This window comes from Equus quagga, chromosome 1 (assembly GCF_021613505.1).
Source record: "Equus quagga isolate Etosha38 chromosome 1, UCLA_HA_Equagga_1.0, whole genome shotgun sequence".
In the NCBI taxonomy this organism is placed as follows: Eukaryota; Metazoa; Chordata; class Mammalia; order Perissodactyla; family Equidae; genus Equus; species Equus quagga.
In genome coordinates, this window is record NC_060267.1 from 47,634,524 (window position 1) to 47,706,612 (window position 72,089).

At 34.5% G+C, this 72,089-nt stretch overlaps 2 pseudogenes; one reads left to right on the forward strand and one right to left on the reverse strand.

Moving 5' to 3' along the window:
- The first annotated feature begins 8,755 nt into the window (after positions 1-8,755).
- LOC124242120 (C-type lectin domain family 12 member B-like) lies at positions 8,756-36,735 on the forward strand (annotated as a pseudogene).
- A 34,905-nt stretch (positions 36,736-71,640) lies between these two features.
- LOC124242169 (TGF-beta-activated kinase 1 and MAP3K7-binding protein 2-like) overlaps positions 71,641-72,089 on the reverse strand; it is a 1,396-nt pseudogene continuing 947 nt past the window's right edge.

The window sequence follows — 72,089 nt, forward strand, 5'->3', positions numbered from 1 at the left end:
AGTCTAGCTAAAGGTTTATCAATGTGGTTTGTCTTTTCAAAGAACCGGCTCTTAGTTTCATTGATCTTTTCTATTGTTTTTAGTCTCTATTCATTTATTTCCTATCTGATCTTTTTGTGTGTGTGAGGTGAGGGAGATTTGCCCTGAGCTAACATCTGTTAACAATCTTCCTCTTTTTGTTTTTTTCTTGAGGAAGAGTAACCCTGAGCTTACATCTGGCCAATTTTCCTCTATTTTGTATGTGGGATGCCTCCACAGCATAACCAATGAGTGGAGTAAGTCCATGCCCATACCCAAATCTGCAAACTTGGGCTGCTGAAGCAGAACATGAGAACTCCAACCACTCAGCCACAGGGCTGGGCACCTTTCTGATATTTATTACTTCCTTCTATCTAGTAAGTTTAAGCTTTGTTTTTTATTCATTTTCTAGTTTCTTTAGGTGTATAGTTAGATTGTTTATTTGAGATTTTTACTGTTTCTTGAGGTAGGCCTATATTGCTATGAACTTCTCTCTTAGGACTGATTTTGCTGTGTCCCATAGATCTTGGAACAGTTTGTTTTCATTTTCATTAGTCTCAAGGTATTTTTTGATTTATTCTTTGATTTCTTTTGATCCATTGGTTGTTTAATAGCATGATGTTTACTCTATGTATTTGTGGTTTTGTCTAGCCTTCTTTTTATCATTGATTTTTTTTTTATTTTTAAGATTTTATTTTTTTCCTTTTTCTCCCCAAAGCCCCCCTGGTACACAGTTGTATATTCTTCGTTGTGGGTCCTTCTAGTTGTGGCATGTGCGACGCCACCTCAGCATGGTTTGATGAGCAGTGCCATGTCCGCGCCCAGGATTCAAACCAACAAAACACTGGGCCGCCTGGAGCGGAGTGCACGAACTTAACCACTAGACCATGGGGCCAGCCCCTTTTTGTCATTGATTTTTAATATTCTATTGGGATTAGAAAAGATGCTTGATGTAATTTCAATCATCTTGACTCTATTGAGACTTGTTTTGTGGCCTAACATGTGGTCTATACCAGAGAATGTTCTAAGTGCACTTGAAACGAATGTGTATTCTGCTGTTTTGGGGTGGTCTATTCTGTTTATATTAAGTCTATCTGGTCTAATGTATTATTTAGACCTGATATTTCCTTATTGATTTTCTATCTGATGATCTATCCATTTCTGTAAGTTGGGTTTTAAAGTCCCCTACTATTATTGCATTGCTTTCAATTTCTTCCTTTAAGTCCATTAATGTTTGTTTTATATATTTTGGTGCTTCTACATTGGTTGCACATATATTTGTAAATGTTATATCTTCTTGCTGGATTGACCCCTTTATTATCATATAGTGGTCTTCTTTATCTTTTATTATAGTCTTTGTTTTAAGATCTTTTATCTGATATGAGTATAGCTACACCAGTTTACTTTTCTTTCCATTTGCGTGGAATATCTTTTTTCAACCCTTCACATTCAGTCTGTGTGTGTCCCAACTTCTCAAGTGAGTCTCTTGTAGGCAGCATGTAGATGAGTCTTGTTTTTTCATCCAGTCAGTCACTTTGTACCTTTTGATTGCAGAATTTAGTTCATTTACATTTAAAGTAATTACGGATAGGTATGTACTTATGTCATTTTGTTGACTGTTTTCTGGCTGTAGTTTCACTCTGTTCCTTTCTCCTTCTCTTTCCCTCTTCCTCTGTGGTTTGATGGCTTCCTTTGGTTTTATGATTAGATTCCTTTTGGGAATCTATGTTAAGTTTAGATTCCTTTCACATTTTCTTTAGTGTATTTACTACAAGTTTTGTCTTTGTGGCTACTGTAAGGTTCACATATAACATCCTATGTGTATAACAGTTGATAGCAACTTAAATTTGAACCCAATCCAAAGCTTAACAGTTTGACTCCTACCTCACATTTTATATTTTTCATGACACATTTTACATTTTTTCTTTCACCCCTTAACCTATTATGCAATTTTAGTTCATTTTACTTCTTTTATCTTTTGTCTTTCATATTGCTTTATAAGTGATTGATCTGCTATCTTTACTGTAAGTTTACTTTTTCAAGTGAGATTATTACTTTAGTATGTTTTCTTAGTATTAACTAGCGTCTTTTCTTTTCAGTTTAGATAAGTCCCTTTAACATTTCTTGTAGGGCTGGTTTAGTGTTGATGAACTCTTTTAGCTTTTGCTTATCTGGGAAAGTCTTAATCTCTTATTCAATTCTGAACTGAAGAGAATTGCTGGGAAGAGAATTCTTGGCTGGAAATTTTTTCCTTTCAGGACTTTGAATACATCATGACACTCCCTTATGGCCTATAAAGTTTCTACTGAAATATCTCCTGATAGCCTTTTGGGATTTCCAAGTATAAAATTAATTGATTTTCTCTAGCTGCTTTTAAGATTCTCTCTTTATCCTTAAATTTTTTCACTTTAATTAATGTGTCTTCATGTGGTTCTCATTGAACTTATCTTGTTTGGAACTCTCTGGACTTCCTGGACCTAGATGTCTGTTTCCTTTCCCAGATTAAAGAAGTTTTTAGCTACTATTTCCTCAAGTGTTCTTTCTGGCCCTTTCTGTCTCTCTCTGTTCTCCTTCTGAGTATACTATAATGCCAACATTATTCCACTTGATGTTGCTCCAGAGGTTCCTTAAAGTAGCCCCACTTTTTAATATTTTTTTCATTTCGTTACTCCATCTGGGTAAGATCCATTGTGTTGTTTTCCAGCTTACTGATTTGTGCTTCCACATCAACCAGTCTGCAGTTGAACCACTCTAGAGTAGTTTTCAGTTAGGTTATAACCTTCCTTTGACACTTTATTATATTTTCTCTCTTTGTTGAAGTTCTCACTGTGTTCATCCATTCTTATCCCAAGGTCAGTGAACATCTTTATGACTATTTCTTTGAACTATTTATCATGGAAGTTGCTTATCTCCCTTTTGTTAAGGTCTTTCTGGGAATTTGTCTTCTTCTTTGGTTTGGAAGATATTCTTTTGTCTCTTCATTTTGCCTGACTCTGTGTGTTTGTCTATATGTATTAGGCAAAACAGCTACTTCTTCCAGTCAAAGGAGTGGGTTTGTGTAGGACATGATCCATGGGGGCCCAGAAGTTAATCTACCCTGGCCTCCAAAGCCAGGTGCTAAAGAGGCATCCCCCATGTGGATCGTATACCCCTGCCAGCTATTGTGGGGCTATGGTTGCTCTACAGTGAGGACAGGGTATGCTGCACTCACCTGGTGTGGTTGTGGTACAGCTACTACGTAAGGATGGTGGGGTGCAGGGAGCTTTCCTAGCTGTAGTGTAGCTGCTCTGCAAGAGGTGGGTGGCACAGGGCACTCACCCAACCTGGTTGTGACCCAGCTGCTATGCAGAGTGTGCTGGGCTTGAGGGGCTTGCTCACCCAGTTGCAGCCTGGCTGCTGCATGGAAAGGATGAAGCACTGGTTGCTTGCCCACTCCAGTTATGGTGAGACAACAGTGAGGAGTGTACAGTTCCCAGAGTTCTTGGCCAATCTGGTTGCAGCATAGCTGCTTCATGGGGATGGCAGAGTGAAGAGCACACCCCTAGATACTAGCAGGCTAGAGGGAGGTCTTCAAAAATGGCATCCACCAGCTCAATCACCAATATGTTAGAATGAGATTGCAAAAATGGAGCCTTCCAGCATTTCTGTTACCAGAGAAAGTCACTGCAGGTTCCTGCCTCTCCAGCAGCTACTTCAGGATTAGTAAGTCGGTCGCTCTCACTTATTGTTTAGGTGCCTTTCAAACTGTTGCTTTTGTGCTCAATTTAAGGGAGAGTGGCTCTGCCTGCAGGCCCTTTAAGAGTGTGTTCTCAGCTACTGTGCAGGGTGGGCTGTGTGTAGAGCATGGTCATTGGTGCTAGCAGGCTAGAAGCAGGGCACCAAAAATGGTGCTTGCCCGCTCCAAAACTGGCAAGTTAGAATGAGACTGCAAAACAAACAGACATTTTGGGGACTCGTCTTTCTGATGTTGGACCCAAGGGTCAGGTGCCTGATGTGTGGCACAGTCTCTTCAATACTTGAGGGAAAGTTTTCTATTTTGTGGATCCCTTCCCAATTGTGGGACACTACACCTGGGGAGGGATCCCTGATGAGACCAAGTCTCTGCCTCTTGTAACCTTCTCCATGGGTCTCTTTTATCATTTATTGTAGAGGCACTGTCCATCCAGTTCTCAGGTCCTTTTCAGAGGAAAATTATTCCATACGGACATGTAAGATTTTGTGTCCATGAGAGGAAGTGAATTTAGGGTTTTTCTAGCCATCTTCCTGAAATTCTGTCCTGGTTGCTTTCCTACAAGATTTTACTAATTATGAGAAAATACACTATAAATATTTTCATACAGGATTTTGCGTATTTTCAAGTTCTTAATTCACTGTGTAAATATCTTTTCCTTTCCTCTTTCTCTCCAGATGCATCTTGTACTTTTATGCCCATACTTGGAAGAAACCCATTCATTGGCAGATTTTAAGATCTCAAACATAAAGTTTAGTTGAAAATAATTAGAAAATACACATTTCTGCATTGCATATCTGATTTCGGGCCTAGTTCATATTGCATTGAGTTGATGTTTGTGGTGGTAGGCTTTAGAAAGAAAAAATGTGGAAAACTCTATCCATCAGACTTATAGTTTTGTTTTTCAAGTCAGAATATCATAATTCCTGAAATAAATAAATAAATTCCTTAAATAAAGTATTTAATTTTGAAATGTGTTATATAAGGCTCTCTAAGAATATACTATGAGAGAAAGACAATAGATGGTTGATCTAGTCTATTACTTGTTTGAAAACAGCTTTCCAAGTAGTAACCCTTGTACTGGCTGACAAGAAGTATTTATTTAAGTCAGTTAATATTTAAAATTACTAGGAAATTTAAACTTTAAAACAGGGGGAAACAAACTTGCTATTGAGGTTGAATATATGTAGTGAGCAAATTCCAGTTCTGTGCATCATAACCTGGACCCCAAAAATATAACGTGTTCTCTCAAAGCAGTTGTTACAAAAGATGCGTACGGATGTGTTCAGAAAATTAAACACTGAAATTAAAGTAATTTGGACCTATATTTTATTTTAAATGGAAAACATGATATAAGTCCATTAGCTCAAAATGTAATACGTAAAACTGTATTTTGGCTGACCTCCTGGAAATGACCCCATGTGACATGAGACAAGGTTTTCAGGGCATCAGGAGAAGAGGGAAATCCCACAAAAATCAGCAGTTAAATTTACCTATGATTTTTACTTTTTAGAAGAACTTGAAGAAGACCTAAAAGAGTAGGTGATGGTAAAGTTAGTTGAGACTTTAAAGATTATGAAGATATGACACTTACAAGATGGACAGACGTGATTATTGGGCCACCAAGGACAAATTACAAAAACAGAATATGTAGCCTGAAAGTGGAATATGTGCCTAAATACCCAGAAGCTCTCTTATCCATAAAATTTGTGAACAAAATTAATATGAATGGAATAAATAATACCAATGGAATATTGGATGCACAGAGAACACCACTGTAAGCAAAATAGAAAATTTGTATAGCATTAAAGTTGTAGTCTAAGAACAAAGACATCTAATCCTGTTGAATAAAAATATGATGCTTCCACAATCACCAGAAAGACAATTATATAATTAGATTTAGAAGATCTCAAGTTCGTCTTAAATCAATGACTTCTACACATGTTAAAGTCTTGATTAATAATGACAATGAAAAACACCTACATAGTGAGTAAGAGAACTCCAGCTAGTAAATATGACCCATAAAACTTTAAGACTATATTTAATATATGTGCATCTATTATATTTTCAGATATTGGAAGGAAAAAATGCAGAAAATTTTTTTCCTCTTATCAAAGCACTATTGTTTAAATAAAAAACTTGGGTACTCAAAGTGGAACCCTTGTTTAAAAGATGAAAGCTTAGAAGTGTCAGATTTCTGTAGAAAGATATATGTTTCTGAAAACTATCCTCAAGCAGGAAAAACATCAATGACAGGCTTTATTCATCTTGCTTAGTGAAAGAATGGCAAATTATTTAAAGTAGTAAGTACAACAAATATCACAAAATGCATTAATTTTGGAAGTGGTGTGGTTGCTAACCAACAGTATTGTTGCTGATAAATAATCACATCAAAAATACATTCAAAATTGTTTTCATACGCACACACATGTATGTGTGTGTGGAGTGTGGAGGAATTTCTGTTAAATGTAGCTCCTTGTGTGTTACATATAACATTAATGGTAAATATTTATTTAAAATCTTTCTTAGCAAATCATACATTTTTTTTTTTTTAGGAAGATTAGCCCTGAGCTAACTGCTGCCAATCCTCCTCTTTTTGCTGAGGAAGACTGGCCCTGAGCTAACATGCATGTCCTTCTTCCTCTGCTTCATATGTGGGATGCCTACCACAGCACGGCTTTTGCCAAGTGGTGCCATGTCCGCACCCAGGATCTGAACCGGTGAACCCCGGGCCGCCGAAAAGTGGAACGTGCGAACTTTACCACTGCTTCACCGGGCCAGCCCCAACAAATCATATTTTTTAGTTTTAGTGAAGCCAACAAAAATGAAATAGGTGTATATCTAGGTAATCTTGAGATTTTTTAGTTTTAAATGTAAACAAAATGTGGAAAGTCTCCTCAGAGCCTGTGTCATTTCTATTATATTGATCTAATATATTTGTGATAGCTTACAGAGGCAGCAACATCAGAATTATTGTATCTTTTAATATGAACATGTCTATTTATGATCTTATTCTGTAATATATCTTGTGAATTAAACCTGTAGGGTTTTAGAGAACAATTTACCAAATTAATTTAATGTCTACTTTACAGAAGGAGGAATCCTAAGTATTATATTTTGAATTTGATTTCACCAGAAATATTACTAATTATATCATATTAATTTCAGGCATTTTTCCCCATTCAAATAATTAGAGCCAAATGCTTTTTAACACTAATTAGGATTAATTTTACCTATACACACACAGCCTTCACCTCAGCAAATATATAACTCTGAAGTTGAAAGGTTATGCATATTTTTTACCAAGTGACTTGAGACTTGAGGTCACTATGTTTTACTTCAAAGGACAGGATACTCTACTATGTTAAAAGTCCTGTTTTCTTATGAGTTCCCTGGGGAAAATAGAAAGATGATCTGGTAATATCTCTTTTAAATTTGGAAACCTTAATCATTTGTCTCATACTTCACTCCAATATAAGCAAACAAATACCATGATATTCAAAATATCAACTTGACTGCCCAAACTTATGCTTTAAAGTAAAGAGAAAAAATTGACCTTAGATATATATTATAATGCCTAGTCACTTGAAAGTACAAGGATAAATTTCTCAAGCATACCCCTTTCATGTTTTTGTCAAGCTCGTTTAAACTTAAAGTTTGTATTTTTTGAGGAAGATTACCCCTGAGCTAACTGCTACGAATCCTCCTCTTTTTGCTGAGGAAGACTGGCCCTGAGCTAACATCCGTGCCCATCTTCCTCTACTTTATATGTGGGATGCCTAACACAGCATGGCCTGCCAAGAGGTGCCATGTCTGCACCCTGGATCCAAACCAGCAAACCCTGGGCCGCTGAAGCAAAACATGTGCACTTAACCACCGTGCCACCGGGCCAGCCCCTAAACTTAAATTTTTGAATGACATGAGCAAGATGGCCAAATGAGATATTTTTTACTCATATCCCTCCAACAACAACAATTTGTCACTCATCCATGGACTGTAATGCCTTTATGGGAGCTGTGTGATCCTAGTAAGACACTGTGAAACTTCAGTGCAGTTCATGAATGAGGAGCACTGGTTTGAGAAGACCCCACAACCAGGTGGCTGACTGGTTAAGCAAAGTCCAGGCTATACACCTTGAAACAGATCTATACTCCTCAGTAATCACTCACAGTCTTGTTTGGCTTTGGTTCTGTCACCAACATCATACATCAAGGGACCTAGGAGGAGTCTTGCTCTTCTGTGTAACAGGTAATAAGCATACAAACCTTACTCTGGGCTGTGGACCCTGAAGTTGTCCATCAACTGGCTCCAGCCTTTCTCTTCCAAGACTGAGGAGCCCCTGGAGAACACTGATTTATGATCACTCACAGATGTGAGAACCTTTATAGAAGTCCAGGAGTACAGCAAAGAAGCTCCAGGAGTACAGCAGAGAAAGTGCCATATACCGTTAGATCCAAAATTCTGATATTGGGTGCATTGGAGATGGTAAAAGGAAAAATTTGACTTTGCCTCCATCACCTTTCCCCTAAGACAGAGTAGCTCAATAAAAAGAAATCCCTCCTAGGCCCATGATTTCTACCTAAGGAGAAAGTGAGCATGTGAGTGAGCAGTCAGCTCTCCCAGCCATGTGGGATGCCATCAAAGAGGCTCATTTCCCTCTCACCACATTTGGAGTACTGAGTCAATAACTACACAACTGGGGGTGATGAGCAGAGGGGAGAACAGCACTCAGGGCTCAGAACAGAAGGTATCAAAAGAATATGGGTCCTTGGGGCTGGCCCCATGGCCGAGTGGTTAAGTTCGTGTGCTCCGCTGCAGGTGGCCCAGTGTTTCATTGGTTCAAATGCTGGGTGCAGACATGGCACTGCTCATCAAACCACGCTGAGGCAACATCCCACATGCCACAACTAGAAGGACCCACAAGGAAGAATATACAACTATGTACCGGAGGGCTTTGGGCAGAAAAAAGGAAAAAATAAAATCTTAAAAAAAAGAAAAAAGAAGAATATGAGTCCTACAGACTGCTTCAGAGACTCCATTGAGAAGCCTATCCATGAGCCTTTGGAGATGCCTTACCTGCAAACCCCTCCCATGGGCACCCCAGCACTCTACATGTCTTACCCGTACACCTCCACACTACAAAGCCAGCTCCCTGTCTGTGCTGCTGATGGTGACAAGAGTAAGCTTTTGCGGGTGGCTAGTGAGCAGGTGCAGAAAGCCAGCCTGAATGTGGGGACATGGGAGAGACCACAAACTAAGCATACAGCACCACCTTGCGAAAACAAAAAGGGAGGCTGTCAACACTCAGCTGGGTTTGGCAGAATCAAGAGAAGGCATATAAGCTTAAGAATTCTGAAACAAGACAGAGCTGGAAGTGTGGAGCAGGCACATCTATAGAAGGGCTGAGAAAGACTCAGAATCCTTAGTGGGCTGATGGAAAGTGTTTCTCTCCTGAAGACAGTTAGTAAAGTCTGGAGGAGGTTGCTGCTTCTTAAAATGTGAAGACAACAATGAAAGACTTCAAGGAACACTTAAATTAAAGGAAAGATTGTAGCATCAAAGGAACACAATATTTTTTCAGTCACTGACACCAAAGACTTGGAGGTCTCTCTTTTAATCCAGAAAGAATTCAAAATAGCTCTTTTAAGAAACTTCAATGACCTACAAGAAAACACAGAAAGACAATTCAACCAAATCAGGAAAACAATACATGAATAACACATGAAGAAAATCAGAAGTCTTAAAAAAAGATAGAAATCATAAAACAAAACAAAACAAATTCTGGAGTTGAAGAGTAAAATGAATGAAATGCAAACAACAACATCACCAGCAGCATGGATCAAGGAGGGTAAAGCATCTGTGAAGTAGAAGACAGGATTTTGGAAATTATCCAATCAGAGAACAAAGAAAAAGAAATGAAAAAGAGTGAAGAAAGCCTACAGAAACTATGAGAGACCATCACAAGACACAATCTGAAAATTATGGGAGTCCCAGAAGGAGAAAAAAGGGAGAAGGGGGCAGAAAGCTTATTTAAATAAATAATGCAGCCAGCCCTGATGACCTAATGGTTAAAGTTTCACACTTTCTACTCCAGCTGCCTGGGTTCATTTCCCCATCATGGAACCACACCACTTGTTTGTCAGTTGCTGTGCTGTGGTGGCAGCTCATAGAAGAACTGGAAAGATTTGCAACTAGGATATACAACCATACTTGGGGTTTTGGGGAGAAGAAAAGAAAAGAGAAAAGTTTTGCAGCAGATATTAGCTCAGGGCAAATCCTTCCTTTCAAAAAAAAAAAAAAAAAAAGAAAGAATGGGTGAGCATTTTCCAAATATAAGAAGAGATTTGTCTATCCAAGTTCACTCAGCTCATAGATCTCCAAACAAATTCAACTCAAAAAGATCTACTCCAAGTCACATTGTAATAAACTAGTCAAAAATAAAATATAAAGAGAGAATCTTAAAAACAGCAAGAGGAGAAGCTTGCCGATTATAAGGGAACCCCCATAATGTTATCTTCAGATTTTACATAAGACACTTTATAGGTTATGAGAGAATGTGGTGATATATTCAAAGTTCCAAAACAAAGTGCCAACCAGGAATATTCTATCTGGCAAAGCTATCTTTCAGAAATGAAGAGGATATAAAGACTTTTCCAGATAAACAGAAGATGAGACAGTTCATCACTAATGGACCCACCTTACGAGAAATGCAGAAAGGAGTTTCTCAATGTGAAATGAAAAGATGCTCATTGAAAACATTTGAAAATATACAACACAATGATAAAGGTAAGTATATAGGAAAATTTAGAAAAATCTAATACTGTGATATGGTGATGTGTTAACGACGTAACTCCTGCACAAAATTAAAGCACAAATTTGTAACGAATAAGCAATATAAAAAGAAGTAAATTGAGACATTAAAAACATAAAAGGGGGAGTAAAACAGTGCAGATTTTTATGTGAATAGAGTTAAGTAGTTATTAGCATAAGATAGACTGTTATACCTATAAAATATTCTATGTAGGCCTTGTGGTAACCATGAAGCAAAAACAACTTTAGATATTCAAAAGATAAACAGAAGGGAATCAAATCATACCATGATAGAAAAATCAATTCACAAATGAAAACAGCAAGAGTGGAAGAAAGAAACAAAAAAACCGTAAACAATCAGAAAACAATTAATAAGATGGCATTGATAAGTCCTTACCTGTCAAGAATTACTCTAAATGTAAATGGATTAAATTCTCTAATCAAAACTCATAGAGTAGATATATAGATAAAAACAAAGTACCTGATTATATTCTACCTTCAACAAACTCACTTCTCTTTTTTTTGCTTTTGTGCTTTTCCTTTTTATATGTGAGAAAGATTAGCCCTGAGTTAACTACTGCAAATCCTCCTCCTTTTGCTGAGGAAGACTGGCCTTGAGCTAACATCCATGCCCATCTTCCTCTACTTTATACATGGGATGCCTAACACAGCATGGCTTTTGCCAAGTGGTGCCATGCCCACACTAGGATCCAAACTGGCCAACCCCAGGCTGCCAAGAAGTGGAACATGTGAACTTAACCACTGTGCCACCAGACAAGCCCTTCAGTTCCTCTTTAAGGACATATATAGGGTCAAATTGAAGGAATACAAAAATGTATTCTATGCAAGTAGAAACCAAAGAAAGCGAGAATAGCTCAATTTATATCAGACAAAGTAGAATTTAAGGGGCCGGCCCTGTGGACGAGTGGTTAAGTTCTCGCATTCCGCTGCAGGCTGCCCAGTGTTTCACTGGTTCGAATCCTGGGCGTGGACATGGCACTGATCATTGAGCCACGTTGAGGTGGCATCCCACATCCCACAACTAAGAATATACAGCTATGTACCAGGGGGCCTTGGGGAGAAAAAGGAAAAAAGTAAAATCTTTTAAAAAAATAGAATTTAACTCAAAAGCTGTAACAAGAGACAAAGTAAGCCATTGTATGATGTAAAGTGGTTAATTCATCAAGAGGACATAACGGTCATAAATATATGTGCAACCAACATCATAGCACCTAAATATATTAAGCAAATATTAACAAATATGAAGGGAGAAATAAACAATACAATAACAGTAAGGAAACTCAATACCCCAATATCAACAATAGATAGATCATCCACACAGACAATCAATAAAGAAATGTTGGACTTGAACTATACTTTAGACCAAATGGACCTAACAGATATATACAAACACAGCCCACCCAACAGTACCAGGATGTACATTCTTCTCATACGCACGTGGAACATTCTCAAAAATAGATGATATGTTAGCTGATGAAACAAGTCTTAGAAAATTTAAGAAGATTGAAATCATACAACAATTGAAATTATCATGTGGTATGAAACTAGAAATCAGTAAGAGGAGGAAAAATGGAAAGTTTACAAACATGTGGAAATTAAACAACCCACACCTGAACAGCCAATAAATCAAAGGTAACACCAAAAGGAAAACCAAAAAATACCTTGAAATAAACAAATATGGAAACAAAACACATCAAAACTTGGATTCTGCAAAATCAATTCTAAGAGGGAAGTTTATAGTGATAAATGCCTACATCAAGAAAAAAGAAAGATCTAAAAAAGAGCAATTTAACTTTACACCTCAAAAACTAGAAAAAGAAGAACAAACTAAGTCCAAAGTAGCAGAGGGAGATAACAGAAACCAGAGCAGAAATAAATGAAACAGAGACGAGAAAAACAATAGAAAAGATAAAAAAAACCTAAAATCTTCTTTTTAAAAAAAGTATAAAATTGACAAACCTTCAGCTAGATAGACGAAAAATTAAAAGAAAGATTCAAATAAACATAATTTTGAATGAAAGAGGAAACATTACAATGGATACCATGGAAATACAGAGTATCATAAGACACAACCATGAACAATTATACACAAACTGAATAACATAGAAAAATATGAATAAATCTTTAGAAACATACAGCCTAACAAGACTGAAATATGAGGAAATAGAACATATGAACAGGCCAATAGTGAGAAAGGAGACGGAATTGGTAATCTAAAACAAAAGCAAAAACCAACACCAGATGGTTTCACTGATAAATTCTACCATTTTACATTTAGAGAAGAATTAATGGCAATTGAAGTTTCCAAAACACTGAAGACGAGGTAACACTACTAAATTTGTTTCAAGAGGCTATCATTACCTTGATACCAAAGCCTGATAAGGATAATACAAAGAGAGAAGAATATATAAGCAGTATCCACTTTGACATTGGTCTTAGCAACATCTTTTCAAATACCGTATCTACTCAGGAAAGAGAGACAAAAGAAAAAGTTAGCAAATGGGATAGCAACAGACAGAAAATCTTCTGCAATGCAAAGGAAACCATGAACAAAACAAAAAGACAACCCACCAAGTGTGAGAAAATATTTTCAAATGATTTATCCAACAATGGGTGGATCTCCAAAATATGTAAAGAACTTATACAACTCAACAACAACAACAACAGCAAAAAAAAAAAACAATAAAAAACAGGCAGAGGGTATCAACAGACATCTTTCCAAAGAAGATATACACATGGCCAACAGGCACTTGAAATGATGTTCAACATCACTAATTATTAGGGAAATGCAAAACAAAACTATGAGATATCACCTTACACTGGTCAGAATGGCTATAATCACCAAGACAAAAAACAACAAATGTTGGAGAGGAAGTGGAGAAAAGGGGGCCCTCATACACTGTTGGCGGGAATGCAACCTGGTGGAGCCACTATGGAAAAGAGTATGGAGATTTCTCAAAATATTAAAAATAAAACTACCATATGATCTGGCTATCCCACTACTGGGTATTTATCCAAAGAATTTGAAATCAAGGATCCAAAGACCCTATGTTGCACCCCTATGTTCACTGCAGCATTATTCACAATAGCCAAGATGCAGGAGCAACCCAAGTGCCCTGCTATGGATGAATGGGTAAAGAATAAGCAGTATATATATATATATATATATATATATATACAATGAAGTATATCAAAAAGACAAAATCATCCCATTTTCAACAACATGGATGGACCTTGAGGATATAATGTTAAGCAAAATAAGCCAGACAGAGAAAGACAAATACTGCATGATTTCACTCGTATGTAAGAGATAACAAATACATGCATAAAGGGAACAGATTAGTGGTTACCAGAGGGGAATGGGATGTGGGGTGTACTCAAGGGATAAGGGGGCACAGATGTGAGGTGATGGACAAGAATTAAACTACTGGGGGTGAGCATGATTAAGTGCATTCATAAGTGGATAAATAATAAAGTACAGCACACTTTACACAATGTTATAAACCATTATGATCCTAACAAAATTACTTGAAAATAAAAGAATACAATCCCACTTAAAATTTCAACAAAAAGAATAAAATATGTAGGAATAAACTTAACCAAAGAGGCAAAAGACCTGCCACTGAAAACTATAAGACACTGTTGAGAGAAATCAAAGAAGATATAAAAGTGGAAAGACCTTCCATGATCATAAGTCAGAAGAATAAACATACTTAAAATGTCCATATTACCTAAAGCAGTCTTACAGATTCAATACAATCCCAATCACAATCCCAATGACAGTCTTCACAGAAATAGAACAAAGAATTGTAAAATTTTTGTGGAATAACAAAAGACCCTGAATAGCCAAAGCAATCCTGAGAAAAAAAGAACAAAGCTGGAGGCATCACCTTCCCAGACTTCAAAATATATTACAAAGCTGTAGGAACCAAAACAGCATGGTACTGGTACAAAAACAGACAAACAGATGAATGGAACAGAATTGAAATCCCAGAAATAAAACCACACGTCTATGGACAGTTAATCTTCAACAAACGAGCCAAGAACATACAATGTAGAAAGGAAAGTCTCTTCAATAAATGGGTTTGTATTCTTGATTTCCTTTTCTGCTAGCTTGTTATTAGTGTATAGAAATGCAACTGAGTTTGGTAACTTGATTTTGTACTCTGCAACTTTGCCGTAGTTGTCTATTATTTTTAATAGTTTCCTGGTCAATTCTTTAGGATTTTCTATATACAGAATCATGTCATCTGCAAACAGTGAGTATCATTTCTTCCTTAACAATTTGGATTCTATTTCTTTTTCTTGCCTAATTGCTCTGCACAAAATCTCCAGTACTATGTTGAATAGGAACAGTGAGAGTGTGTACACTTCTCTTATTCCTGTTCTCAGATGGAGGACTTTTAGTTTTTCACCATTAAGTATGACGTCGGCTGTGGGTTTGTCATATATGGCCTTTACCATGTTACTTCCATACCCATTTTATTGAGAGTTTTTCTCATAAATAGATGTTGGATCTTGTCAAATGCTTTCTCTGAATATATTGAGATGATCATGCTGTTTTTATTCCTCATTTTGTTAATGTGGTGTGTCATGTTGATTGATTCACAGAAGTTGAATCATCTCTGCATCACTTATATAAATCCCACTTGATCATCCTGTGTGATCCTTTGAATGTATTGCTTTATTTGGTTTGCCAATATTTTGTTGAAGATTTTCACATCTATGTTCATCAGGGATATTGACCTGTAATTTTCCTTCTTTGTCCTGTCCTTGCCTGGTTTTGGTATCAGGGTAATGTTGGCTTATTAGAATGAGTTAGGAAACATTCTAACTTTTTCAATTTTTGGAATAGTTTAAGACGGATATATATTAAAATATTCTTTGAATGTTTGATAGTATTCTCCAGTGAAGCTATTTGGTGCTGGACTGTTTTGGAGAGGGAAGTTTTTGATTACTGTTTTGACCTCTTTACTTGTTATTGGTCTATTCAGATTTTCTATTTCTTCTTCATCCAGTTTTGGGAAGTTGTATGAGTCTAAGAATTCATCCATTTCTTCTAGGTTATCCAATTTATGGGCACATAGTTTTTCACAGTATTTTCTTTTAATACTTTGTGTTTCTGTGGTACTCATTGTAATTTCTCTCCTTGCCTTTATAATTTTATTTATTTGAGTTTTCTCTCTTTTTTTCTGAGTGAGTCTGGTTAAGTGTTTGTCAATTTTGTTTATCCTCTCAGAGAACCAGCTCTTAGGTTCATTGATCCTTTTTGGTGTGTTTTTAGTCTCTATTTCATTTATTTCTGCTCTAATTTTTATTATTTCCCTCCTTGTGCTGACTGTGAGCTCCATTTCTTCTTTCTCTAGTTCTATTACTTATAGTTTAAGATTACTAATTTGATATTTTTCTTGTTTATTGAGGTGGGCTTGTATTTCTATGAATTTCCCTCTTAGGACCATTTTTTCTGCATCCCATAAGAGTTGGTACGCTGTATTCTTTTAATTTGTCTCTAGGTTTTTTAAAAAAATTTTTCCTTTGATTTCTTCATTGATCCAACACATCTTCAGTAGTATGTTGTTTAGTTTCCACATATTTGTGACTTTCCCAGCTTATTCTTATAGTTGATTTTTAGTTTCATTACATTGTGGTCAGAAAAGATGCTTGATATGATTTCAATCTTCTTAAATTTATTGAGCCTTGCCTTGTTTTCCAACATATGGTCTATCTTTGAGAATTTTTCATGTATGCTTGAGAAGAATATGTATTCTGCTGTTTTTTGGAATGTTCTATATATATCTATTAAATCCATCTGGTCTAGTGTTTCACTTAAGGTCACTCTTCCCTTGTTGAATTGCTGTCTGAAAGATCTATCCACTGATGAAAGTGGGTGTTAAAGTCCCCTACTACTATTGTGTTGCTGACAATTTCTCCCTTTAGGTTTGTAAATAGTTGCTTTATATACTTTGCTAGTCCTGTGTTAGATGAATATATATTTATAAGTGTTATGTCCTCTTGGTGGAAAGTCCTTTTTATCATTATATGCTGCCCTTCTTTGTCTCTCATTGACTTTTTTTATCATGAAGTCTGCTTTGCCTAATATAAATATGACAATGCCTGCTTTTTGTGTTTGCCATTTGCTTGGAGTATTTTCTTTCATCCCTTCACTCTGTGCTTATGTTTGTCTTTAGAGCTCACATGTATTTCCTGGAAGCAGTATAGTGTTAGGTTTTGTTTTCTAATCCATCCAGCTACTCCGTCGCTTTTGATTGGAGAATTCAATTCATTTACATTTAGAGGGTTTATTAATATATAAGTGCTGAATTCTGCCATTTTAGCCTTGTTTTCTGGTTAGTCTATATTTCCATTTTTTCTCTTCCTTTGTATTTCTGACATCCATTTCATTCTGGTGGTTTTATGCTGAGGTTTTCTCTTTTTTTATGAATTGTGGCTCCGCTCTAATTTTTTTCTTTAGTGGATACTGTAAGCTTTGCTTAAAAGATCTCATAAATGAGATAATCCTTTCTCTAATAGATTTTTATCTCCATTAGCCTAAGCAGGTCCATCACTTTCCTCTTCCTCTTCTGAGTTACTTTTGTCATAAATTATTCTGCTGTGTGCTATGAGTTTGTGACTAAGTTGAAGTGTTTATGGTTACTTTTTATGCTTTCCTTGCTTTTATCTTTTATGTTTTAATTATTTGCTACCCTGTTCTGTATAAGAGCTGCAGCTTTCTGAATTGTCTGTCTCTTTATCTCCTTGAACAAAGCTTTGTAGACTTTTGCTTTTTTGTTTCAGGTATTAAGGCATCCTTAATCATTTCTTGTAGGGGAGACCTAGTGGCAAGGAATCCCTCAGTTTTTGTTTATCTGGGAAAGATTTTATTTCTCCATTGTATCTGAATAATGGTTTCTCTGGATAGAATATTGTTGGCAGAGTTTTTGTATTTCAGTATTTTGAATATAGCATTCCATTATCTCCTAACCTGTAAGGTTTCTGCCAAGAAATCAGCTGAAAACCTGATAGGGGTTCTTTTGTAGGTTATTTTCTTCTGCTTTGCTGCCTTTAATGTTTTTTCTTTGTCATTGGCTTTTGCCAGTTTTACTTTTATATGCCTTGGAGAAGGTCTTTGAGCTTTAATTAGAAGTTCTACTCACTTGTATTTGGAAGTCTGGTATCTGCCTAAGGATTTGGAATTTCTTAGCTGTTATTTCTTTGAACAATCTTTGTGCTCTTTTCTCCCTCCCTTCTCCCTGTAGGTTACCTATAATCCTCACACTGCTTTTCCTAACTGAGTCAGATATTTCTCGAAGAATTCCTTTATTTTGTTAAAATCTTATTTCTTGCTCCTCCTCCATCTGAAGCATTTCTATATTTCTATACTCTAAATCACTAATTCTGTCCTCCTTAATGTCAGCTCTACTTTTTAAAGATTCTAGACTATTTTTTTTATTAAGATTATGATAGTTTACAACCTTATGAAATTTCAGTTGTATCTTATTGTTAGTCATATTGTAGGTACACCACTTCACCCTTTGTGCCCTCCCCCCACCCCTCCTTTCCCCTGGTAACCACCGATCAGTTCTCTTTGTCTATATGTTAACTTACACCTATGAGTGGAGTCATACAGAGTTCATCTTTCTCTGTCTGGCTTATTTCACTTAACATAATACCCTCAAGGTCCATCCATGTTGTTGTAAATGGGAGGACTTTGTCCTTTTTTATGGCTGAGTAGTATTCCATTGTATATATATATATATATATATATATGTATACCATATCTTCTTTATCCAATCATCAGTTGCTAGGCACATAGGTTGTTTCCACATCTTGGCTATTGTAAATAATGCTGTGATGAACATAGGGCTGCATGGGACTTTTGGAATTGCTGATTTCAGGTTCTTAGGATAGATACCCAGTAGTGGGATGGCTGGGTCATAGGGTATTTCTATTTTTAACTTTTTGAGAAATCTCCATACTATTTTCCATAGTGGCTGTACCAGTTTGCATTCCCACCAACAGTGTATGAGGGTTCCTTTTTCTCCACAACTTCTCCAAAATTTGTCACTTTGGGTTTTGGATATTTTTGCCATTCTAACAGGTGTAAGGTGATATCTTAGTGTAGTTTTGATTTGCATTTCCCTGATGATTAGTCATGATGAGCATCTTGTCATGTGTCTATTGGCCATCCTTATATCTTCTTTGGAGAAATGTCTGTTCATGTCCCCTGCCTATTCTTTGATCGGGTTGTTTGATTTTTTGTTGTTGAGCTGTGTGAGTTCTTTATATATTATGGAGATTAACCCTTTGTCAGATAAATAACTTGTAAATAATTTTTCCCAATTAGTGGGGTTTTTTTTGTTTCAATCCTGTTTTCCCTTGCCTTGAAGAAGCTCTTTAGTCTGATGAAGTCCTATTTGTTTATTCTTTCTATTGTTTCCCTTGTCTGAGGAGTTATGATGTCCAAAAAGAGTCCTCTGAAACTGATGTCAAAGAGTGTACTGCCTATATTCTCTTCTAGAAGACTTATTGTTTCAAGTCTAATAAAGATTCTAGATTATTTTTTATCTCTTTAATTGTGTCCTTTGTATTCAGAATCTCTCCTTTGTTTCTATAGTTTCAATCTCTTTGGTGAAGTATTCCTTCTTCTCATTAATTTTATTCCTGAGCTCATTGAACTGTTTTTCTGAGTTTCCTTGTAACTCACTGAATTTGTTTAAGACAGCTATCTTGAATTCTGTCATTTAGATTGAAAATTTCTGTGACTTCAAGATTGGTTTCTGGAGATTTGTCATTTTCCTTCTGCTATGAATTGTTGCTGTAGTTTCTCATGTTTTTTATGAACTATTCTTTTGCCAGCACCTTTGTGGTAGTATTGCAGATTCTACCTGCTACTTCTGGGGGGGGATGGAGGAGCTATGTTTCTGATCCCACCCATCTCTTGGAAGTTGTGCAGATATGGTGGGTGCTCCCACCAGCTGTGAAAGCATTCACACATAGGCTCAGACCTGCCACCTTACAGAAGCACATTCCCACTTGTGGGGCTGTGGTAGTAATATGGGTGCTTGGGCCAGCAGGGAAAGCATTTGCAAGTGTGCGTGTATCTGCAACTACTTCTTCTTATGATCATGCTGGCTGCTGTGTTTGGTAGGCAGGGCTTCTTCATGGGGTCTGAGCCTGGGCCACTCATTGGGACAGCAGCAGTATGATTGGCTCTCCCACCAGCTGGGAAAACATTTGCATGTAGGCCCAGGGCTGCCGTCACCACTTCTCACAGTCACACTGAGGCACATTCCCACTTTTGGGGCTGCAGTGGTATTATGGGCACTCGTGCCAGCCAGGAAAACATTTGCATTCATGCATAGGGCTGCTGGGGAAGGGTAGAGGAGTGCTCTTCTATTTTCACCTGTTCCTGGGGAGTCAGTCCCTCCACCTTCAGATCTACAGCTGCATGGGTCACTCATGCATCCTTCTGTACTGTGTGAGTGTCCTCTGTTTGTCATTGAATGCCCATTTAGTTATAGTTCCAAAGGGGAGAGACAAAGGGAACAGTTCACTCCACTATGTTGCTGATGCCATCCTGAAAACTATAAGATGTTGATGAAAGAAATTGAGCAAAACACAGATAAATGGAAAGGTATTCCATGCTCATGGATTGGCATAATTAACATTGTTAAAATGTGCATAATACCCAAAATGATCTATAGATTCAATACAGTCCCTATCAAAATTCTAATGGCATTTTTCACAAAATAGAAAAAATAATCCTAAAATGTGCATGTAAACACAAAAGACTCAAAATAGCTTGAACAATTTTCGGAAAGCGAAGCTAAAGTCATCACAAACTATATTACAAAGACTTCACACTACATTACCACACTATAATGATGAAAACAATATGTTATTTCATTAAAAAGACATGCAGTTCAATGGAACAGATCGAGAGCCCAGAAATAAGCTCTCATATATATGGTAAAGTAATGTTTGACAAAGAGCTTCGAATATACAATGGGTAAAGGATAGTCTCTTCAATAAATGGTGCTGGGGAAAACTGGACAGCCACATGCAGAAGAATGAAGTGAGACTCCTATCTTCCACCATACACAAAAAATCAACCCAAAATGGATTAAAAACAAATTTAAGACCTGGAACTGTAAAACTCTTGGAAGAAAACATAGAAGGTAAGCTCCTTGACATGATTGTTGGCAAGGATATTTTGGATTTGACATCAAAAGCAAAGAAAACAAAAGCAAAAATCAAGAAGTAGGACTACATCAAACTAAAAGTCTTCTGCAGGGCAAAGCTAACCATCAACAAAACAGAAAGGCAACCTTCAGAATAGGAGAAATGATTTGTAAATCTCTTTTGAGGGTTAATGGCCAAAATATATAAAGTACTCATACAAAACTATGGGGGAAAAAAACCATAAACAAACACCAAACAGTCTGATTTAAATATGAGAGGAAGAACTGAATAGACATTTTTCCAAAGATGACATACAAATGGCCAACAGGTACATGAAAAGATATCCAACCTCATTAATCATCAAGGAAATGCAAACCAAGTGCTCTAACTTTGTTAATTTCCATAAGCTTATTATATTTTATGTTTTTAAACATAAATTCAAATTTCTTTAAAATGACATGTAGAGACATACAAATTAATAGTATAAATATAATTTATTAAAATAGATTTTAAATGGAATATTATCTTGAAATGCATTCTAAAAATTTTAAATGACCAAAGAAGATTAAGTCAAATTGCCTTAACATTGCATAAAGGTGATTATTTTAGATAATTGCCTGAGTAATTCACTCTGATAACCTCTTTTCCTCTTTGAAAACGTGTCTTGTTATACATGGAACCTAGTAACTATTTGAACTCAGTTAAATTTATATATAATGCTGGAGCTGAGAATCTGGGTACTGTGATTTCGTTTCTTCCTTCCTTTCTCCTTATCCAACTGTGTGAAACTTGGTTTTCCTTCTCCAAGGAGGTGGTCTATGAATTGGCTATAATCCTTATTCTCATTTTATATTTGGCTGATGATCAGCTGGAGAAATCTACATGCGAAGTAACTAATTTACAAGGCAGAATCCACTTTGCATGTCACAATAAAGATCTATATGACAATCTAAGATACCCATGTTTTTTATAAGAGAGTATTAATAGAACTGCTCTTAGGGGTCGGCCCCGTGGCCAAGTGGTTAAGTTCACACGCTTCTCTTCAGTGGCCTAGGGTTTCACTGTTTTGGATGCTGGGTGTGGACATGGGTTTGCTCATCAAGCCATCCTGAGGCGGGGTCCTACATAGCACAATCAGAGGCACTCACAACTAGAATATACAACTATGTACTGAGGGCCTTTGGGGAGAAGAAAATGGAAAAAAAGAGAAGATTGGCAAGAGTTCTTAGGTAGGTGCCAATCTTAAAAAACAAAAAAAATAACCACTCAATTATAGTAACACTTTTAAGACACAGCAGTTTTGAAGCTATTTCCCTTTTATCTATTTTACAAAGCAGAGAAGACTGTGGGAGTGCATGAGGTTAAAATTTAAACTATAAAATCATCTTAGAAATTCTTTTATAAAGATGGTATTATCGTAGTAATAATTGATTACAAGAATAAAAAATATATTTGTTCTATATATCCATGAATACAAATTCCATTAATCTGATAAATATGTATAGGTAATTTCTTTCAGAATTCAGATATACTGTCCTCAGATATTAACTTTTGCTGCTAATCTCCCACTTTTTTAAAAAAAACTTCTCTGATGTATTAATAGGTGAAATTGCCCAGCTTCTGGGGAACTTCATGGGCAAAAAATGAAAAATTATATCCTTATTTTTCTTAATAACAACAGTAAATAAAGCCTAATGGTCAAATGTCACTTTGTTATTGTCAATATGTAAAATACTTCTATAAAGTGTGCTGTGAATCGTGAGTATGCTTTTTCCTTATTTCTATGTATCTTTTTTCTTGGATGTAAATCTTCTCTTTGACAATTAACTCTAATTCTATTTCACAGGCCTGAATCCTCTGTGGAAAAACATGAATAAATGAATAAAGGGAGGTGGTCAGGTAGAACAACAACAACAAAACACTGGCATTGGCATTGCCCCCAAGAAGGGAATATGGCAGTGGGTGAGGTGGTTCTCCTCAGATGAGGCCATTTCCAGATAAGGCTGACATCTGCTTGGATCCACCTATTGGATTACCTCCTCTGCAGCTCAGTGAATAACCTTTTCATTCCTGAGAAGAAGAACCAGATAGTGTGGTACAAAAATCTACGGTAAGCATCAAGCATATTTTTTCTGTTACCATTTAATGAACTCTTAGTATGTAGACTTTGTGCTAAGCCTTATGAATAAAAATCGAAAAGAAGCTACTTTCCCCAAGGACCTGAAAGAAATAGGAAAAGCCAATTAGGGAACAGATAATTACATGTAATATGATGAGCTACTATATCAATCTATCATCTATGTATCTACCTATCACCTATATATCTATCTGTATTTATCCATATATCATATAGATATGTTACTCTCACATAAGGGATTAGGTTATTTTAACGTTGTTTAAACTTCCTTCTAGATTTTACCTCTATATAGATTATTGTCACTGGATTAGGTTGTCACCTGAAATAGTTGGAGGTTCCTACACCTGTCATTCTTATTAACCCAAGTCTGGAGACACAAACACAGAATCTCCCTTGGATTTCTGATTCAGATACAGAAGTAACTGATGATATGTAAAGGTGGAGACTGGAACTGCCTATTGAGAAACACATCAATATTTATTCCAAAATGATGTCTTTTGTAAAGCATAACAACTCATGTAATTTTAGGTGTTCAGGAGCAACAGATTAAAGAAAGCATCTCAAAATTCCTTTTGTGTTGACTTCTTCATCTTTTGTGCTTTCAATCTATTTCTAGCCATTTAGGCATCTGTAAACTATCCATAAAACATCTGCTATAGTTTATTGAGCATAATAGTAAGGAAATGTAAATCAGAAGAAAGCTAGCTTATTGTAAATTTTCTGCTCCATCAGAATTTTAGAAATAGCTTATAGATAATATGCTGTTTTTTATATTTATCCCAAATTTAAAAGTATTATTTTCATCTCATAGGGGATTTCTAGATCAACTCTAGGTTGCTTAAGATATGGGAACACATTTAAACATATTGATGCAGATTTCGGGTAAGAGTGACAGTATATTTCATTTTATTCTGGGGATAAGACTTTAATTCTTCTCATTTTTCATTTGTTTGTACTGTAATTTCCCATTATTCAAAGTCTAAGCAGTTTCAGAATGCTGACAAATAAGTCTTGCTTGATGAGAGGATACAACTTATTAAAAAGAAGCAGCAGCAATTTCAATCCATTAGTTCCATTTTTATCAGCATTAAATGATACCTTTTAAGCATCCTCCTGGGTTTGGGCTAGGGATGCCAGACACAATACATGATTCCCAGTTAAATTTGTATTTCATGTAAACAACAAATAACTTTTGTTTTAGTGTTAGTGTCTCTAAGCAAGCTACTTGTTTATCTGAAATTCCAATCTAGGTAGGTGGCCTGTATTTTTATTTGCTAAATTTGACAACCTTATACTGACATTATGCTGGTCACTATAAAAATTAATGTGAAATGTTATAGTCTCCACCATTAAATGTTGTATTATATAACATAGTCGTATATGATAAGGATCACATAGAAATATATGGAAAGTTATCATCTTTGTCCTCACATGGTCTACAATTCAAAATACTTACTGACGAAAAGGAACTTTAAAATATTATATGTAGAAAATTCCATTATCTGGTAAATGTTGAAATAAAACCAAAGGAATGTTACCTTAATTGTATGTTATTAAGGGGGCTTTTTTGTAAAAAATAATGAAACAATGTAATTAAAATGTTGCGACAAGGTTTGTTGAATGAGATTGCTCTGATGATTAAAATTAGCCAAGAAAGGCCTTGCAAGAAAAGTCAGATTTCTAATAATCTTGGAAAGTTTAAGAGAAGTAATTCATTACTCAAATTTAGAGTTCATTGTAGGTATGGCTGGAACAAAAAAATTAATTTACTTAAAGTTAAGTTACTACAGAAGGACCACATATGCTTAGGTTCAAGAGTATATAATGGTTCATTTAGTTCTACTTTGTCATATTCTAGACAGGTAGGCTTGGCAAATGGCAATTTTACAAAAACTGATCTATCAAAGCTACAAAGCTTGAATGAGGATCCAGCTTTGTTGACTGCAAGTATACTGACTCCAGCACAGGTTTTCTCAAACCATCCAGTGCTTTGTTCATTATACTACACATTTGTCAATTCAGCTTAACCCTAACCCTAACCCTAACCAACCCTAACCCTAACTTTTGGATTCTCAATCAGAAAGCAAAGGACTTCTACTGTAGCAATTAGGATTGTGTATAATTAGAACAAATTTCATAGAGATGACATTCTTAACTGAATAGAGGTAGAAATTATTAAATATAAGAAGGCAAATGGGGAACAGGAACAAATTCGTTATGCAACTATGATTTCTAAATGAAAAGGGCAAAATTTATAAACAGAAGAAAAATTGGAAAATAATGCCTGTCCTAATATGAAAAATGAAGGATGATGAAGAAATGATACGCTGATTTTCTATTTTATTTAACAATTTTAAGTATTATCTGTTGTTTTACACTCTTACAAATTTAAAGCATGCTCCTTATAAAAATTTTTAAAAAATATATTAGAACTCAAAGGAGAAAATAAATAGCAGCATGATACACTGCTTAGTGGCATCTACTGGCAACATTTTTAAGTATAGATTTCCCATTTCTTTTCTATCTTTGTATGATTTTACGCTACACATTTCTTTATTTCAGCTTTATTGAAGTATAATTGATAAATAAAATTGTAAGATGTTTAAAGTATACATTGTGGTGATTTGATATACACATACGTTGTCAAAGGATACTTCCCCTCTAGTAGTTAACACATCCATCACACCACACACACACACACATATATTCACATATGATTGTTTGAGGGATGAGAACATTTAAGTTCTACTCTCCTAGAAAATTTCAGTTATACAATACAATGTTATCAACTATAGTCACCATATTATATATTAGATCCTCAGACCTTATTTATCTTATAGCTGAAAGTTTAAATCCTTTTACCAACCTCTCCCCATTTCTCCCACTCCTACCCCTTGGAAACGAATTTTCTACACTCTGTTTCTATGAGTTTGACTTTGTTTTCAAGATTCTATATAAGTGATACCATGCAGTAATTTTCTTTCTCTGTCTTGCTTATTCCACTTAGCATAATGCCCTTAAGGTCTATCTATGTTGTCACAAACGGCAAGATTTCCTTCTATTCCATTGTGTGTGTGTGTGTGCGTGTGTGTGTATGTGTATCTATATATAGATATATATAGATTTATATCACATTTTCTTTTTTTAATTCATTCATCAGTTGATGCACACTTAGGTTGCTTTGGTAACTTGGCTATTACAAATAATGCTGTAGTCAACATGGGAGTGCAGATCTATTTTCAAGATCCTGTTTTCATTCCCTTTGCATATATACCCAGAAGTAGGATTGCTGCATTGTATGGTAGTTCTACTTTAAATATTTTGAGGAACTTCCATACTGTTTTCCATAGTGCTGCATCAATTTATATTCCAACCAACAGTGCAAAAGCATCCCCTTTTCTCCACACCTTGGACAAACTTGTTACTTTCATCTTTTTGATGATAGTCTTTTTTACCGGGGTGAGGTGCTATTTCATTGCAGTTGTGATTTGCATTTCCTTGGTGATTAGTTATGTTGAGCACTTTTTAATGTATCTGTAGCCCATTTACATGTCTTCTTTGGAAAAATGTCTATTCAGTTCCTCTGCCCATTTTATAGTCAGATCATTTGTTTGTTTCGCTTTTGCTATTGAGTTTTATGAATTTGCTGTTATTGAGTTATCCATTTTTGATATTAACCCCTTATCAGATATGTGATTTGGAAATTTTTCTCCCATTTTGTAGGTTGCCTTTTCATTTTGTCGATGGTTTGCCCTGCTGTGCAGAAGCTTTTTAGTTTGATGTAGTCTTTTTATTTAGTCATTCTCTACATAAACATATGTCTATGCCATTAATGAGATTTAAATAAAGTGATTATATTGAATGTATAATATTTCATTATATTAACAACAAATTACCCGATCCTTCATTTATGGACACACATTGTTTCTAATATTTCTGGTCCTTGGATATAATATAGCTATGAGCGTTCTCTGGGATAAAGTTTACCGTGGGACTTTTTTTAATGCTGAATGACTCTTTGCTTTTACTTCCCTAACTTTATTAGAATTTCTTTAAAAACATGATAATACATGTATATAATGAGGCCTAATTATGAAGCAAATATGAATAATCTTTCCTTTCGCCTATAGTCCCGATTGCCTATGGTCAACAATGTAAATAATTCTCTATGCTCATGTCAGTTAAATAAACATATTTATTTAGTCGTCTCTTAGTATCCATGAAGAATGGTTCCAGGAGCCCTGCAGATACCAAAATCCGCGGATGCTCAAGTCTCTTACTCGGCTCTCAGTATCCACAGGTCCCGCAACTGTGGATAGGAAGGCAGACTATATTTTCTTCTAGTTGCTTTTCTTCTTCTCCTAAAAACAAAACGTATAGAATCTTCCTTCTGGCTCGTTCTTTACAGGGCTCTCTCCTTAAAATGCGGAGATGTATAACTACACAAGTGGAGAGGTAATTAATCATATCATATGGCTTCAGTACAAGAAGTTTATTTCATTCTAATAGAATGGATGAACCCATGAATGGGATACTGTAGATATCTATACATTTTTCCACATTTGCTTATCATAAGTGATGTTGAAACTTTTTCCTTTTTCCCACTTATACTTCGCTGAATTCTGACCCAATGCAATGCAATCAGATTTTTAAATTCAGAGTCTAAAGTAAACAGAATAAAAATGGATCTCAATATAGGCAGAAAATCAATGTAAGATATTTTTTGACTAAGCCTCTGTTCTCTCCATCCTTGACTTTACTGAGATCTTTGAGTGAACAGTAATGTTAATATTTTTCAATAAATCTTGTATTTCAGGTATTAAAAGATAAAATGTGATATGTTTTAGGATTACTTTGAAGATCATTTGATCTAAATTAGACATAGAAGCATGGAAAACTTATGACAACTGCCTACCTCTGACGTATCTTGTGTGGTTTCAACCAGACTGGTTCAAACATACATCAGTTTCTATGAGGTTATAAACCCAATGAGAAAGAGTCTTATGTCTATTTTTGTTTATGTACAGTATCTATTTCTATCCCATTACAAATATTGAGCTTCTTTCATGTGAGTCCAACAAATAGCAAAAGGTAGATTGTTGGCGGCTACCCAATCCTATTTCTGTGAAGAGAAGTTTTTTTAATTGAAAAAATGTTGAGAGGTGGGACCCAAAAACCTCAAGAAAAACTGTTAAATATCTTGATATATAGATTTTATTATGTGCTTTCTATCTTTAAATGTCATTTCATATAGGCTGTCATTTACATCCACCTTTGATTAACAGATACCTGTTATTTCCAGTATTATTCCTTTTCTTATTCCTCTGGTTATCTCGTTTCTTAACTTCCATATACCTATGTCTTCCTTTACTACATGCTCAATTCTCATGAGAATTTTCAATCTAGACTACTCAATTATATAATTTTTCATGAAAATATGTTGTCCCAATTTATTTCCAGAGTAATAGAGTATTACCTACACAAACCAGATGATATTAAAGACTTGTTATACATAATTCAATTAAATGGGGGCAGTTTTAATTTTTGCAAATCTGTTAGCAGTATGTGCAGTTATTGATTCACGTTTCCTCTGTGGTTTTGACCAAAGTAAATTAGTATCATATAACTGTAAGTAGCTTTCCCACTTTAGCCTAAGCCTGGACTTCTCATCAACTCTAGAAGGATAGTGGCAGAAATATCACTTCATTCACCTACCAACATCTTTGTGGGCTCTTCCTCACCATTGGGACAAGAAATCATCCAAAAAGCTCCATAATGTCAAAGGCTGCAGACTCTGAACCACATCCAGGTATTCTTTTTAATCTAAATGTTCTATACTATTTTAATGAAAATAAAATTTTAGTTGTTAATTTTATCTATCATCACTGCTGATTATGGTTATAACAGGGGCATAAATGTCTTATATTTTCTTTAATATTTCCAAGATATACCTAAAAGAGAGCTTTTAAATATAATTAACAGAAATAAATATGTATTTTCTGGCTAGATACAAGGTGTAGTCAATCAATTTAATTAGTTTTAGAAGAACTGCATGGGCCACTGAGTTGAAAATGTGATTTGAGTGTCTTCGATTTTATTACTACCGTATTATTTCTAGCCATCTTTGAAGAGAATCAACTTCTAATCTCATTTGCTTTACAAGGTTATAAATTAATTACATATTTTTTATGCTAAAAGAAACCACTGAGCAGACAGAGACAATCCCTATTGTGGACTTGGAACCCCCTCTTGCCCTTCCTCCTCCTCCTCCAGAGGATGAATGGGGCCCAATTCCTGAGCGCACCAAAGTGGACGGTAAAGTATAAATAACGAGATTTTATTCCTCTATGTTCTCTCTTTGTTATCTGAAGGTACGCCTTCCCTTTATTTTACTACTCTCTAGTTGTTCTATTTGTGAATTTTTCTATTTAAACCAAATATAAATGTTGAAATATTTTCAAAATATATATAGAAGTAAAAAGAACTTTCTCATTTTGAAAGTCTCATGAATTAAGGGACATGTTTAAAGATAAGAAAGAAGCCATTTGTCCAAATGTAGTCTTGTTTCTTCATATAAAACTGAGAGACTTAACAAGATGATCAAAGTTTAAAATTCGGTAGATATGTAAAAGGACAAAAAAAAGTAAAATACTAGTACTCGATTGCCTCCTTTTGATTATAGTTAAACTTAGCATTATTTAGTTAGAATGGGGTCTCTCAACTTCAGCACTGCTGGCATGTTGGGCTGGATAACCCTGCTGTAGCAGATGTAGGATTGTAGGGTGTTTAACAACATCCCTGGCTTCCACCCACAAGATGCCAGTAACACCATTCCCTCTGTTATGAGACCAAAAATGTCTATAGATATTTACAAATGCCCCCTGTGGGCAAAATTTCCTCTGGTTAATAGCTATTGAGTGATTTTTTCAGAGAATTAAAGAACGTTTTGGACATAGATTATTAATATAACCATTCTCTTTGATGGAGATTTTTACCTTGTTTCAAAAGTGCAATTCTTCTGTAACATACGGAAATATATGTTTTTTACACTGGAGTATATAAATTTATTTTTCTGGGAAATAGACGTAACACAAAGATTATAAACAATGATGTTGATTTTAGCTTCTAGAATGGCTATAACATTATTTTCGTGAAATTTAATAAAATTATAGATGTTTTAGGCCTCAAAGAAACATCATCTAGCTTAAACATTCCATGAAATTTACAGTAATTTTTTTTGTGAGGGGAACATGGTACTAGTCATGAAGTTCAACTAAAGAATTCCCATCTTAATAATAACAGATTTAAAATAAGCATTTCTGCATTTGATCATATTAATGGGGATAATGTAATCTCAACTGAAATTTTATGCCTAGTATTTAGAGATATTTAGTAATACTTTGCATGTAAAATTTCACCTTTGCTGGAGGTCCCCAAGACCGCACTCAGGTTTGATGATACACTAGGAGAACTCACAGGACTCTGTCTACAGTTGTATTTAGAGCTCAGATTTACAACAGTGAAAGGATAACAAGCATCGTCAGCAAAGGGAAAGGCACATGGAGTGAAATGTGGGGGAGACCAGGCTCAAGTTTCCAAGGGTCCTCTCCCAGTAGAGTCACACTCCCAGTAAAGTCATATGAGACCTCCCAGCAACAAGTTTTGACAATGTGTCAAATGTTGCCCACGGGGAAACTCGGAGAATTGGTGTTCAGGATCTTCATTGGGGGTTGACCACATAGACAGCCTCTGGCTGGCATGCAGCAAAATCCCAGACTTCCAGAAGGAAGACAGATGTTCACCACAAATGATATTGTTTTCACAAACAGTTTAGGCATTAGTGAGCCACTCTTCTTATGGTGGGAACCCTCCTGAAATCCAAGTTTCCAGACACCAGCCAAGGCCAACCTTGTAAGCAGTCCTTTGAGGATAGCAGTCAGGTCTGCTATGTTAACCCTTTTTCTACACATCCTCTTAAATGTTTTGTTTTTCCTCATTCAGCCTAATAGTTCATAGTAATTCACACACTGGATATTTTCTTTCAGGAAATTTAAGACATTTTAAGAACAATAATAAATGCAAAATAATGATATTATGATTTCAAATTACTGGAACTCACATTATCTCTGATCATCACTCATTCTGTTTCTTAGCTTCTCCTTTTCCCTTTGCTCTATATGGAACAATCCCTGCCATCCTGGGAGTCTGCAGCCTGCTGCTCTTGGTGTTGTGTGGATTCTTTGGTTATCAGTGTAAGTCCAGTTAATTAGAGGAAGGAAGAAATAGACTGTTTGTTAGATTATATTTCTTTAAACATTTTTCTGATAATCCTTTTTGGTACACAGTTTATTGCCACTGTGGATAGGGAACAGGAAAAAATGACATAAAAGTATCACAATCTTTTAGTATATGGATGAATTTGACCTTGTGAGTTCTCAATAACTACATACTTTTTTCAAGGGAGGCTACATAATTGAAATTTCTGCAGAAGATACTGATAGTAATGATTTATTAATATGATTATTTTGAAAATTACAACTTACTAAGAAATTTAGCTTGATGAATTTGCATCTGTCTTTACTTTGAAAATAGAAAGTAACTTCCTTTACAATTTGTTGCAATTTCTGTGCCTACAGCAGCCTAAATTGGATCAAGAGAATATTCTCTTTATTATTACAATTATTTGCAACTGGTTATTTAAAAATCGTAGTTTCTCATTAATAACATTAGTTTGAAACTCAAAATTCTATAATTTTGTTTAGGAAGTGAAATTCTGTACACTGTATCAACCAGTCATGATGCCAAAAGATTTATTTGATATTATTGTTATTGTTGTTGTTGTCTATTTGAATTTAATTGAACCATTGTTGTACCAATATAAACACATTCAGTCTTATAAGGTGTTGAGATATTTTAGCTTTAGGCATAGAATTTAGAAATAATAGTGCATAAATGAAAACATGCTTAGCCAAACATCTTTTTATAATTAGAACACATTTATGGGAAACTTTATTAAGTAAAAAACTATAAAAATTAAACTTCATAATCTAATTCAATACTGTTTCATAATTGCATATGTGTTTTACACATCTTGAATTCTCGTTCTTAGACTTTCAAAGTGTTCAGTCATCAGAAAGCAAGTTGAAGAGCCTTAATCAATGGATTGAGTCTTTCCAAAACAGAGCAGAAACATTTCTTCAGGTCCAAAAGGTTCTTGATGAAAACAAAGGTAATATTAGAGCTAGAATAAACTATCTTTACAGAATGCCATATTGTGTTTCTTTTCACAGCCTTAAAATGGTTCATTACGTAATGCAATAGGGAACTCTCTAATAAAACAGCATGGCAGTTTTGATGGCTTCTTGCCTCTTTTACTTTTCATGTCATCTTTTGAAACTGAGTGAATTTCACATTTATCAAGCATAGCTTCCTATATTAATTAATCAGTTTATTCAAGTTTATTCAATGCTTATTATATGCCAGCCACTAGGCTTGTGATTGACAACAAACACCACATGAACCCTACTCTCAGGAGGCTCAGAGAAAAACATGTAAACCAAAAATAAAGCCAAGTGTCAAGGTGTGTAGTTGAGGTATGTGCAAGATGTTCAGGGGGCATGGAAATGGAAGAACTTAAATATCTGAAAAGTAATGGTATTTTCATAGTTTCTAAATGCCTTCCAAGGATAAGAGTTTAAAATACTAGACTAATCATAAAGCTTAATGTTTTGCTAATTAAATTTTAACATAAAAGTCTATGTTTATGATAACTAAATATTTTGTAAAGGCTTTGAATTCAAATATTAGTTTTTTCTTTTTCTTATGAGGTATCAAGATTATATTCAACAATTAAATCAGCATTTGAGAGTCCTTTAGTGATTGACCTTGTGAAAAGGCGGGTTTCTTTTTTTTTATTGAAATATAATTGAAATTAACATTTTTAAAGTTTGAGGTGTACAATGTGTTGGTTTGACACATTTATACATTGCAATATAATTACTTCAATAGCTTTAGCTAACACCTTTATCATGTCACATAACAATCACTTCATTTTTGTGTTGAAAACAAGATCTGTTCTTTTAAGCAACTTTGAATTTATAATACAATATTGTTGACAATAATCACTATGTTGTATATTTTTAAAGGTTGCTTTCTATGTAATTGGTGATTTCAGTGAAAGATGAAACTAATTCAGTAGGGGAGGAGATTGGACTAAAATTATTTGTATATTTTACCACTTGATCATTATCATTATTATTACTCTTAAAATAGTACAAAACTCAGATGTAACATGTGTTCTCATCTAATGTTAAGTCTTGATGTCCCATATAGAAAACCTGGAATGGCTCCGAAACCAGAATGAATATCTCATTGAGGCTTTAGAAGAACTAAAGGCCACGCAAGGTAATCTGGAAGTAAGAAAATTCTGAGTTAACAATAATTCTTAATAAGAGCCTCAATCTTTTAAGAGGGAAAACTTATGAAGCCATAAGGCCTTGTTTATGAGGTTCGGTGAACTTTGAAGTTTACATATTTTCTTTCCTAGGAGACAGGTGTGGACATTCTCTGAATCACTGGGTGCAATACAGAGACCACTGCTACCACCAAACCGTGGAAATGGTCTCTTGGTTAAACTGTTCTGATCTCTGTGTTTCTTTAAATGCTACATTTTTAAAGACACAAAGGAGTAAATTGACGGTGAGATTGTATTTCATTCTTTACTTCTGGGATACGAACATATCATAGGTACCAGGCAAAGGAAGCTCTCACTTGCCGCTCTAAAACAAGGAAAAGGGACACTGTCTTGCGTTATTTTTTTACTCATCTTTCCCAGGTGTGCTCCACTTCAGCACATCTTTCTCTTCCCAACACACCAGTAATGCCCTCACCTTGGAAACGCTGCATTTGCTATTCTCTCTGCATGCAATTTCTCTCAGATATAGCCATAGCTAACTACTTCACCTCCTTCAAGTATTGATTCAATTATCACCTTAATAAAGCTTGCCCGGACAACTCTATTTAAAATTGCAACCTGTGTATCAGTGTCCCACCAGATGCCCTCCTCTGTACTCTTAGTTCTTCTCACCCACTCTAAATTTTTTATGGCGCTCGTCACCTTCTTAAATACCATATTATTTATATGTAAGTTGTTAATTTGTATGTGGCTGAAATTCCCCCAAAGCAAACATTTTTGTAATTTTTGTTCAATGATATATATCAAGCTCAAAAAATAGGCACAAAATTCAATAAATGATACAATGAGTTAAGAAAAGTAATTCATATTTTGGCGTGGTGTCTTCTTGAATATAAAACTTTCTGTTAGCTATCTATTTTTTATTCTTTGTATTTAGTTCCTGATTCGAGAAAAGTATAGACACTGCAGTAGTGAAATATTTTTGAGGTTTCATTTATCAGTGAGCATATATAGACTGCATTGTTTTTATTTTTGTAATTCTTTCCTTCTCACTGCATATTTTTCATCTCTAATATGCTTTTAGTATTAATATTTTTGTGTATTTTGGTTCCATTAAGAGTATCATGAAGTTACTTGCAGCAAATCATACTTGGCTTGGCCTATCTTACAAGGAAGAGGACAATAAATGGAAGTGGGAGGATGGCTCCTTTCCTTCTCCTGAGCTGTAAGTTTCTAGTATATAATCCGATTCCTTATTCCTTTTACAATGTCTTTTCCTTAAAGAGCTGGAGGAAATAGAGAAGATTACTGGGGACAAAAGGTAGATCTTTTAGATTGTTTTTTTGTTATTTCCTATTATACTGTCAACAATTTTATAAATCATAAAGTCATTTATATTTTTCATAATTTGTGTAAATATGCCTCTCTTATTAGATGATCTGCCTAATGATAATTTCAGATAATAAATATAATATGGGGAAGGACATCACTATATATGATTAATGACACATCTGTATTTATATTGGGAAGAATAACAGAATCGTTATTCCTCAGCCAAGGAATTTGGGCCGTTTTCATGGTTTAAATACATATTGCTAAATTGCCATACAGAAACATTGCTTTAGACAACTATGGCAAAAATAAATATATTAGCAAGCTGTTTCATCACTCTGTGTCCATCTTAATTCACATTTCAAATTTTTGATACTTTTGATAGCTGACTTTTTATTTTATTCTTTTACATTATATTCTTCAGCTGTTTAGTGAGGCTGTTTTTCCTATAACCTGTATCAATAATTTTGCCCATTTTATCACATTTATCTTTTATTTCTTGGTACAATTCCTTATATATTAAGTTTCTGCCCTCTCTTTCAGATACGTCTTGCCACTTTTTTCCTTCACTAATTTGCCTTTTGAGTTTATTTGCTTTTATTATGTGAACAAATGGTTAACACTTAAGTATACCGAAATTGCCTTTATTCATTTGAAATATATTTTGGGTTGTGACAGAGAAAGCTAAGCATGTACATGTGTGTACGCATATAGATATAATTATATCTATCTCTTTATGTATATATTTCAATTAGGTGATCAGTTGCAAAGTACTGTTAAATGATTCATTATTCTTCCATCATTGATTTTAATGTCATATTTGTCATATACTAAAATTTTAATATTCAAATAATTTAATGCCATTTAAATATTTCAAAATTTGTGTAAATATTTTATGTGTAAACATAGTTGAATATTTTCTTACACTTGACTGTACTATTGCCTCACATTGAGAATCTATTCTTACTTTCATGGTTGATCATTTTAGTTATTGGAATTCTGTGATTTGAAAGTTTCCCTCTACTTCAAACCTTATACAATGTTTGGTACATAGAATACTCAACAAGCAAGTTGAATTAATGAATAGAAGACTGTATGAAATATTTTGGCAATTTACTTCTCCTAACACAGTTAAAAATTCTTTTTTTTCTAATTCCTTTGATATTTTGAAAAGGAATCTGTTATGCGTTTAATAAATGAATAGATGAGCTTTGCTTTTTTTCCAGACTGTCATAGATGACAGCTTTGCTCTAGAGCTGATGAAATGTAGCTTTGTTGGCATTGACCAAAAGTGTTCTTCATAATCTAGATCTCTAGTCAAGGACTAAATTCAACTGGAGTATTTGGTAACACCTACCCTATAGCATTTATGTCAGCAGAGATTTTGTAAATTGTAGTGCATAATTGAACAGAGGGAAGTGTCCTGATATATTACATATATATATATATATATATGAAATACAGACACATATATGTACACATATACATTATACTCCAAATTTCATAAATATTTTTGCTGATGCAAATGTATTTACATTCATGTAATGTATTTACAACTAAAATATCTCTCCTCTAATTGCAGCTGTACATGCATAGTTGAATGGTTTCTATCATGCCAATCTGTACTTAAACACAATTTCATATCCCAGGTCATATTTCCCATTTTTGTGATAATTTTCCAATCAGACCATTCTCTTCCTCTCTATACAGATGTATTTTTCCCACTTATAATTAATCATCACATTTTTGTGAAGCTTATTACTTATATGCCTATCTCATTTTTTAAATAAATTTATGAACTCTTTGAAAAGAAGACAGTGCCTTGAGTTCCCCACAGCACCTGATACAATGAATTCATGTAGTAAGTTCTTAAATAACACTATTTAATTTGAATATAATGAGCATGACCAGTGACTTGTGTTTTCTTAATTTCTCAGGCATTTACTAGAGCCAAGACAGGATTTCCAGGGGAAGTGTGTGTACATAAATGCACACACCATTGGTACTGATAACTGCACCAGACCCTCTTCATGCATGTGTGAGAAGGCTGCCCCCCAAAAAATTATAAGAAGATTCAAAGAAATGCTATGAGGTTCACATCTCAATAATATTCCAGATTCAAGATCTGCCTGCCTTTATTCTATTGTTCTTTCATATTATTTGTAACATTTTTTTCATGGCAGGAACTGATAAATGAGTTTATAATAGAAGGAGGCAGGGTGTAAGATTACCAGAAAAGTATGCGTATCCCAAGAAACTTAGAAATTTCAGAACTGCTTTGATTTTGTGAGAATTATATAAGTGAACTAATAAACATATCATTTCTTATGAATACTTAGCCTTTTGGTTCTTTTTTATATTTTTTATTTTTAAATTTTTTTATTGAGTTCATAATAGTTTACATCAATAGTTGTACATTATTTCTTGTGTGCCATCACATAAGTGCTCTCCTGTGCCCCTTGTGCCCACCCCCCCCAACCCCCTTCCCCTGGTAACCACTGAAATGTTTTCATTGTCTGTGTGTTTGTTCATATTCCACATATGGTGAAATCGTCTGGTGTTTGTCTTTCTCAGTCTGGCTTTTTTCGCTTAGCATAATTCCCTCCAGGTCCTTCCATGTTGTTGCAAATGGGATGAATTTGTCTTTTTTATGGCTAAGTAGTATTCCATTATATATATATATACCACATCTTCTTTATCCAGTCATCAGTTGGTGGGCACTTGGATTGTTTCCATGACTTGGCTGTTGTGAATGGTGCTGCAGTGAACATAGGGGTGCATATATTACTTTGGATTATTGATTTCAATTGTTTGGGTAGATACCCAATAGTGGGATAGTTGGATCATATGGTAGTTCTACTTTTAGTTTTTCGAGGAATCACCATTCTGTTTTCCATAGTGGCTGCACCAGTTTGTATTCCCATCAGCAGTGTATGAGGGTTCCCTTTACTCCACACCCTCTCCAAAATTTGCTATTTTTAGTCTTAGTGATTATAGCCATTTTAACTGGTGTAAGGTGGTATCTTAGTGTAGTTTCATTTGCATTTCCCTGATGCTTAGTGATGTTGAACATCTTTTCATGTATTTATTGGCCCTCTGTATATCTTCTATGGAAAAATGTCTGTTCATAACCTCTGCCCATTTTTTGATCAGGTTGCTTGTTTTTTATTGTTCAGTGTATGAGTTCCTCATATATTACGGAGATTTAACCCCTTTTCAGATATATGATTTGCAAATATTTTCTCCCAAGTGGTGGGTTGTTTCCTTGTTTTGATTCTAGTTTCTTTTGCCTTGCAGAAGCTCTTTAGTGTGATGAAGTCCCACTTGCTTATTTTTTCTTTTGATTCATTCGTCTGAGAAGACATGGTATTCGAAAAGACCCTTTTTAGTTCGATGTCAAAGAGTGTACTATCTATATTATCTTCTAGGAATTTTATGGTTTCAGGACTTATCTTCAAGTCTTTGATCCATTTTGAGTTTATTTTTTGTATGGCGTGCGATAACAGTCTACCTTCATTCTTTTGCCTGTGGCTGTCCGGTTTTCCCAACACCGTTTATTGAAGAGACTATCCTTTTGCCATTGTATGTTCTTGGCACCTTTGTCGAAGATTAGCTGTCCATAGAGGTGCGCTTTTATTTCTGGGCTTTCAGTTCTGTTCCATTAATCTGTGTGCCTGTTTTTGGACCAGCACCATGCTGTTTTGATCACTATGGCTTTGTAGTAAATTTGAAGTCATGCATTGTGGTACCTCCAACTTTGTTATTTTTTCTCAGGTTTGCCTTAGCAACCTGGGGCCTTTGGTTGCCCCATATGAATTTTAGGATTTTTTGTTCTATTTCCGTGAAGAATGTCATTGGGATTCATATTGGGATTGCATTGAATCTGTAGATTGCTTTGGGGAGTATGGACATTTTAACTATGTTTATCCTTCCAATGCATATGCATGGAATCTCCTTCCACCTCTTTATGTAATTATCAGTCTCTTTCAGTAATATCTTATAGTTTTCATTGTATAAGTCCTTCACCTCCTAGGTTAAATTTATTACTAGGTACTTTATTCTTTTAGTGGCGATTGTAAATGAAATTGTATTCTTGAGTTCTCTTTCTGTAACTTTGTTATCAGAGTATAGAAAAGCACCTGATTTTTGTAAGCTGACTTTGTACCCTGCAACTTTCCTGTGGTTGTTAATTATTTCTATTAGTTTTCCAATGGATTATTTGGGGTTTTCTATATATAAGATCATATCGTCTGCAAACAGCAAGAGTTTCACTTTTTCACTCTCTATTTGGATTCCTTTTATTCCTTTCTGTTGCCTAATTGCTCTGGTCAAAATCTCCAGTACTATGTTGAATAAGAGTCGTGATAGAGGGCATCCTTGTCTTGTTCCTGTTTTCAGGGGGATGGCGTGCAGTTTTTGCTCATTGAGTATGATGTTGGCTGTGGATTTGTCATATATGGCTTTATTATGTTGAGGTAATTTCCTTCTATCCCCATTTTGTTAAGAGTTTTTATGATAAACAGCTGTTGGATCTTGTCAAATGCTTTCTCTACATCTACTGAGATGATCATGTGGTTTTTATTCCTCAATTTGTTGATGTGGTATATCACATTGATTGTTTTGTGGATGTTGAACCATCCCTGAGTCCCTGGTATAAATCCCACTGCCTCATGATGTATGATCCTTTTGATGTATTGCTGAATTCGGGTTGACAAAATTTTGTTGAGGATTTTTGCATCTATGTTCATCAGTGATAATGGCCTTTAGTTTTCCTTTTTTGTGTTGTCTTGTCAGGCTTTGGAACTGGAGAGATGTTGGCCTTGTAGAATGTGTTAAGAACTGTTTCATTTTCCGTAATATTTTGGAATAGCTTGAGAAGGATAGGTATTAAATCCTCTCTGAAAGTTTGGTAGAATTCCCCAGGGAATTCATCTGGTCCTGGGGTTTTATTCTTTGGGATGCTTTTGATTACTGTTTCGAACTCTTTACTTGTGATTGCTCTGTTCAGATAATCTGTTTCTTCTTGATTCAGCTTTGGGAGGTTGTAAGAGTCTAAGAATTTATCCAACTCCTCTAGATTATCCATTTTTTTGGCATATAGTTTTTCATAGTATGCTCTTATAATCTGTTGTATTTTTGTGGTGTCTATTGTTATTTCTCCTCTTTTATATAAATGAAAAATTATAAAATTTTGTTTATCTGAGCTTTCTTTCTTTTTTTCTTTCTCAGTCTGACTAGGGGTTTTTCAATTTTATTTATCTTCTCAAAGAACTAGCTCTTTGTTTCACTGATCCTTTCTACTGCCCTTTTGTTTCAATAGCATTTATTTCTGCTTTGCTTTGTATTATTTCTTTCCTTCTGCTTACTTTGTGCTTTGTTTGTTCTTCATTTTCTAATTCATGTAGGTGTGATTTGAAATTGCTTATTTGGGATTTTTCTTTTTTGTTAAGGTGTGCCTGTATTGCGATGAATTTCCCCCTTAATATGACTTTTGCTGCATCTCTTATGAGTTGGTATAGTATGTTATAATTTTCATTTGTCTCCAGATACTTTTTGATTTGTCCTTTAATTTCTTCAGTGATCCATTGCTTATTCAGTAGCACATTGTTTAGTGTCCATCTCTTTGTCCCTCTCTCAGATTTTAAATTTTAATTAATTTCTAGATTTATAGCATTGTGATTGGAAAAGATGCTTGTTATTATTTAAATTTTCTTAAATTTATTGATGCTTCTCTTGTTTCCCAACATATAGTCCATCCTTCAGAATGTTCTGTGTGCACTTGAGAAGAATGTGCATTCTGCTGTTTTTGGATAAATTGTTCTATATATGTGTATTAAGTGCAACTGGTTTACCTTTTCATTTAATTCCAATGTTTCCTTGTTGATTTTCTGTCTGGATGATCTATCTTTTGATATGAGTGGAGTGTTTAAGTTTCCCACTACTATTGTGTTATTATTAATACCTTCTTTTAGGTTTGCTAATAGTTGCTTTATGAACTTTGGTGCTTCTCTGTTGGGTGCATAGATATTTATAAGTATTATTTCTTCTTGATGGAGTGTCCCTTTGATCATTATATACTGACCCTCTATGTCTCTCTTTACTTGTCTTAACTTGAAGTCTACTTTGTCTGATATAAGTATTGTGGCACCTGCTTTCTTTTGTTTTCTATTAGCTTGGTTTATCATCTTCCATCCCTTTACTCTGAACCTGTTTTTGTCTTTGGAGCCGAGATGTGTTTCCTGGAGGCGGGATATTGTTGGTCTTGTTCTTTAATTCAACTCACCACTCTGTGTCTTTTTATTGGAGAATTCAATCCTTTTACATTTAGGGTGATTATTGATGTAGGAGGGCTTAATGTTGTCATTTTATCACTCATTTTCCAGTTCTCCTGCATTTCCTTTGTTTCTCATCCTATGTGTTTTGGTCTACTTATTTAATTATGTGGTTTTTTATGATGTGTTTCTTTGTTTTCTCCTTATTTATGATTTGTGTCTCTGTTCTGCTTTTTTGTTTAGTAGTTGCCCTGAGGTTTGTATTCAGTATTTTGTGTATAACATAGTCCATTTTCTGATGGCCTCTTATTTCCTTAGTCTAAACCAATTCAGTCCCTTTCCTCCTCCCCTCCTAAGTTATTTTTCTCATATCTTATCCAATCCTGTGTTGTGAGTTTGATTAAAATGGCAGTATTATGGGCTGGCCTGGAGGCACCGTGGTTAAGTGAACATGTTCCACTTCTCAGTGGCCTGGGGTTCACCGATTTGGATCCCGGGTTCGGACATGGCACTGCTTGGCAAAAGCTATGCAGTGGTAGGCATCCCACGTATAAAGTAGAGGAAGATAGGCACAGATGTTAGCTCATGGCCAGTCTTCCTCAGCAAAAAGATGAGGATTGGCAGTAGTTAGCTCAGGGCTAATCTTCCTCAAAAGGAAAAATGGCAGGATTATCTTTGTTTTTGGTGTTTTCTTTCCCTTTAGCTTAATGCTATACTTGAGTATTTGCTATCATATTATGATTCTGTCTGTCTGTTTATCTCCTTACTCTGTGTTTTGTGATGCCTTCCTCCCTTGTTTTCTCATATGAGGGTCTTCTTGAGGATTTCTTATGGGGTGGGCGGTCTCATGGCCACGAATTCCCTTAGCTATTGTTTGTCTAGGAAAGTTTTTATTTCTCCCTCATATCTGAAGGATATTTTTGCTGGATAGAGTATTCTTGGCTGAAAACTCTTGTCTTTTAAACATTTGAATATGTCATTCCATTCTCTCCTATCTTATAAGCTTTCTGCAGAGAAATCCACTGAAAGCCTAATAGGGGTTCATTTATAGATTGTTATCTTCTGCCTTGCTGCCCTTAGTATTCTTTCTTCTTCATTCATTTTTGCCAGTTTTACTACTATATGCCTTGCCGTAGATCTTTTTACATTGACATATCTAGGAGATCTAGAAGCCTCTTCCACATGTATTTCCGTCTCTTTCCCTAGGTGTGGGACGTTCTTTGTTATTATTTCTTTGAACATGCTTTCTGCTCCATTCTCTTTCTCTTCTCCTTCTCTATACCTATAATTCTTATGTTGGATTTCCTAATTGAGTCAGATATTCGTCAGAGACTTTCTTCATTTCTTTTTAGTCTTAGTTCTCTCTGCTCCTTGTCTAGAGCATTTCAACATGTCTATCTGTGATTATGCTGATGTGCTCCTCCATTATGTCCACTCGATTGTTCAGGGAATCCATATTTTGTTTTATTTCTTCCTTTGTGTCTTTCATCTTTAATATTTCTGATTGATTCTTCTTTATAGTTTCGATCTCTTTTGTGAAGTACCTCCTGAACTTGTTGAGTTGTTTCACTACATTCTCTTTACCTTATGAATTTTTTGCTGATTTCTATTTTTAATTCATTGTCATTTATATTACATATTTCTGTGTACTCAGTACTGAATTCTGGGTACTTGTCATTTTCTCTCTGGTCTGGAGATTTGATATAGTGTTTGATATTGCTAGAGGAGGTGGGTCAGATCTTATGCATCCTGATATTATTTGGTTGCAGTTACCACCTATTGCCACTGAGTGGGGGTCCAAAGCCACATATTCTGAGCCCTCCACCTTCAGCTGAGATGCTGGGCACGGGGTGAGTAGAAGGGCACTTTTTCCTGTGTGCTTTCTGGACTTTCTCACTCCACTATTGCTATCTGGTCTCCTGGGGTGTTGAATCGATGAGGTCAGCCCCCACAAAAGCTCTCCCCCTGGTAGAGGTTTACCCTCTAGGCTGCACACACCCTCTGTGGTCCTTGATGTTCTCACAAATGAACGCCCCTCCCCTGTTCCTTCTCTCACAGAGCCTCCCATTGTTGTATATCACAGTCTTCAGGGGAGGGAGTGAAGTTCTCTCTTACCCCATTGCAGCTCCTTCAAGGGGGGCTCCAGCCTCTCTGACCTCAGCTGTATGGCTGTGTGTCTCTTCAACTTATTTGTGCTGTATTAGGATGTCCTCTGTTGGAGTATGGATTCCCCTTTTCATTGTATGTTGGAGGAGAAAGAGTCCTGGGCAAGTTTACTCTGTCACGATGCTGACATCACTCCATCTTCTTTTTAATATCTTAAAATTTATTCATTTATAATTGTGACCCCATGTAAACACTTCTTCAGAATCATTACAACAAGAAATCTAAGTGATAAGAGATTTAACATTTAATGCACAAAAAATGGCCAACATAGAAAAAATATCAATACTAACACAAAGTAAAATAAAATAAAATAAAGTTTAATTAAGACAAATTTCTGGTCATGTGTTTTCCAAGTTACTTGCAGATGACTTCCTTCCTAACAGATTTTTAAATATGTCAATTTCACTTACATTAATTCCTTGCTTCTTGTCCTGTTGGAAAATATATATCCTGTCAGAGTGTACTTTTAAATAGACTCTGGATCCATTTCCCCTCACCCTCTCACTGGTCCAAGTTCTTATTCCATTAATTATCCTCCTTACATATATGCAATCACTTCCATTTAAAATATATTACCTTCAAGACATAAACATACCCATACATCTCTATCATCCTATTAAATTTATGTCTTCTTCTATTGCTCCTTTTATAAGCTTCTCTTCCATGTCAGTGTACTTGAGCACAAAATCTACATGGATTATGTACTTTCTCACTTTCCAGTGGTTATTCAGAACCTTGTTATTTGTCTTCTTTTCACATTTTTATCGAGACTGCTTTTCTTTAACACTATTGATCTATTTGTCATTCATTTATTTATTTATTTTCAATTGTTTTATGTATCTGTTTCTGTTTTAGACAGCAAGTTAATTCATGAATCTGATTAGCTATTGTTTTAGATGAGAAAAAATTAAGTTCCTTGTAAACTATGAAGCACTATATGATTCAAAAGTATTTTAGTTATAAATGATGATGGTACAATGTAAAAATTTTGGTTAGTGAAATGCATGCTATTCATACATATCACATTAACCTCTTTAATCTCCATCCCTTTTTATGTCTTTCACTTCTTCCTACTCCCTTGTTTTTCATTCTGATATCTATACTCTTCCTTCTATACTATCCTCCTTTCCTTTTATTTGTTCTACAAGGCAGACTTTATTGATGACAAGTGACAGAAACAAGATTCAACCTAGCTTGGGAAAAAAGGGACAGCTTTTGGGAATACATTTGGTTATTACATATAAGTGAAGAAAACTTTGAATAAACAAATCATAAGAAAAGTGGCGATACAGCTTAGGAATGGAGAAAACATGAGCTCAGAACTTGAATTCTACCAGCGTTCCCTGCTGCTTTTCTTTGCTTCTTTCTTTCAGGATGGGTTTTATTACTTTCTCATGAAGATGGATTTCTTTCAAATAGGAAACATGGACAATAACTACTCTCTTGCCTCCTATATTATAACTCCTTTTATGAGAGATTCTTCTCATTTAATTTCAGAAGGAAAAATAATAAATGATATGATGTTAAGGGAAGGCTAAACCCTAAAAAATATGGTCACCTCAGCTACAGTCATATTTATTGAAGTGTGGTGAGTTCTCAGGATAAAGGGTGTGTGCTGGCTGACAATAGCATAGATGATCCATACAATTATGCACTGTTTTTTCCTGTTCAACGAAAAGCTGCCAGAAATCAAATATATTCCTCAAGAAAACCTAGAAAATATAAGAAAAAGTGAGTAAAATAATAGCAAACATATATTTAAAATGTACTTAGCGCCAAACGCTGTTACAAGTGATTTATATGTATTAACAGATTTGACACTGTATGGTAGATTGCAATATTTAATAGAAGAGAGAATTGATTAAGTTAACTTTTCTAAAGTTGTTAAACTTGTTAGTAGCAGAGCTAGAATTTGAGCTCAGAGATCTTACTGTGAAAGTCAATGCCCTGAAACATATTATCATATATATCTTCTCATATACCTACTCAAAGAAGGTTCTAGCAGAAGCATAATTTGACACTTAATGGCAGGTAAGATTATACTGGAAGCCTTATAAAATAATGAATAAAAAAGTTTAATTGTTCTATATTCAATTCAAAATAGCTGGGAATTCAGAAGACTATACAAGTTTTTGCAGTTTTGCTGTAGAATTACAGTGATAGTTTAAAAACATGTTCTGTGGGGAGTACATGTAAGGGACACAACTGAAATTTAAGGGTGACCCAGGAGAGGAATTCTAATAAATGTTATGTCTAGAAATATGTCTTGATATTTAGCAGAAGTCTCAATTTGTTTTTGAATATGTTGCAAGTCAGTTTCCTGGGGAAAGCGTATCTAAAGCAGAGCTTATTGTATCAAAAGTACTCTTGTGGGGCAGGCCCCGTGGCTCAGCAGTTAAGTGTGTTAAGTGTGTATTTTTCGCTTTGGCGGCCCAGGTTTCGGCAGTTGGGATCCCGGGTGCAGACAGGGCACCACTTGGTAAGCCATGCTGTGGTAGGCGTCCCACATATAAAGCGGAGGAAGATGAGCACCAATGTTAGCTCAGGGCCAGCCTTCCTCAGCAAAAAGAGGAGGATTGGCAGCAGTTAGCTCAGGGCTAGTCTTCCTCAAGAAAAAAAAATGTGCTCTTGGCATCAACATTTTGCGGGAAAGAAGCAAAGTAGTATTGGACAGAAGGAGCTGTGATGAAATCACAGCCAAGCTTCAGTCAACTTCATGGGGATTTCTGAGGCTGGTAAGGTCCTTCAGAATAATCTGAAACTGGGCCTTTATACCTCTTGTATTACTCACACATGGGATGCGGGTGACTCATATAGGAAGAGTAACGATCTTAGGTAAGGTAGATGTCTTGAATTTGAGCAATGTCTCTGGGTTTAGCACCAACAGCTGTTGTCTGGAAGCATCTATGGAAATTAGCTCTGAAGTCCTGAAGGGAATTCAGTGTATAACACAGTATTCATGATAGAAAAAATAATTCAGACTTGCAGGATTTAGCTGTTCTTAGGCAGGAGAAGTCGTAGTTACGGATAAGAAATTTTTTGTGGAGAAGACAGCATATATAAATGACCTTAAGGAAGAGATTGAATGCATTTCAGCTGATATAGAATGTAAGGAAAGGTTGAAAAACATTTAAGAACCACTCATGACTGCATGCTATTAAAGAGTTTACATTTTACTTGGTGGGACTCTACTCAAGTATTCTAAACAGAACAATATTTAATCAAATTTCTGTTGTAGAAAGATCTCAATTGCTGTAACATGGGCAAGGAATGAACTGAGACTGATGTTGAAGGCAGTGAGATTAGTAAAGGACGTATCATAATGATCAAAAAGAGAGATGTTGGACAGCCAGTTGACTGATGGCTCCTTTAAGGGGGAACACAGGAGAAAGGAAAGGTTTCTGGAAGTCCAAAATGGTAAATTTTAGGTATAATAAGTTTGATACATCTGTGAAATGTCCAGCTGATTTTATACCTTGAAACCAGAGCCCAGTTGGTTTAGTAAGAATAGAATGTTCAGACCCTTCTATTTTATAAATCTCTACTTTTCAACTCATATGTACATAATCAACATAGAACAAGTATGGCTAGAACAAAATTTCTCATAACAAAATTAGTTTAACAGTTAAATTTTATTTTATTTTTTGCTTGAGGAAGACTGTTGCTGAGCTAACATCTGTCAGTCTTCCTCTGTTTTGTTTGTGGGATGTCTTCGCAGCACGGCTGATGAGTGGAGTAGGTCTGTGTCAGGGATCTGAACCCACGAACCTGAGCCACTGAAGCAGAGTGTGCTGAACATTAACCCTCGGCCATGGGGCTGGCCCCTGTTAAATTTTATTTTCACCAGTAAAGAGAGATTTTTTTTTGAGACTCCCAAATGAAATAGGAACAAATGAGAGAAAAAGGGACTTTGGCAAAGTCTTTTCCTCCCACATATTTAGAATTTTGTTGCCCTTAATAACTCTCAGCCTGTGAATGGACCAGAGAGAAAGCAGTTAAACACAAAAATAAGCAATAGCAAAGGAAGTAAGAGAACACACAATGATGAAATTCTTCTTGTGTCCTGCCAAGGTGTTTCGTTTTTTCAGAAACGTCTGTGGAAGAGGTAGAAAAAGGAAAGTTGGGGAAGTGTGAGGGATTTACGCTGATTTAGGGACTGGTAGCATTAAAACAAAACACATTTTCTCCTTCCCTTTTAATTTCCACAGGTCTAGCCAGAGTTATATTAAACTTTTTGGTAAGGAAAATCATAACATATTCACCTTATTACCTTTAAAAACACATTCAGCAACAGTTTTCTGAAAACAGGAAACAGCAACAAGTACAAGAGAGCAGTCCCAAATATGTAGTGAGCACATAGACATCATTTTGTTAATATTATTTACCTAGTTTGTACATTTTTGAAAGAAGAAGTGAAAAGCAATCATGTGCTAATCAATTGGAGACAAAAAGAAAGACTGACTACAATATATCCCTTTTATTTTTCTATGACAAGATGTCAAAATCACACCTGGATATCTGTTTTTGAAACTAAATCGATAACTGCTTTGCTGACATGACATGAAAGTACAATATAATTTGTATACGATTTCCATGCAAATACAAAGTCAGCAAAATATAGCTGACAATTTTCCTTTATTAGTAAAGATTAGTAGAGTAGGACAGTGGTTGCCTGGAGAAGGATATCTAGCACCAAATCTGAGTAGTACCAATATTGAAATTATGTTTATGGGTAAATGGAGACACAAGAGAATGTATTGTTATATAGTCCTGTAAAAGAAGAGAATGGGAGAAAGTAACGTCTTAGAAACCAATAGAATACAGTATTTCAAGAATGATAGTTAATGCTAAAGAACATCCATTAGATTTAGCTATGAGGATATTATTTATGATCTCAGTTTTAATGGAGGTTAAAAAACAAAAGTTAGATTGCAATGGCTTTTGAATTAAACAGGCAGTGAGAAAATGGAGAAATGAAGTTTACTATTTTTTTAATATGTTTTATCTGCAAGTAGAGATTGGGCGATAATTTGAGAAGGAAACAGGGTAGAGGGAGGGTTGATCTATTGCTCACCCAACATCCTTTCTAGTCAGTGGACTTTTAAACCAATATGGTCACAACGTGTCTTTAATTTATTTTTATATTGTGTAGGTAGTTCAAGACTTAAATAGTTTTAACGCTTTGGTAAGGAGATAATATCGTTGAGGTTGTCAAGTATGTGAACACAAATGGCTATTTTTAATTGGACATAGTAGTTTTCAGGCTAATATAAGAGAGTAAATATTTCAACTGAAAAACATATGCAACGACATTTAGTAGTTTGTTTCCCCTTAGGAATTTAGAGAAAGTAATAGCGGTCACAGAACAGTTACATTAGGCAAGAATTCTAGACTTGTGCTTGCTTTTGTTTAATGGAAGAAATATTAAAGGAATGTATTTGAAGACTTTGGTTTAACTCTATGCCTTTAATGGTATCCTGTAGATGAGTCAAACTGTTTTATTCACTCCATGTCACAGCTCCCATTTCTGCTTCTTATTTTTCTCTTATAGCAAGGATCAAAGCTGTAACTCACATGGTAAAATTATTTCTCAACTGGTATATAGAAGATGGAAGACAAATTTTTTTAAAAATTCATAAATGCCATGAAATTATGATGCAGCCAAATTGCCTAAGAATTTTTCATGTTGGGCCAATTATTTGTGGATAAACCATAGCAAGAATTTTATAACTCATATTATATGTTTAGCCTCTGCTTTTAAGCATCTAAGAATATATCTAAGTGAATAATAGTCTCCTCTTCTCCATATATTTTAGTTATGTGGAAGGTAAACTCATGGAAAGTATAAAAATATAATTTCAAAAAAAGAACCAAAGTCAGTGAGTGGATCCTGTCAGCCTCTGTTCTGTTTACCTTTGTTTCAAATAAACATATGGAGGATGTGACAAGAAACTGAGGCTATCAGACTGGACAAGCTGATTGTGACTCAACAAGAAAGCTTCAGGCATCTTCTCGGTCACTTTCACAAAAATACTCATTGAGGGCTCTCAGTTAAGAAGACAGGAAAAGGAAAAAGCTTAGTTCTATGTGGAGTAGACATACAATTGAAATTAAAAAAATTTAATGGACGTAGGACATACATAATTCTCCAAAAATTGCCAACTTCAGTGTGAAATTAAAGTTAAAATGGTGCCAAGTAGGCTGCGTGGAACAGTTAAAGTCTTGATATCTCAGCATATGATTTGCCGCAGAAAGTCCGTACTATTCATTTTGTCTGCTTATCTAGCTATCTAGCCAGCTATCTATCTATGTATCTATCTATTACGTATCTATCATTATCATCATCTAAGGGCGTGGAATATGTCTGGCATTAAATGTTAAGTAAATGATGGCTAAAATTAAATTTATTATCTCATTTATTATTATACTTTCCTCACTATATTCTTTATATTTAATACTTATTGTAAATGTTAACAGCTATAGCTAATAATTATCTCTTGTGGTAACAAAAGAGATTATTTGCACCTAGATAACTTCCTTTTTGTTTTGAACACGTCGAGAGTGTCTTAATGATACTAAACTCTTTACGTTTCTTTCATTATCTTATATTTATTTTTCAAAGTCCTAGAACATTCATAACATTGTGTCCTAACATGATAAATGCTAAAACGTTTGGTTCTGGAGATATCACAGATTGGATAATTAAAATCACCCCACCACAAATAAATGTTTGAGATGTAAGAAAGGTTTTTTTAAACTCATATTTGAGCGTTAAATTAAAGAAGGGATTTAAAGAGGGAGCCAAAAATCAAAGCTAGGGAGCCAGTGCTGTAGGTGGTTACTGGTGGATTAACACTCATGTCGGGGCTATGAAATAGTTTCCACAGGTTTTGGTTTAATGGTGGCTGGGAATATTTACCTTAATCCTAACTAATAATGCACTGCATTAAACTGATTGAAATATTTCTTACCACTCAAGACATTCTCTGATTGTTGCTTATGTATAGCCATAGCATGATGTAGGGCATCATTAAAAAATGCATTGAAAAGTATGACTTTGCATCCTCATTTACTCTCTTACTGATTCAACTAATCTATGTTGATTGTTTTGCTAGAGAGCCCTTACAAGATTTCTTTCATCATATTACTCAAAAATTTAGGAACAGCTATGGATTTTATGTGGCTAAACCACAATACTTGGCTTTCATGCCTTAATATAAGTTTAATTAGAAATTAATTAGGAGTTTTCTTTAGGATCCATTTGGATGAATGTGAGAATAGTCAGAAAGTCTTTGGAAAGCAATAATAATGAGTGAAATTTTGCGTTAAGACTTTTTATCATTAGGTTTTAAAATGAAACATAAATCTATAAAAATATAAATATGGTGGTTCTCACTCAACTGATATTTCAAATAGTGTAGTAAAGAACCCTTTATTTCAAGAAAATTAGTTGTATAATTTGGAAAATTATAAAATTAGACATTCATCTCACACTATATACCAAATATTCAAAAGCATGAAAATTAAATGATATGACCAGCAATGCCACGCATAGCACAGCCAGAGGCACTCACAACCAGAATCTACAACTATATACTGGGGGGCTTTGGGGAGAAGAATGAAAAACAAAGAAGATTGGCAACAGTTGTTAGCTCAGGTGCCAATCTTTAAAAAAAATTAAAAAAGAAAATTAAATGAGAAATCCAAACTGTGAAAAAATCTTCATGAAAATATACCAGCTGAATTCAGGATGTAAGAGTCTTTTTTTGTGAGTGAGTAAGATTGTCCCTGAGCTAACACCTGTGCCAATCTTCCTCTATTTTATGTGGGAAGCCACCACAGTGTGGCCTAAGGAGCAGTGTCAGGTCCATGCCCAGGATCTGAACCTGCGAACCCCAGGCTGTGGAAGCAGAGCTAATGAACTTAACCACTATGCCACTGGGCCAGCCACATAAAAGTCTTTTAAAGTAAAAATTATAGTAAAAGTTGTTAGAAAATTCGTGATGGTTTAAAATAAGAAAACTAACTCTGGAAAAAATAATTTCTTAAAAAGAAAGAAAAGGATAAACTAAAAAATTTGCTAGCTACTTGAGAGATGAGGTAATATTTTTAATATTTAAATGGGTCTAATACATCATTTAAAAAAGATATTGTCCTCAATGAAGCATATACACTCTGTAGGGCACCAGGGAAATATTGTGAAAACAGGCATAGGCATAGAGTGATATTCTAACACTGATGAGAATTTTGATAACAATCTCACAATAGTGCAATGTTTAATCTTTCTTTAAGTATTTAACAGCACTATACAACACTAGATATAGAGAAATAATGATGAACTAAATGGCTAGGATACCTACTGCTAGAATGTCAGTTTCTGGTCAACACTGAAGAAATAAAAGAAATGGAGATAAATGTATAGGCTTAAATAAAACTCTCCCCTAGGTAATACTGGAGAGTGTTTCCGTTACTCTGCAACTAAAATAATAAGCTCTAGACAGAGATCGAACTCCCCTTAGATTGTTTTCTTTCCACTTGGTAAAAATGTAGGGATAATACATGTTTTAATCAGGGTATTTGAATTCAGATGAGATGTGATTTGAGAAAAAGTATTAATAAAGGGAATTCTTTACCACTTCCACATTTTATGTCTACTATAGTGTCCTGGAAAATTAATTAATGTTGAACATAAAAGCATGGACTTTGCATTCTTGCTTGGAGAAAGAAACTGTCAATTGCTTTTGGTAACGGAAATGCATTTAGTAATCTGAGTTAGCTTAGTCAAAATTTTTATCAAAATTGAGCGAAGGTTAAACATAAATTTGAAGTAAACACACTTGTCTAAATTTGAAGCAAACAAATTTGAAGTAAACATATTTCCTTAAAATACCAGAAATGAGAAGGGGCGACACAATCTCTTTTTTGTTAATTTAAGTATAGTTGACATACAATTTTATGTTAGTTTCAGGTGTACAACATAGGGATTCCACATTTATATACATTATGAAATGATCACACCTGTCACCATACAAAGTTATTACAATATTATTGACTATATTCTCTATGCTATATATTACCTCCTTGTGACATTTATTTTATAATTGAAAGTTTGTACATCTTAATCCCCTTCACCTAGTTTGCCCAACTCCCTAATCCCCTCCCCTCTGGTAACCACCAGTTTGTTCTCTGTAACTATAAGTCTGTTTCTGTTTGTTCTGTTTGTTCATTTGTTTCATTTTGTAGGTTCCACATTTAAGTGAAATCATATGGCTTTCTCTGACTTATTTCACTTAGCATAATACCCTCTAGATCCATCCATGTTTTCGCAAATGGCTATATTTCATTCTTTTCTATGGCTGAGTGACATTCCAGTGTATATAACCACATTTTCTTTATCCATTCATCTGTAGATGGACACAAGCTGCTTTCATATCTTGGTTATTGTAAGTAATGCTGCAATGGACATAAGGGTACATACATCTTTTCAAATTAGTGTTTTCATTTTCTTCAGGTAAATATCCAGAAGCAGAATTTCTGGATTGTGTGATAGTTCTATTTTTAATTCTTTGAGTCATCTCTATACTGTTTTCCATAATTACTGCACCAATTTACCTTCCCACCAACAGTGCACGAGAGTTTCCTTTTCTCCACATCCTCACCAACATTTATTAGTTCTTGTCTTTTTGATAATAGCCATTCTAACAGGTGTGAGGTGATATCTCATTGTAGTTTTGATTTGCATTCCCCTGATGACTAGTGATAATAAGCATAGGGACAACACAATCTTTATCAATACAATTTATTTTTCAAAGAGAGAGGAGTGTGCTGTGGCACCCATCCATAAAATAGAATAGAATCTCTGCTGTTGCTTTTCTCAATTCTCAGAAATAATAGTGAGAAAATGACACATTCACAGATGGATCCACACTGTTACGGTGCTTAAAACAAATATGAAACCATTTAAAAGGTGAGTAAAATGTTAAAACCCAAACAAAATAGAAGATTGAATATTCAGTTTGTTGTTTTAAGTACTATTAGATAAAATAATTAGAACATATTACTAAATTATTAATTGGAATTAAAAGTGTAGAGATTATACTAAATTTACAAGTGAAGTATTGATACTTGCTGAGATTCAAAAGTTTGATGTTATCCAGTTCTTAAAATCATACCATTATATTTTTATTTTAATACATACTCCATTAGTTGCCCATTGCTGCTTTGACAAAATTAATTTATATAGAGTGCTGTCTACTCTTTAATTCTTCTACCAGTTTAGAAAGGGAAAATAATATTGATATAAAGAGAAGAATGGCTATTAGCAATATCTGCCTCAATTGTTTTATTAATAATATATTTTCTTTCAAGTTTAGAGTTGTTCTTTGTTTTGGCAAACATGCATTCAGGCACAATATTTTTTGATAAGCTAAGTGAGGATTAATAAGCTATTTTTATTCTTTATGAATATAATTATCTCTGACAATCCAGTAATTTTATTCAACTAGATGAAAATGGTAATTGACATTTATCATAAAGATATGAAAAGGATATTTCAATTTTGCTACACCCATCAGTGACAGGCAATGAAATATCTGTAAGATTCTGAATATAGAGATGTTTGATGATAAGACAATGCTGGTTTGAACAACCATATGAACGGAGAACAAGGCAATATGTTATGCTTCTCATGCTTGAAAAGGCATTTTTTGGTATAGACATATTATCTAGTTATCTAACTCTTCATTTTACAGACCAAGAAACTGAGTCTCAGTGAGAATGCACAATACATACAGAGTCACAGTTCCACTATCTCCTTTTTATTTGATAAAAAGTTTATGCAAAACATGAATTCAGGAAAAATTAAATGATATCAACTTTAGCCTATCAGGAAAATAAAGGTACTTGCATTTTTGTTTATCTGTTTAACTTGCCTAACTTCTTAGGATTATTTTTTTTTCATCTATTTCTTTAATTTCTGTCCTCTATTTCTATGTAAGAAATTCCTGTATATTAACTAAGATTACAGTGGTAATTATATTAATTGCTTCCAGAAATAATTGTCAAACTGATAGCTAATTTTTCCTTCCTTAGTTTAACAGCTGCCCTTTCCAGTTACTAAATCTGCTAGCTGAATTTCAAAAGGGAATGTTCCAAATGGTGAGAGTGAAGATTCAAGTGTCCAATAACCCAGACTTAGAAATTACGCGGATTCATTTATGCCATATTTCAATGGTTAACACAAATTATAAGACCAGTCCAAGAAGAAGTGAAATAGATTACATATTTTGACAAAGGAAAAGCATGAAAACATAGCCGATAGCATATGAGAAGGGAAACACCTTTGTGGGTAACTTCGGAAACACAGTGTACAACAGTCCACCCCAAGGACATAGTTCACACTCTCCCCACTTTTAAAATACGCTTACCTTGAAGTCCAGGATCTCATCATTTAAACCAAGTCAAGATGTGAATGAGGATTCTTGCTACGTTTATTGGGATCAGGTGCAGGTCCTCTAAACCCAGTAGTCTATGAATCTAAAAGCAAGTTATCTGTTCCCCAACATTCAAGAAAGAATGAGGAGACAAAGAGGATACATGCTGTGTTAAATATTAACTCAGGTAAGTATCAAATATTTTAAAGGAGTTCAGCCTTTAACTGACATTTCTCAGTTGCTTTAACATATAATTGTTTTTTTTATTTTTAACAGATTTTAAAAGAATTTATGTACACACATGTCCACATAACTTTTTATACTTAAATCCTGTATGAGGGATTTTTTTCTGTTAGTCTGTTGATTCACAACTTTAAAAAACACAAAAATTTTAATTTTCTCTCCACTCACAGGAGAAAAATTTTGATTATCCAGATTTATTCCCTTAAACCATTAAGGGAATATATTCCCAGCAGCATCCACAAGAGTGAGTGTCCAGATCAGCAGTAGTATCCAAGGATGTATAGTCACAACGCTATCTTGAGGACTAGTAAAAGGTTTGAATTACTTATCCCAAGAACATGAGAGAAAATATTATTTTTCCAATCTATTGCAGATAAATATTTTTAATCAACTTTTACAGTCTATTTACAAGAAAATAAATCTTGTATGAAAAGCCTACTACGATATTTCTAAGAAGACGTGGAACGTCAACAAAGTGAAAAATTTTGCACTAAAGACTTTTCTTACTTCTCTAGAGGAAGACAAATTACTACTGTTATCTTGATTTTTCATTCAAAATAAATAGCTATGCTGTGTTTTTTATCTTAATTTTTATTTATTCAAATTTTGTTTCAGTGTTGAACAAGTTTTGTTTTAAAGAAGAAGCGGCAGGTAATTTCTAAAGACATAAAGGAGAGAGAGAAGATTTATTTCATCTTATAGTAGTGGCAATGTTTTGAAAAAATTCAAACTGCATATGCTTTTTGAAATTGACTTTGATGTTATTTTATTTGCAGGAGGAGAAATCCACCATATGGAAATTTTAGTCATTTTATTCATATTATTTTTGAGTAGTTGTAAAAAAAGCATCCATAGGGCAACATCAAAGATGAAGAAAAGTTCATGTCAGGTTTCTCCTTCACAATTACTAAATAAAAGAAAAAGTAAAGAGATCTAGAGAGCTAAAAAAATCAGACAGGAAGTTGGTTTTGAGATAATGATCTATGTTTTAAAAATAATCTACATTTGCCAGTGAAGTTCTGAAAGTTCAGTGTCATGAAAAAATGTTGCCCACATTTAAAAATTATTTAAAGTCTCTCATCTTGTGTTGACTGACTTCATTATCAGATAGAATGTCCACTTGAGGCCACAAGATGGCTACTGATGCCATGAATATTATATTTTTATAGCTTTAGACTTAAAAAAAGAATAATTCATATTTAACTGTTCCTGTAAAGACCTGAGTTTCACCAAAATTAAACAGCAAATATTGAAACAATAATGGAGACCAGGAGAATTTAAGGGACTGGCTGACTCTCATTGTAAGGTATGTTTTACATTTCACCAAGAAAGATGAAAGGGGAGGGGTAATCTTTCTTCCCTCTGAACCCTGGCATGTGAAATAGGTTTAGCCAATTAAATGCTTCACATGGGACTTGCCGTAGAAGGTGACATATTCATAGGTTCCAGATTAGGATGTGAACTTCTTTGGGGACCACTTCCCCCATCTCCTAAAACCCTCAATTCCTTGGGGGAGGAATTTTGACTCTGTTCTATGGCCTGATTCTCTCCCTGGGCAAATTATCCGAGCACAGTTTCGATGCTGGGTATGGGGGCATGGTGTGCTTCTCTCTGTCTAGAGGAAGATAGGCAATGATGTTAGCTTAGGGCCAGGCTTCCTAGCAAAAAAGCGGAGGATTGGCAGCAGTTGACAGCTCAAGGCTAATCTTTCTCCAAAAGAAAAAAAACGTGCTTTGGACTCTTACTCTTGAGTCAGTCTTGGAAAGGTGACACTCTGGGGAGAAGAGGGTATAAAGAAAGGAAGAAAAGAAGGAGAAGTGCAGTGAGGGGGAAAGAAGGAGAAGTGCAGTGAAGGGAACAGAAGGAGAAGTGCAGTGAAGGGGGAAGAAGCAAGCATATGCATGTGCAGTAGGGAGGGTGTTAGGATATGTTAGATGAAATATTTTTTAAAACCCCTTCTTTCCTCTCTCGAAAAATCCACCCATTTAAGAGGCTGTATTATATTTTCCTGACAGAAGAGGGCACTCTTAACCTAAGAATCCAAGAAAGTGCCCCAAGCGCCATCTCAGTCCACAGTATGTATGTTTCACCTCTATGAAGATACTACAGGAGGAACACAGAAAATGAGAACCAAAACAAGCTGATGAAAATTCCCCCATAAAAACTGACCACGAAACATAAGAAAACTGCAACACAACACGCCAAAATGATTTAAATATCCTAAAAAACAAAAATTGGACATTTGAACCAAAAATTCACAAGGAGAAAACTAAAATAGAAATAAATGAAACAATTTTCCTTTCTTCTCATTTTCACTCACTTATTATTATAGAGAATTTTGTCACCTAAATAACAGAATTTATAGCTGCAAGTTTCTTCTTAGGAGCATCCTTTATTTTAGTCTCTTTCAATATCAATTTTCTTTCATAAATATTTATTAAATTCACTTTTCTTCATTATGTAAAAATTTCCTGAAAACACACAATGTTAAATCACTTTCTAACTCAATAAATTTTCACTTATTGGATTTTATTTAAATCTACATATCAAATTACATATCTGAGTCCTTCTAACCAGCCAACACTTTCTGATTTCCTCTCTTTATGTGTGTTTTCACAGCATCCCTTATATATGGATACGTTTTCATGTAATTTCTGCTGGAAGAACTCTTTATAAAATATTTTAAGTAATATTTCTGTGACAATTACAGGCCAACAAAAGGATTCAGGAAAATTGGACCAATGAAATAGAAAATGTTCAAAATCATATGGTCAATATCACATACAACTTGGAAAATAAAGGTAGGAATTAATAATGTGACCAAGAATGTTGAAGAATCAAGTTTGTAGTTTTCAATTTCTGAAGCAATTTTCAAGGAAGGTACAGCTGATATATGTTCTATTTCTTATGCCTTGATTATTAAGCAGATAATTTTTAGTTTTTTCTTAGATGACTGTAATTCTCTAATGTTGCTCTAAAAAAAATTCTCTCAGTTTAATCCCTTTTTCCCCCAGAAAAGGTGATGGGTGTATAGATATGTGCTTTCTGTCATAAGAAAATTATTTCTTAGAAGAAATTTCTATACATAGTCAAGTTTAGAAGTGTAAAGATTTATTTTATTTTATTATAACGTGGATGCCAAGAGAAAGAAACAAGAGAATTACAAGAGAAAAATCAAGATAGAGAAAATAATTAATTAAAAAAATGTGTATCTTTATACATATTATGGAAAACACTGTGAAGAAACTGAACTCTACATAAAGAGAACTAGCACTATTTTTCTTCAGAATTTCAGAAATGCCAAAGGAGCTGAAATTTTGGTGGAAATCTAGGTTCTCATCTCATTAAAACAAAGGAGAGATTTGAAATATAGAGTCTTCATCTCATTTCCCTGTCTTATTCTGTTCATGTTATTCTCTCTGACTAAAATTATTTTTCTTATCTTTGACTAGCAGGTTTTTAATGTTACTTTTAGAACATAACAAATGTCACTTATTCTGTAGGAGTCATTATTCAACATAAAACCATAATCCAAAACTGTGACAGTTGAAATTATTAGGGAGAATTTCCTCTTCAAGATAATGGAATCATTGACAACTGATGCACACTCTTGGCAAGAAAAAAAATAGGTAAATCACTTAAAATACCAAAGAAAACTTTAAGTTGGAAACATTAGTCAAGTGTCAATCTAAACTGGGAAGATTTCCAGATTTTTGTCTGAGAGTACCCCTTAATACCTACAATGTTTGATGGCAGAAAATTGCAGGTTTATTAGCTTAAGAAGTCAGTGAAAAACATTTTTGTCTGAAAGAAAAAACCCAGAAATTTAGGGAGGGCTTTTGGGGAAAAAAGTCATAGAAAGGGTAAGCCCCCAAATATGTTAATGAAATCCACCAGACTCTTTTGCTAAGGATTTAACTGTACACGGTGCAGATTTGAGCTGAAGAAGGCCCAGTGAGAAAGGGGATCCTGGAAGCAAAAAGAACTAAGTGGAATTTCAGCCACTTGCCAATACAGTGGAGAAAGAGTTTGGGGTTAAATTACAGCCGAATTGCCTGACTCTGGAGTGAAAATCATTCTTCAGGGGAGCATAATAGAATGCAGAATTTTAAAAGCATATCATTCATAATATCCTGTATCAATCAAAGATCACTAAGCACATAAGGGAACAAGAAAATTGGACCCATATTTTAGAAAGCAATCGAAGGAAACCAATCCTTAGGTGAACCAGATATTGCAATTAATAGCCAAGGAATTTAAAGCAGCTTTTATAAATATATTCAAAGAATATATATACACATAGTGATTATACAGACAGAGAATATCAGCAGAGACAGAGAAACTATAAAATATAACAAAGAAAATTCTAAGATACAATGTACAACTGAAATGGAGTATTTTTGGAAGGATTGAACAGCAGATTAGAGATAACAGAAAAACTGTTGTGAACTTGAGAGGTCAATAGAAATTACGTAATTTGAAAAAGTCTCACTTCCCAAATTAGTGAAAAATAAGATATTTTTAAAAATCTGTGTGACATATCACGCTTACAACTTATCTATAATGAAACATATTTTGAACTCAATGGAAATAAAAATATAACATATGAACATTTGTAGAAAGGAGCTAAAGTAGTACTTAGAGAGAAATTTATAGCATTAAATGCTTTTGAGAGAAAATAACATTCTCATACCAGTTAACTAAGATTCCATTTAAGAAAATATAATAAAGAAAGAAAATTAAAGTAAAACAATCTAGAAAGGAAATAATTAAGATAGGAACAAAAATAAAAAATAAAACAGAAATGATAAGGAAAATCAGTAAACCAAAAGGTAGGTTTTTTTTTTTTTTTAAGATTAATAACACTGCCAGATAAACCAAGGTGGAAAAAAAACCCCAGAGAATCAGAAATGAAAAAGAAGACATAGCTACAGGCCTAAAAGATATTAAAAGGAAATGACATCTGTCAAAAGATAATTGACCATAAGTCTACTTTGGTTTTTTCTGCACTCTCTATTCTGTTTCATTATTCTATTACTTCTACCCTTATGCTAATATCACACTATCTTTTTTGAGTCAAGTTTTGAAGTTTATTGAGATATAATTCCGATACCATAAAATTCATCCTTTTAAAGCGTTCATGGGGCCGGCCCTGTGGCCAAGTGGTTAAGTTCCCGCTCTCCACTGTGGCGGCCCAGGGTTTCGCAAGTTCGGATCCTGGGCGTGGACATGGCATTGCTCATCAGGCCATGCTGAGGCAGCGCCCCACATGCCCCAACTAGAAGGATCTACAACTAGAATATACAACTATGTACTGGGGGAATTTGGGGAGAAAAAGCAAAAACTAAAAAAGAGATTGGCAACAGTTGTTAGCTCAGGTGCCAATCTTAAAATAAATAAATAAAATAGTGTACAATTTAGTGGATTTTAGTTTATTCACAAGATTGTACAACCATCATCAATGTCTAATTCCAGAACATTTTCATCACCCCAAAAAGACACCCCATGTGCATTAGAAGTCACTCCCCGTATCTTCCCTCCCTACAGTCCCTGGAAACTACGAATCTACTTTCCACCTCTGTGGATTAACCTATTCTGGACATTTTGTGTAAATGGAATCATAGAATAAGGGGTCTTTTGTGTCTGGCTTCTTTCACTTAGAGTGTTTTCATGGTTTATCTATGTTGTACCATATATCAGAACTTCATTTCTTTTAATAGTGGAATAATATTTCATTGTATAGATATGCTACATTTTGTTTATCCATTCATCAATTGATGGACACTTTGGTTGCCTCCGCTTTTTGACTATTATAAATAATGTTGCTATGTTCATTCATGTTAAGTTTTGGGGACATATGTTTTCAATTTGGGAGGTATATACCTAAGAGTAGAATTGCTGAATCATATGATAACTCTATGTTTAACCTTTGAAGGAATTGCTAGAATGTTTTCCAAAGTGGCAGCATCATTTTGCAGTCTACCAGCAGTGTACAGGGCAATACTTGTCACTGTCTTTCTTTTTGATTATAGCCACACTGTCTTGATGTAATCTGTAATCATGTCTCCTCTTTCATTTCTGATGTTAGAAACTTGTGTTTTCTATCTTTCTTGGTTAGCATAGCTAGAATTGTATCAATTTTACTGATATTTTTAAAGAGCTAGATTTTGGTTTCATTGATTTTTCCCTTTTGCTTTCTGTTTTCAGTTTTGGTTTTTTGTACTATAATTTTTATCACATATTTTCTTCTGTTTGCTTTAGGCTTAAATTGTTCTTCTTACTCTAGTTTCTTAAGATGGAAGTTTGGATTTTTGATGTTTTTATTTTTATATTATATGTAGATAATGCTAGAAATTTCCCTTGTAAGCACGGCTTTTGCTTCTCCTCACACATTTTGATGAGTTGTATTTTCATTCAGTTTACTTTCTCTTCAGAATTACTCTTTGATGCATTTGTTTTCATAAGGGCATTGTTTAATCTCCAATTATTTAGGAATTTTCAACTATCTTTTATTATTGATTTCTATATTAATTCCATTGTGGTCTATGAAAATACTTTCTACAATTTTTATTCTTTTAAATTTGTTAAGGTGTGTTTTATGGCTCTAAATGTGGCTTTATCTTGGTGGATGTTCCACGCAAGCTTGAGAAGAACAGAATAACAACAGTATTCTTTCGTTGTTGGATGAATTATTTCATAAATGTCAATCAAGTCAAGTCAATTGATAGTGCTTCCAGGTCAATTACATCCTTATTAGTTTTCTTCTTGTTGGACCTGTCAATTACTGATAGAGATATGTTGAAGTTTCCAACTATAATAATTAACTTGTCTGTTTCTCCATGCAGTATTATCAGTTTTCTCTCATGTATTTTATACTGTATCATTAGGTACATACACACTAACAGTTTTTATGTCTTCTTTGAATGCTTAACACCTTTATGATTTTGGGTTGTCCCTCATCATCTGTGATAAAGTTTCCTGTTTTGATGGTATATGTAATTGTAGGGTTATGTCTATATAGTGAAATTGAATTTGGTAGTTGTAAATTTATTAAAAATTTGCCAAAATTTTTATCAAATTTTTGTTAATTAAAAATAGAAGCAAATGGATCATGTTTGCAGACTCTTCACATTTAAGCCATGCTCTCCATTTTAATACTTCTTAACTGAATTTACTAAGTTGATTATAATTCAATATAAGCAGTTTTTAATTTCGTTTGCAGATGGTTGAATCTAGTATTGAGGATAGCTGCTTGTGTAAGTAGAAGAGATAGACATTCAACTATATTAACCATTTAGATTTTTCCAAATGGTTTAATTTAAAAAATTGGATTCTAATTGATTGTGTTTTATACACCTTTCACAAACACGTCTCTTTTTCTTCATTCACTTTAAAAATTATAACTGTCAGAAATGTAAAAATAAAAAGAGATGCTTATCTGAGTTATATCTTAAATACTATTTTGTGTTTTTCTATCTGTGGTACAGAATGAATAGAAGTTCTAGGAAAAAGCATAAATTCCACAGCATTTATTTATTCACTGAACTCACATTTATGGGGTTAAGAGATGTGACCAGTAACTACATTAGTCCTGAGGCTACACACATAAGTTCCTCCTAATCAATGGGGGAGCAAGACATGAACGTTACAGTGTACAGTAATAAGACAATATAAAGGTGAGCCTAGGCTTCATTAAGAGTATGTAAAATGGGCCTCACACAAATGCAGGCCGTGGAAATTGGTTTTCTGAAAATAGTTTTCTGGGGTACTTAAGATTTAACCAAATTAAAGAGGGTAAGGCATATTTTGAACAAGACATAGCATGTTCAAGCTACATTATTTTCTGTCTATGTTTTTCATATACTTTATCAAGTAACAACAACAGAAAGATAAAATATTTGTTGACTTTCAGAGGCTGTAAAGAATTGAGAAAGGAAGTGGTCTAACTCTTACACCACATGAAGCACTTAAAAGTAGAATATGACCAATAAAAGTGAATGTATGCCAAAACTGGATATATGTATAACAGAAGAGTAAATAGAAAAATGACTGTGGGTGTGAGTGGCTGAGCATGTGCAGCAGATGTCTCTGCTCATACCTGTAGATGTCCAGCAAGCACTCGCACTGTCAAGGCTGTGGTGGGCTCTCTGAGGCTTCCAGAGGATGTGTAGCTCAGCTTGTGACATCAACGTGGTCAGAAGTGTTGTTTACTGACTATTTGTCTGAAATAATGGCCTGAAATATGTGTAAACTGCTTAATGGAAAAGTTTGAAATCAAGCTATTTCTGTAAATATGTTTCTTGATAACAGAAAAACTACAAAGAAGATAAAATATGGAACTTTTCAGAGAAGCAAAATGAATGAGACACTAGCAGAGAAAATGAGATTGATTTAAAGATATTCACAAATATGTTAGAAATAAGGAAGAGAGAAGCCTAAGCTTTCATAATTGTCAGTATACAAAATTTGACCTTGCATACGTATGTGGAGGGGAATCTGAAAGCTTAGGATTAGTTGATATTGCCTGTATCATAATTCAATCACCTTTTATTATAGATGATATTAATATCCATGGATTAATGGATTACCATTGATTAGATTTACAAAGACAATAAAAGAAATATGAAATTTACTATTATAAAATGGATTTGCCAGAAGGAAATTTAAATCTATGATAGTGAGTCAGTGACTAAAAATGACTTTACAAATTTATTGCCAACGTTAAATATCTTATTCTGCTAAGGAAAGATGTTTTCTTAAAAAACATTTAACTGTTTAATTAAATCAACTCTATTTGTACAAACATCGTGGATTTTGTATGTTTTCATACTGGTTTTGGAAATAATATTAAAATCTGAAAAAATAATATTAAAAAGACTAATTTTTCCTTTATGATTTTATTTTTCTGGTTAAAAGTGATTTATTTTTAAAGCAATTTGTCTTGTGAATTAACTATTTAATTATAGAACCAAGGAATTATGCTTTACAAATTTGAAATTTCCTATACACAGAGATAAGGTTTATGGTGATTAATAAAAATAATCTATATACTCTGCTAAATCTTTGTATTTAATACTGTGTTTAATATTTAGCTCTTTGATTTTACTTTCCTTTTTTGGAAAATAGATTTGTCAAAATTCCTTTAGCCTAACAGAAGTAAGGGTATTTGTTGTACTGGATACAAAATCAACTATCAGTTCACTAAGAAAGAAATGGGAAATACAACACCAAACTCCTGAAAGCTTTGGCTGGCAGGATTTTCTTAAACATGTAGTTTAAAAGCTAGCTACATTGTAGAAAATCCTCTGACCTCAAATTGTAAAAATTAGCATTTCAATTCTGAGGTTTGCATAAACTTGGGAAGTTTAGGGACAGCCTTTAGAATTTTAAAAGACTGATAATAAAAGATGCAAAATACTATAAAAGAATGGAGCGTGCTTTTAAAAGTTCAGAGTGAAATTGCAGAGTGTCATATTCTTTCATAAATGAAGGGTTAATTTTTGCATACCTTTGAGTTATTGTGTTAGAATCTAGTAAAGTGGGAAATTTAGTTCATGAAAAAGAGTTCAATTTAAGCTCTATTGATATTTCAATTGTATATAGTCTTATTATTGACAAATTTAGTTACTTGCTGATGCTTATTTGAAAAAGAAAATCTTAATTATTGAAATATATTTTATTATAGGACTTAGAATATATAGACAACTAAATATTATATTAATCTAAATACTCAGATAAAAGAGCTTCTGTGGAATTTTCTGTTTCCTATTTTTACTCATGAAATATTTAGAGATTTTAGTATGATTTAAATTGGGTTATACATGAAAATAATGTGAATACTAATATATTTAATTAATTTATACTGATGTATTTAGCAAAGATTCTAACTTAGAACCTTTATTCCTGTTCCAAGACAGATATAGGAAACAAGAATCCTTACAGGTTTGTCTTTGTTTGAAAGCAGATCTTGTAAACAGGATAGATCACATGCTGGCATCAAGGTTTTCAGATCTTTATCTAGAGACTTCAAGAACAAGATGAATGTTTTTGTCAGAGACCCAACCTGCTTGCTTTTTTATATATGGCAGAGTGGGTCCACTCTAGTCATTTGAAAGCTGTCCTTTACTGTTTTGAAACTCCAGGTTTGGATAGGATAAATTCCTAACCTCTGAGGGTAGTCACCTCATGCTAAACACATCCAACGTTAAATGACCTCTATCTCTAGTACCAACTCAGTTCCCCGCAAAATGCCAATGTTATCCTTGATCTTCCCTCTCCTCTTTCCTTTTCAGCCTCATGGAGTTCAGTAATTCATCAAGCCCTGGTAGCGATGCGGGGTCGGTGAGCTGAGGAGTGGAAAGAAAGATTTCTTAGACTCTTAAGATCTGGCAGTAGTGCTCTTTTATTTAGAGAATAGAATAGCATGGGGACAGGACCCATGGGCAGGCAGAGCCGCTGCTGCTGCCCCGAGTTGAGGGTTAGGGCTAATTTTATAAGACATGGGTATGTGAGTCATTTCTTTACAAGACAAAGGAAAGAACATGATAAAAAGTTAAAATGGTATCAGTGCAGGTGGGGTCTGGTCGTTGGGTGATCCCATGACTTTTAGACAAGAATCAAATCGGATTAAGTTAAGGTCAGAAGCCACCACCCTAAATCAGTTACATGAGATTGCCAGACAGCAACCAACTTAAGTTCTTGCCTTCCCCATTAAGAGTTTCTAGGGACAAGGTCATCTCTCTTCTCCTTCATGGTACAGAGAGGGAGGCACCTTTTACAGATAGATTTACCTTACAAATGTAAATGTGTCCCAACAAGGGCAAGTTCCATTCCCCAGAGCCTCCTTCCCTGTCCCCGTTTATCGAAAGCAATCAGCCCAAAACAATCCCGATGCCAAAGAGACATATCCTGGGGTGGCTAATTTCAGGTACCTACAAGGTCATACCCCCTTCCTTCACAAATGCAAATGTCTCTCAAAAGGGCAAGCAAAATTCCAGTCCTTGGAGCCTGCTTCTCATCTGCAGTTTTAAAAATAACCAGCCTAAAATCCTCATCAGTAGTATCACTCTCAAATTTGCCAAATCTATTATTATTATTATTAATCAATTTCATTATTATTTTATATTCCTATCATGATATTCCTCATTAAAACCTTATCATGTTTCTCTTGAACTGCTGTTGGTGCGTTATAACTGCCTCTTTACGATCTTCCTTGTTCTTCTTAAATGTCAATTCCATTTCCCCACAGCAGCCAATTATATATTTAAAACTCAAATCAGTCAACATCTGATTATTTATGCAATCCAATAAGCTTCTGTTACCTATGGAATAAAGTAAAGCTGCTTAAAGAGACACGAGATTGTTCTTCACTCCTGCCATCTTTCCAGTTTCATTTCCTCTCACTGCCTTCCTAATGCTGCCACAAGGACTGCTGTTGTGTCTATGATTTTATGTCATTTTCTTCATTTTGTCTGTGTTTCCTATAACTTGCATCATTAACTCTTACTCCTGGTAGTTATGTAGGACTCAAATGAGATACTATCTCTTAAAATAAAACTGTTATTAACCTCCATTCTACTTCTACCCATGCCAGGATTTGATTTTGTGGTTCTCTTTCAAGCTGCATCTTCCTATCACTGCCCCTTACACAATTACTTATAATTATTTCTATATCTTTTTCAAATGGAATAGACTAAACCACAGGACTTCAGTGACTGTCTCTTTTCAGTGCCTAGCAGAGACCTGGCTATGTTATGGATTCTTAATAATTAGTAGTTTCATGAATGAATTAATGAGTGTCAAACAACATATATTTAATTAAGTTTGGGCATTTTTACCTCTTGTACCACACAGCTTGAAAACGTCATCATGAATTTTCTATGGGTCTGGAGGAAAAGTTTTGTATAAATTATAAGTTGTATACTGTACATATACCAGACTATGGGCACCATCTTAAAGGTTCAGGAAGTCTCTCTTAGAACCTAGGTAAAAGTAGAAACCAATGTTGCTATTGCACCTCAAACATGTTAGGACAGGATGGAAATTTAAATAAAGATGTTTTCTAATGGTGTCCAACGTGCACATCACAAAGTGACTCCCTCTGAGTTTTAGACTTTGATTTAGGATAAAGCTGTTTATTATGCATACAATTTTATATGCATACTTCAAAAAAACTGGAGAAGTAGGGAATCACTGAATAATTTGAAAAGTGGCATGATCGAACTTATAATTAGGAATATTAACACAACAACTGAAATACAAGAGATGGGAATCTCCAGGAAATAATATGTCAGGCAAGACAAATAATATGAGGATCAAGAAGAGATAAATGGAAAATGTTTGATAGATAAGGTCCCCTAGAAACTTAGCACCTGATTGGACTGAATCTAAACCACTACCTGTCTTGCCTCCTCTTCTCCAGTTCAGTGCTCTGCTCACACATTCTTTTCTGACATTCAAGTAAACTTGGTCTTATAAAGTCATCAAAACTCTTCTACTGTCTGAATCCAGATGAAATTTGAATATTTGTTTATCTCCTTAAAATACTTGCCATGACTGAATTCTCCTTCTTAAGTTTTACTGATGCCTTTCCATCCTGGGTTTCCTCTTAAGATCTCTGGCCATTTCTTCTTCTCCGTGTTGTGCCCCCAATTCTTCATTTAGGACTGTGAGTGTTGGTGCATCTCTGAGTTGTAGTCTTTATCCTTTTTGTGCTGTAGAGACTCTCCTGTGACTCTCTCTAGGGTTTCACACAGTACTTATGCACCACTATTCCAATATCTATATCTCGAACTCCATGTTCCACTATTTACTGATTGTATCTGATTTGATGCCCCAGTTATACCTTAAATTAATTCTATTTAAATTTTACAAAATGCTGACACGGCTGCACATTCACAGACAGTATCCATACATACCAGAATCATGAAGAGTTAAAGTCCCAATCCTCCCTCTCTCTAATCAATATAGTACAAATTGTTTTTAGGTGGTACACACATTAAAAAGGTTTTTCCTTAGACAAAAGTCTAGGAGATAATTAAACAATGTGGATAAGATCCAAGTTCTCATCTTATCTCATGATTAAGCTAGAACCAATGAGAAAAACTAAAGCTGTAAGGTATATATCAGATTTTTACAGTGTGATCATAGGTCCTAGTTAGAGATTCATGCAACGGATACAGAATGTATTGTACAGAGCATGTTTCACTCTATTTCTGAATTATCCTTACATTTATTCACTTGTTTCTTTAGCTATGTCTAAAATAAAAACTACTCAAAAATACATCTAGGGGTCAGCTCATTGGTGCAACAGTTAAGTTTTCATGATCTGTTTTGGCAGCCCCGGGTCTGCCAGGTGTGGACCTATGCACTGCTTGTCAAGCCATGCTGTGGCAGGCCTCTCGCATATAAAGTAGAGGAAGATCAGCAGAGATGTTAGCTCAGGGCCCGTCTTCCTCAGCAAAAAAGAGGAGGATTGGCAGCAGATGTTAGCTCAGGGTTAATCTTCCTCAAAAAAAAAGAAAACACACATCTAAAAATCATTCGTCAATATAGCTCTTAAAATTATTTCTGATAATAATTAAAACCTAACACTTTACCTCATTAATATGTTAATACATTTGTTAAATATTTACTGAGTTTCATTCTGTTTCAGGCGCTATTCTATGTGCTAGAGATACAGATTTGAGTGAGGCACAAAGTTCTCACAGGGCATGTAATTTACTCCTTTTAGAAGAAATATATAACTTAAAATTATTTCCCAAGATAAGTAGATGGATAGTTATGCGAATAGGTAGAAAGATAAAAGGATAGAATGATGAATACATAAAAACACATGCTTTTTTAAAAAAATAGAAGCTCATCTCTTGTAATCAGAGTGATAAAAAAGGTTGTGGCTTTGCATGGTATAACTGAAGTCATCTGGAGTAACTTGAGGAATAACACACCAGCAAATACTGTAAATATGACAATTCTTCCCAAATCAATTTATACATAAAGTAAATTGCAGAAAAAGTCCTAATAGAAATTCTATAGAACTTCGTATTAGATCTTAGATAGAAGAAGTTCATATAGAAGAAGAAATAGCTGAGATTATTTAAGAAATTTTTATAAAACTCAATAATGATGTTAGCTTGCATAAACACTAAGTACATTACAAAACTAAATAATTAAAGTTGTTTTTAATTTATGTAAGGAAAATTAATCAACAGTAAATCAATAACCACTATTTATTCTTTGCTTATTCTGCATGAGCAAGGAATAGATAAGACTAAAATAGACCCGACCATAAGTATAAATAACATAAAATCAATGGGAAATTGTGTATTAGTGGTAAATCATCCTGGCAAAGAAAATTAATAATTTTGAAATGTCTATTTATCTGTCTACCTATCTATTTATCCCTAAATTTTAAAACATACTCAAAAAAATGAATTATAGATGAGTTTTATGAAAACCCAGAAGTTAATGTTTTTCATCTCTATATGGTGAGGTGTTTCTGACATAAACGGAAAGATTGATAGATTAAAAAGAACCAGTAGAAAATACATACCCTTATAATATGAAAGATACTAAAATTAAGATGTAATTTAATATTTCTTAAAAAGATGACTTTTTTCTCAGTTTTTAATTTTTTTAAAAGACAAAGCAAAGTTGCAGAACATATGGTCCATTTTTGTTGTTTTCACCATCTTTACAGTGATGTAATTTACATATAATAAAATGAATTCATTTTAAAAAATTACATTTATTTTATTTTATTTTATTTTTTGTGAGGAAGATTGGCCCTGAGCTAATGTCTGTTGCCAAGCTTCCTCTTTCTACTTGAGGAAGATTGTCGCTGAGCTAACATCTGTGCCAATCTTCCTCTATTTCATGTGGAATGCCACCACAGTGTGGATTGACGAGCAGTGCTAGGTCTGCACCTGGGATAGGAACAAATGAACCCCGGGCCACTCCAGTGGAACATGCGAGCTTAGCCACTAGACTACCAGGCCAGCCACCAAAATGACATTTCTTGAGAGGCTTTCTTATACATTCATTATGGAATGGTGAGTTGATATAAAATGCTTGAAAAGTAATTTAGCAAAATGTATCATCTTAAAAATATGCATAACTTGTAAATAGATCATTATAGTCTACATATAATCATGGGATGGGAAGTGAGATTGAGGATGAGAGAGGTTGTAATCTGAATCTATGTTTGAAATGAAATATTTTCTTAATTAGACAGGTATCTCTTCCTTTACAGTCAATGAATCCATTTTTTAAAGCAGCCAAATAAGTTCCTATGAATAAAACAAGTCAATCTTCACACAGAACTGCAAGTGAAACTGAAAAATAAGGCCTAATTTTTTTTAAAAAAAGCATTAAGTGCCAGAGATTTGGGTTGATCATCAAATTAACTAAAATTGTAATATTTCTTCCCAAAGCCTGGAAGTCATGACTTTGAAATTCATACAGGGAGCATCCATCAGAAAAGAGGCATTATACAAAATGATTATTTTTTAAATATCCACTTTCAAACATTTACTGAAGGTAACAGTATATACTGTATCCTGTCTTTTGCAAAATTTTAGCACTTCATTTAGCTTCATTTTAAGCACTGTTTCATAATTCTCTAATTCTATCTTTTAAAATACATACTGTTATTTGTTTTCCTTTGTTTCATTCAGTTAGGTACATTCATGATCGCCTTATTTGTTTTCCTTATAAACTACATCATCAAAATACAAGATGCTTGAGTTTGCTTCAATGTCCGAGTTTGCTGTTTTTCTTCTTTACAGATTTTCTTCTGTTAGTCTAGATGTGAATAGACTTAATTTATAAATACATATGATACTGCCACCAAGCCAAGATTAGAAAACAATGGCTGTAGGTACTGCTGCTGCTGCTGGTTTTTGAAACTTTATTTTCTCAATAATCTCTTGCAAACTTTTCCAGACATCATTAGATGAAGCCAGCTTAACCCTGTTGCTTTGAAAATGTCTTTTTTAAGATTCCCTATGGAAGACAAAACACTGTGGTTGTGTTATCCACTTCTATAATTATTATATAATCTGTCCTATGGACATGATTATTATCATATTTTCTGCAATCCACTGTGCAGCATCTACATGTCTTCCCAGAGCATCAGCACTTATGAGGGCAAAGTGCAGAATAAGTAAAGTCATTTTTCACGTAGTTTCATTTCATTAATGCTGTTTGATTTTAAGAAACTTTCTTTCAGTCAAAGGTAAAAAAGGGACATGATCATGCTTAATCACTGAAAGAAAAAAAGGAAATCAGTTAACAATGACTATTACACTGTATGTATAGAAGTATAAGAAAATTATCCGGAAGACAAGGAATCACAGCAGAATCAAGACAGAAAAGCTTTGGGGCATTTCATTGAATACCTTTATAGATAGTGCATGCTGCTTTCCTTTACATCTTTAGATCCTAGATGCTAGCCTCTAAGAGTGGAGATGTTTGCAGGCAGAAAAAGAAAAGACCAAGAGTACCACAGATTTTTCTATTTCTTCCCTATGCATTGGCACTAAGCAGTTTAAATAGTTAAATCTTTTTCTTTTTCTTTAGGTATAAAGTATTTCACTAAGAGTTTAAAAATAAAAAAGCTATCATTCTATTCCTTCCTCTTGTCAAAATTCAGTAGTAAGATGAGGGGAAAAAGTTATTGGGAACACCCAAGCATTGAATATCAAATGTTGAGAATTATCCTTAATAAGGATACTGCAGGCAGAATATAACCAGGTCTTTCATCATATAAGTTTTCATACCATGAATTTCAACTACCTATAAATTATACTGAGATATTAGCTCTGTGGGCTGACATTTAACGTTAGCACATCACTATCTTGTCACACTTTCAATTTGAAAACATCCTATATATCAGTGAAACCTTTCTCTTGATGACACAATATTTCCTTGAACTTTAGCTGTGGTTTTAGAAAAGATATAGGGCCTTTGGCTAAGAAACAATTTGGAATCTCACACTTTTTACAATGGGTTAAGGCTGGATGGTTCAGATATAAGCTGCGCAATTATAGTGAGCTCTCTGATAATCTTCTATGTCTTGAGATTTTGGTGTTTTGTTGCTGAACTTTTGATCTTTGAGTTTTGGTGGCATTGAATCTATATTGTTATAAAAGTTATTGATAGTGCTGAGATTAAAATGTGGTCCTCAGGTTTGAAAAAGATCAATCAATCTCCGTAAGCAGTCCATCTTGATCTGGTGTTGTCTGTTATAACTTCTCAACTGCTGCATTTCCCTAAGTGAGGGTATTTGGGATATGAAATTTGATCTTTTTAAGTGCCTCTGAGTCATATTATT